The 62,300-nt window shown below is 31.5% G+C and overlaps 3 protein-coding genes across 9 annotated transcripts in view; 2 read left to right on the forward strand and 1 right to left on the reverse strand.

Moving 5' to 3' along the window:
- Positions 1-18,111, forward strand: part of LOC111632083 (DCN1-like protein 3) — a 41,155-nt gene extending 23,044 nt beyond the window's left edge. For 3 of the 6 annotated variants that reach the window (XM_023376440.1, XM_023376438.1, XM_023376441.1), the window contains 3 exons: positions 5,499-5,625; positions 16,346-16,398; positions 16,495-18,111. In XM_023376440.1, the coding sequence (XP_023232208.1) occupies positions 16,541-17,482 (942 nt within the window). In that variant the 5' untranslated portion in view covers positions 5,499-5,625; positions 16,346-16,398; positions 16,495-16,540 and the 3' untranslated portion in view covers positions 17,483-18,111. Of the gene's footprint in view, positions 1-5,498; positions 5,629-16,345; positions 16,399-16,494 lie in introns of all 6 variants that reach the window. The other 3 variants (XM_023376439.1, XM_023376443.1, XM_023376442.1) reach the window with 3 other exon arrangements.
- A 6,043-nt stretch (positions 18,112-24,154) lies between these two features.
- Positions 24,155-40,299, forward strand: LOC111632085. 2 transcript variants are annotated; one of them, XM_023376445.1, is made up of 12 exons: positions 24,155-24,808; positions 25,597-25,670; positions 25,753-25,912; positions 26,038-26,094; positions 26,161-26,261; positions 29,833-29,875; positions 34,053-34,191; positions 34,294-34,387; positions 34,893-35,013; positions 35,134-35,279; positions 39,962-40,138; positions 40,222-40,299. In XM_023376445.1, exons 1-11 carry the CDS (start codon positions 24,743-24,745, stop codon positions 40,026-40,028), a joined length of 1,068 nt encoding a protein of 355 aa, XP_023232213.1. In that variant the 5' UTR covers positions 24,155-24,742; the 3' UTR covers positions 40,029-40,138; positions 40,222-40,299. The 2 variants fall into 2 exon arrangements, with proteins under 2 accessions (XP_023232213.1, XP_023232215.1); XM_023376447.1 differs by lacking the exon at positions 24,155-24,808 and adding an exon at positions 24,964-24,992.
- A 980-nt stretch (positions 40,300-41,279) lies between these two features.
- Positions 41,280-46,653, reverse strand: LOC111632084. Its single transcript, XM_023376444.1, has 6 exons — positions 45,863-46,653; positions 45,406-45,796; positions 45,267-45,342; positions 44,926-45,042; positions 43,346-43,777; positions 41,280-42,477 (listed from the first exon to the last, which is right to left on the reverse strand). The coding sequence occupies exons 1-6, from the start codon at positions 46,239-46,241 to the stop codon at positions 42,454-42,456; spliced, it is 1,419 nt and encodes a 472-aa protein (XP_023232212.1). The 5' UTR covers positions 46,242-46,653; the 3' UTR covers positions 41,280-42,453.
- Positions 46,654-62,300: the final 15,647 nt, after the last annotated feature.

The following is a 62,300-nucleotide window of genomic DNA, read 5'->3' on the forward strand; positions in this document are numbered from 1 at the left end:
ATCGGTAAAATAGCGAATTTCTTCCTACAACTTCGGTTGTTGTTCGGGGTACAGTTAAGGTTTTAACGAAGTTCGAGCGAATACATAATTAGCAAAAAAAAGTGAAAATAAAGTGATTAAAGAAAAATTATTACAAATATCGTAAATAACAGTTCACAAATACATATATAGAGATATATTTTGAAAGGGGGAAATGGTCTTCACAATTTGAAATCGATCGAACACACTGTACTCGAATGCTCGTGTAAACGCGCGCCATCTATCGTAGGATAAATGCCAAAAACATCCGCAAGAGTGTATTAAAAAAACTTTCCAAAGTTTCGTGGCAATCGTACTATGCCACAAACCTTCGCTGGAGTATATTAAACAACTTCCCAAAGTTTCACGGCAATCGGATAAACGGTGTGGTAATGCATGAAGGACACACACACACACACACACACACACACATTCATTTTTATATATATAGATAAATGCAAAAATTGTTGTTTATTGTTTACTCTTTCATTCAAACAGTATGCATAAACAAGTTTAAATGAATCATTTCTAGTTTTACAAGACAATACTATTAATATTTTTATTACTTTTAAACCAGTTTTGACAAGGTTTGCTACTCTTTCATCCACTTATTGTTTAGTATTTCCAAAAGATAGTATTTAGAACGATCACATATTTTACATTTCTGTCATCCTGATTTAACTCAAACATTTCTGGAGCACAATAAAAGCTGAACACGTTTGAATTAGTAAGATCCCTAATTGAGCTGCTCATTTGCCAAATCAACTAACTCCACAAACAAAAAGTAGAGAAATTGATAAAACAATATATATTCCTTTTAAAATTTAAATAAACGTTGTAGAATATATTATTACAGGCATAGTTTTATGTAACAACATATAAAATAACAATAATTATTCCAAGGATGTCCTTGTTTATAGTATTTGCATAACTAACGGAGTTAATCAATTTGGCGTGGAAATGACTCAATAAACATTATACGTTCTCATAAATTTATTGCTATATGATGATAAAAATTATTTCATATATAAAATTTATTTAAATTAATTAATATGTAATGTTGATAGGAAACTATTCTACATGTATCCAGTTATTGTTGATTATTTTTAATTATTTTTCTAATAAATAGAATTGAATTCTATGAATATTTTAATTTTAATAGATTATCTGGTAAAGACAATGCAAAAAACATCAGAATTTTTTAATGTTAATCTTAAAATGACAGGAAAACAATCAAGAGAGAAACTTTTTATTATATAAATAAAATTTAATACATCTGCATTCAGAATTATTTGATAAAACCATTAAATTACATAAAATTAAGAAATTTTTTCAGGCATGTTTAATTATAACATTTATTACTTTTTAAAAACAACTTCGCGTAATTTGGCTTGTTTTGTGTATAAAATAAAATGAATAAACTAAGCATTAATATTCTTATGATTAAACAATAAAATTTAATAACTTTATTAGAAGTATTTGATACAACTTTGCTTTCCAGTAGAACAAGGTTTTGCCTGATAACTTTTTTTTTAGTAGAAACTGAAAAAATAGTCAATATATTATCTACAAACTATGATTAAGAACTGCAGAAGACAACTGGATAATTAAAAAAAAAAAAAACAATATTTAATCCAGTAATTAATTAATTATAATTAAGTAACTAACTTATGTTTTGGCCACTTTATCAACCATGTATAGGTAAAATGCAGCTGAAAACATTTTTTATTTAAATAATAATTCATTTCTGGTTTGTAGATTGTTCATTCTATATAAGTTAGGCTTTGCTTATTTTTTTTATCAATATTTTTCTAATATTTAAAAATTTTTATTTGATTTCTTTTGAATCTGAAAGATTTTATTTTATAGCATTATCAGTAAAATTTTATTATTGTTACAGATTTTAATTTATTCTGATTCCTCTCTCAAAAATGTTTTCTTTATCTAAGAATTATTATATGATTTGATCTTATTTACTATGCGATTTTCTATAATTTACTATCTGTTACCTTGAATTTCGGAAGAGAAATTATTCTTTTACTCTGTTGTTTTAAACTGATGACTAGACTTTTTTTTTTTACATTAAGGTTAATCAATTTGGTTCTGTATCAAAATTTTAAAATATCCATTATAGTAAAGTGACACATATTTAAATCAGTTTATAGTATTAAAATTAGTTTTTATCTCAAAATTAAAGGAGTAGGAGAATAACCAAATTAATGACAGATTCTTCAAAATCCATATGCCACGTGTGTTCAAATAGACCATAACTTCTTTAAATATAGCCACAAAAATTGGCACTTGTTCTAAAACACAAGGAGCAGGAAGTGTTTAAAGAAATGCTTATCAATCTTAATAATAGTCTTTTATTTTAGATTTCAGATTATTAGTATTTATTATATAATGTTTAATTTTATCTGAAGTTATAAAAGTGTGTATTATTCTGTGAACAATTATATTCTGACATTTTTAATATTTTTTTTACATAACTTATATGTTTCTAATCTGTTCATTTCCATTTTAATATTGTTAGAATCATGTTTTGTAGTTTTTAAGAATCATACATATGCAGATATGTAATTTTGAATAGTTAGTGCAGGAAGTTACGTATTTATTTTTTCAAACTGATGATTCTTTTTATCACTTTCTCTCTCTGTGTGTATGTGAAAATCTATGTTAATATATCTTCAGGTTGTTGTTGTTTTCAAATTACTTTAATCAATAAATTTTCAAAAAAACATATGATCAAAACATTAACAATATTCTCAATTTGAGAAGTTTTTAGAGGATATTTTATATTAACTTAAGTTATAATTATCAAAAACCATTTTTTAATTTTTAAATAATATAGTTTTAAATGTATAAATTGAGCTGTATTGCTGAGAAACAAGATTGAAGTCTTGTAAAGTGTAAATGTTTATTCACTTTAGTAGTGTTTTATGATTCCAATTTAATTATCAATTGGAAAAATTGCCAGTAGTATATCAGCATCAGTGACATGCAATCTTTTGTGAAAATTTAAGAGAATATGTGAAACTGGAAAATCAGCTTTAAGTAATAAAATTATATATATAAAGAAACATTGTTGAAGAAAAGATATAGTATTATATTCAGGATTATTAATTAAACTATGGAAACTGGTGTAATTAGTTGATGTATCATTAAGAAGTTAGAAGGTTGAACAAATGCATAGATTTTCCACCATCAACTCAAAAAAAAAAAACATGAATGAAAATGTAATTTAGTTAGTAATTGTATTTGTAAATATTTCAGATGCATGCATTTAAGTGCATTCTAGTGATGTGTTTTGTATGTATGTATATAATACCGGTTTATGTACAGTCAAACCTGTCTATAATGGAATTCCATAGGACCAAGTAATTCTTCTGTAGTAGACAGGTTTCTGCTATATACAGTTTATCTACTTCAGACATCCCTTGATTAACACAATCAATTAATCTCTCGATACTACCGCGTATGTCAAAATCATGTTAATTAAATAAAGTAGTACCTTGGTATTGACTGAACAATCATCACTTGCTAGAACAAATTTTCAGTTAATAACAAATATTTTTATTTTAACTTTAATTTTGTCACCCGTAAAATTAATTAATTAATTTATTTATATTTTATTTATTATATTGAATTTAGCAATGCCTCGTGGACAGTATTTGCCAGTCCTCATTACAACAATCTCAATTATTTAATGTTTCTGTGATAAAAATGAGTAATTAATTTAAAAATAAAATGAAACCTTAGAGCTACCTACCACCTTCAGACAAAATTATACTCAATCCAGTTTTTTTAATGCATGTGGAACACAATTATCATCACATTTTACAACCATTTCAAGTGAATGAAGTGTTTCAACAATACATGTCTGTGACAGACTATGATTTGTTATAAGTTCACGAGTTGGTATTTACCTATTTTTAACAATTTTTTCCTGAAATTTTTCTTTGTCGACACTTTTTGGGTACCCTGTACATTTTGTATCTTTTAGTTCAAAATTTCCCAAATGAAACTTTTTAAANGGACTAATCCATTTTGGCCCAATTAAGTGGCTGCCCCAATTAAACGAACTAATAATAAATTTTAAAATAAAATATTAATACTTAGATAAATAAGTAGGTAAAAAATAATAATTAGGTACTTATTTTAATGCTTTATTAAACCAAAATACAGGAAATGTTTGTACTATAAATTTGCCTGACTCACGACAATAGACTGATTTGCATCATACTAGTGTTGCCAAATATTAGTAGTGATGTGCACAAGGGTTGACTGTTTGATCTGTTTTTGATCGAATGATTTTTCCTTTTTCCCTTTTTAGTTAGAACATGTCTGGGTTCATCCAAAAGTTACCTTATCGCCTTTCTTTGAGCAGTTTCCTTCACTTGGAGATGGGCCACTTTGGTGGGAGTGTGAGTAGAATCTGCCAGCTTCAAATGATGGTCCTAACAATTGGATGGCTGCTGTTTGAATCTAGAAGTAATAATGCACACAACATCTTCCAAGGGAACTCTAGCTGTCTTCCAACTTGGTCGAGAGACCTTGAAAAATTGTCCAGGGGTCTTTGTCCCTTCGCTTTTAAGGGGATGTCCGGTCCAATCCAGAGCAGGGTCAGTAGCTCGCTTTGAGGTCTGCCTCAGATGAGATCCTGGTGATACGTCCCACTATGCCAACCCTCTCTGGAAAAACCAAACCACCCAAGCAAACGACAAAATTGCTTTGTTTCCATCAACCATTAGACCTACACGACATTAGTGTACACAGTGTATGTAGTGTTGACATTTTTCGGAAGATCCCTAAAATATATAAAAAATTTCTATATTCCTTTTCTGCTACTATCCAAATTAAGCAAAAAGTTGCCCCAATTAAGCATTTAAATTATGTATTAATTTATTAGTTTTGTTTCTGTTCTTTGAGATTTGGTCCAATAAAGTGGCTACCCCAATTAACTGGTGGCCCAATTAAACAGAATTGACTATATATATATCACTAATTACAAGTAAGTAAAGATCTCACTGTGTAGATATCATCACTTATCATATGTGTAGATACAGTATAGATACAGTATATTTATAATATTTTGTAATGTCTAGAATATATGTAATGTAATAGTGCGTCCAGTATATGGTTGAATTTTTTAAATATGTTCAACACGATTATTTTAAATATGTCTGGAAATTTTGAAATACAGTAATTTATAATAAAACAACCTAAAAAATGTAAAATGATGAGGGCATGATGCAGAAATGCATATTTATTAATAGGCTGTGAATTTTGATGTAAACTTTAGTTAAATATTATATTTCAATGCTAAATAAAAATTAAAATCTGAAAACCTGTCTCCATGTATGATAAATCCTAAAAGACATTATAGATTTAAAAATTAATAGTGATGAAGTAATAACACTATATTGAATTTTTAAATAAATGTGAGATGATGTGAAAAATAATAATTTGTTTTTTTACAGTTATATGGAAGCGAAAAGAATTTTAAAAGTCTTAAATGAGTCATGACGCATTACATTCGGGAGATATGATTTTGAAATTAAAACCTGACACATACAAAAATTATTATGGTGTCATCATGATTTCATTGTAAGTTGTTTATAATATTTTTTTATATAAGATTACATTTAAAAATATCTAGTTTATCGTCATATATCTGAAATAACTGTATATATGTCTGAATAATTTTATAGAGTAAAATGATAAGATACAAAGTGCACAATTGATTATTATAAAATATTTTGAAATAAAGTAAATTTATAGTAAATGATAAGATTTTGAATGTGATATTACACAATAGAAAAGCAATTTCCAACTATTCCAAGATTTCACATTTTTATCAAATCCTAAAATATTATGAAATTACTGTACATCATAGCAGGATGTTACAAAAATTTAATAATTCTTGCATATTTTGTGTCTTATTAATGAACTTTAATACATTTTAATCAAATTCAGTATTAATTAACAAACAACAGATCCATGAAATTTTATTCATTAACGATCAAACAATTCAGTTTGTTTTATTTTGTTCTATAATCTCTTAAATTTTCTATTTTAATTTGTAAGAATTTGTTCTAACCTAAGGAAACTTTATATATTAAAGATGAAAGTACAGAAAAGTGCCAATTATCTGAAATAATCTGGAAAAAAAAAATTTGTTATCCAAAATCGTCCAGCCCAATTATTTTGGATTACCAATTTATATATATATATATATATATTTATGATAAGTGAGATATATACTTGGGGGCCCAAAAGTAATGGGAAAAAATTCAGAAAAAATTGTGTATTTATTTTAACAACTTCATATTTTAATTTCCTTCAAAATACTCTCCATTAGCCTCAATACACTTGTTCAAACATTTTTTCCATTGTTCAAAACTCCTAGAAAATTCCTGTTTTGAAATGTCTCTTAGTGCCTTCATTGTTTTTGTTTTCTCCTCTTCTACTGTCTGAAATTGCTTCCCTTTGAGTTCCCTCTTCATCCTGGGAAACAAAAAGAAAATTGCAAGATGCGAGATCAAGCGAATGGGGGGAGAAGGGTCATGCCATTTCTTGTCAAAAAGTGTTGCATGGAGTATGAGTGGGCATGTTGTTGTGATGGAAAAACCAATCTGCTGTTTGTTACAATTCTTTTCTTTTCCTTCTCACAGCATCACGAAGTCTTTTGAAGACTTCCAGATAACAATATTGATTGACTATCTGGTCTGGATGAATTCGTAATGAACAATTCCTTTCACATCAAAAAAAACAGATTAACATTTGACTGCACTTCTGTTGCTGTTTTGGGATGAGAAGATCCTGATGTTTTCCACTGGCTAGATTGATGTTTGGTTTCCAGATCATAATCATAACACCATGATTCATCACAGTTATCACCTTAGAAAACAAGTCTGGATCATCTTCCAAATGTTCTTTCAAAGCTGACGAGCTATCAAGCAATTGCCTTTCTGATCGGTAGTCAACAAGTGCGGAACAAACTTCGTGGAAACCCTTTTCATGCCATGTTCTTGTGACAAAATTTGCTGAATCAAACTCCATGAACTCCAATCTCAGACAAATTGACAAGTTCATCAATGGTTCGATAACAATCTTTGTTAATGAGATCGCAAATTTTCTCAACATTTTATCAGTTTGAACAGTGGATGGACGACCAGAATTGGGTTGATCTTCAAGAGAGATTTCTCCTTTTTGAAAGTGCGAAAAACCAATCATAAACCCTTGTCTTACTCATGACATCTTGTTTGTAAGCACATTGAATCTTTTCAACTGTTTCTGATCCACTTTTCCCTAACAGGAAACAAAATTTCACAGCAGCGTATTGCTCTTTAAAATCTGACATCACATTTTCGATGAAAATGAAAAACAGCTCTCACAAAAAAAATCACTTTAGATCAGTGTTTTCCAACATTTTTTGTGCTATGTCACACCTAAGCCTTTCTAAAATTCTTATGCCCCTCCTAACATATACAGTGGATATACGGTTAACTTAAACTCTGAACGAGTCTATTTTTAAATTGCCCCCTGTGGTATGTGGACCCCATGTTGGGAAACACTGCTATAGATCAACAAGTCTTGACAACACTGACACTGCTTCACATACTGATTCCAGAAGATTTTGTCTACTGACATCTAGTGGCAGATATCTGTACTACAAATCTCCTGCCTTCCACAAAATTATTCCCATTATTTTTGGGTCTTCCATATATATATATATATATATAGTTGATTAGGACACATTGGGACTAATCCAGGGGTGGCCATAGTTTTTGCCCGGGCCGAATTGAAAAAAAAACTTTTTTCACAGGCCGAACCAGAGGCTGCCCTAGGAAGATTTTGAGGTGGTGCGAGATCTCATTGTGGTGTCACCCCGTAGAGACTAAATTTTACATAGAGATTACAGATACATTTTTCACATTATCATGCATTGTCAACATTCTAGCTGTACTTAAGAGATTTGTAATGGAGCGTTAACTCTAAATGCACAGTGAGTTGTTGACCTTTTTTTTTTTTTCTTAGGTGTCAGAATATTTCATCAAGCTATTTGGACTTGAGTAGCTAATATTGAAAGATTGATTGCAGGCCACATAAATTTATTAGACATTTTGTATATTGGCCATGCCTGACTAATCCATTTTGGCCCAATTAAGTGGCTGCCCCAATTAAACGAACTAATAATAAATTTTAAAATAAAATATTAATACTTAGATAAATAAGTAGGTAAAAAATAATAATTAGGTACTTATTTTAATGCTTTATTAAACCAAAATACAGGAAATGTTTGTACTATAAATTTGCCTGACTCACGACAATAGACTGATTTGCATCATACTAGTGTTGCCAAATATTAGTAGTGATGTGCACAAGGGTTGACTGTTTGATCTGTTTTTGATCGAATGATTTTTCCTTTTTCCCTTTTTAGTTAGAACATGTCTGGGTTCATCCAAAAGTTACCTTATCGCCTTTCTTTGAGCAGTTTCCTTCACTTGGAGATGGGCCACTTTGGTGGGAGTGTGAGTAGAATCTGCCAGCTTCAAATGATGGTCCTAACAATTGGATGGCTGCTGTTTGAATCTAGAAGTAATAATGCACACAACATCTTCCAAGGGAACTCTAGCTGTCTTCCAACTTGGTCGAGAGACCTTGAAAAATTGTCCAGGGGTCTTTGTCCCTTCGCTTTTAAGGGGATGTCCGGTCCAATCCAGAGCAGGGTCAGTAGCTCGCTTTGAGGTCTGCCTCAGATGAGATCCTGGTGATACGTCCCACTATGCCAACCCTCTCTGGAAAAACCAAACCACCCAAGCAAACGACAAAATTGCTTTGTTTCCATCAACCATTAGACCTACACGACATTAGTGTACACAGTGTATGTAGTGTTGACATTTTTCGGAAGATCCCTAAAATATATAAAAAATTTCTATATTCCTTTTCTGCTACTATCCAAATTAAGCAAAAAGTTGCCCCAATTAAGCATTTAAATTATGTATTAATTTATTAGTTTTGTTTCTGTTCTTTGAGATTTGGTCCAATAAAGTGGCTACCCCAATTAACTGGTGGCCCAATTAAACAGAATTGACTATATATATATCACTAATTACAAGTAAGTAAAAATCTCACTGTGTAGATATCATCACTTATCATATGTGTAGATACAGTATAGATACAGTATATTTATAATAAGTGTGAACAATCATATGCAGTATATATGTGATTGATCACACTTGATAGAAAAAGAAAAAAAGATTCATATTTTTAGATTTTTTTTTTACTTTATTTAAGATATTTAATTTAATTTTTGTACAACAGTGAAAAAAGTTAAACATCGAATTTAATACATGTGAATGCTAAGAAATTAAGAAAAAATCGTGTAATTTATTAAAAACAAGCACTAATCTTTCATTGTAATCTAAATATACTGATGAAATTTTGAATTAAAAGTAAAAAAAAAAAATACATAATTGAGGTGGAGTGTTAATGAAGCTTCTTCTATGTGAATTATAGAATTGAGTTCATTCTCAAAATTTAATCAGTTGATTTTGATTAAACTTTGTAATTTTACATAATATGATACAAGGAAATTAAAAATATAATAAAAATAAGGGTCTAAGATTTTGATTTCACGATACAGTGGTTTTGAGAGAGATTCTTTTTTATGCTAATGGTGATGTCACTGCAATGGTAGTGGCAGGTGATCACCACTAGCAATATATTAAACAGAACGTGCTCAGCAAATAATTAGATAATCGTAACACACCTTTTATGTTGCTGAGATAGTTTTATTGAAAACTAACATTTTCGGCCCATTCTATAGGCCATCCTCGGGTTTAATGAAAGAATTGGAACGTCAGCATTCAGTAAAATAGAATGCATATACAGTGGAATCTCACTTAACGAGCAAAACAAATTGTAAAAAAATGACTCGCTTAATGAACGTTTTGCGTAACAAGTGACAAGAAGAGGGGAAGTCCCAGATTGTGCGCATGCTCCATCAGTTTGTGTTTAGCACTCATTCTGCGAGTATCTTAGTGTCACTTGTGACTATGCATTTTTCCAAACTTGTGCATACACATATTACATATAAACATCAACAACCATAGAATAAACACACCAGATGATATGCCAAATTCTTGGGCTATGTGAAAGTTATAATTAAATATTAGAAATTAAATAATTTGACTAGAGGTAGGCAGTTAAGCTGTCATCTCGTATTAAATTTAATGACCAATTTCAAATTCAATTTTGATTTTTTTTTCCTGCAAATGTAATTCACATTCCAGGTTTGTTCATTCCACGCTAAAAGAAAAGATGATGATTCACGCTCCTTAACAATGTATATTGTATAATTTACTTTGAATAAATGTTATACATAAAATATTTGAGTATTTTTTTTTTGACATGGAACGCATTATCACATTTTACATTACTTTATATGGTAAAAATTGTTTCACTTAACAAGTGTTTTGCATTATGAGTAAGATTCTGGAACAAATTATGCTCGTTAAGCGAGGCTCCACTGTATTGATGGAATGTTGATGTTCCAATTTTCTCATTAAACGTGAGTATGGCCTATAGAATGGGTCAAAAATGTTAGTTTTCAATAAACTATCTTAGCAATGTAAAAGGTGTGTTATGATTAACTAACAATATAGGTGGCCCCAACACAATATTAGTGACTTTCTAACACTTTAACCCAATTTTAGTTTGTGTTTGGATACAAAGTGATCTGTTCTTAGTGGTAAAGTTAAAGTACCGTACTCGCATAAAATTAGTTTTTACAACTTTTTATTTGAAAAAATTCACTTATTTTGCTTTGTTTTACATAATATTTTCTTTTTAACACTGCAAAATCTCTCACTTGATCATCATGAGAGTTGAAAAATTGCTTCAGGTTGCATTTCTAACCATGTCAACACTATTTCTAATTCATCAGATGCTTTGTTGTGCATTTGTGTTGTACATTTTTAATGTATCACTGTGCACATTAGAAGCCTCTGACTCATTGATTAAGCTATTCTGTTTGTACTGTAATAAATAAAAAATAAAACATAAAACGAATGTTGATAACAAGATAGCTCAATAGTTGGCCTATGAGAGATTGCCAAAATCAGTATTAAGTAAAAACTTTATAATTTCTGAAATTTGTAATCTGTGAAGTCAAATTCAAAAATAAACTGCTGACTTGAGGAAACCAAAAGATTTATATGGAAGGTAACTTTTTTGGACCTATTTTGGTCCATCATCTTTTCTTGCAGAACTTAGAACAATTGAAAATACAAAATATACTGTAGTTGATAGTTGAGTCAAGAATAAGTTACATCTAAAATTTTTATATAGAACAAAATTTGGTTAATTGAGTTTTTGGATAATTGGTTTTTCAGGTATAAAGTTAGACAAAAGTTGAATATATGAGCACTATATTTTTGGTTCTCATTAGGATTTATCACACTTGAAGGAGTTGTTGGAATCACATAGAGATCAATGAACATTTGATATTTATTGCAACAACTGTTTGTGTTTCGGGCAGTTTGAGCTATCCTTCAGCTGTTCTTATTACAAAATGTAAATTATAAACATGTAATCTACTATAATTGTAAGACAATCTATTTGGAGTGAATAATGTCTTAGTGTTAATAATAGACTATCCAAAAAATATTCAATTTTTGATTTTACAGGCATATAATTTATAATTGTATAAACTAAAATAGCACGTTTGATTTTCAAATAATCCATCAAATAGAAAATATAGTTTAGTCATACCTACATTTACAGCCACTGATACAATTATGACTAAAAATTAACAATATGGTTACTCAGTTCTTTATCTGTTTTGCATATTCTTATTGGTATGCAATTTATAACTTGTTTGGTCATATCCTTGGCATTTCTACCATTGACACAAAAAACAAGAAATTAAGCAGTGAAAAATAATAAGTTAAATATTACATTCATAATTTATTGACAGTTCAAAACAAATTTCCATCTGCTTTTATTGTTGTTTTTGTCAAACTGTGCAGCTATTTTAAAATTTCACTTATGTTCAGATTCAATAGAAATGTGTTCAATACACTACCTACAGGTAATGCTTCAAGCTTTATGAAATTCATACATTCATAATATGTAACATGGATTGTAGAAGGCAATAGAAGAATAATTTACATGGATATCTTCGAAGACTTATTACAGTTTTATGCTGTGTTTTGTATACTTAGTTTTTTAATCAATAATTGTTATTGATAGTATCAGATATAACAGAAATATGAATATTGTTTCATATTAAATTTGCTTGCAGTTAAAAGATAAATATAAGTAATGCATATTTTTATTAAAATTGTATACTTTTCTAGAGAAAGATTCTTTATGTTAATAACAATAATTTTATTAAGGTAAAAGCTATAAATTTTAATTGTACAAATTTTGATACCATTTTGTAAACTGTTATAAACAAAATTGCTTTCTCCTGTAAACTAAATTTTCTTTAGACTTAAAGGAATATTTTTGACAATTTTAGACTGTTTAGATTTTATTTACAAATGTTTGAAAATGGAATATCTATTACAAACATACAATAAGTTAACAAAACTACATTTAAATATAAAACTTAATTAAATGCTTAAATATAAACACGATGACAACATGATAGCAAAATGTTTTAATTTATTTTTGAAAGTGTGAAAGAAATAATTAATAATGTTATGTTGTTAAGAAGGTGTTAAATTGCTTACATTTTGAAACCACATGTGTCATTAGATTGACAAAGGTTATGTTGCAGATTTCATAAACCAGATGGGACACTTCCGATCCTTACAATGATAACTTTTAAAGATGTAATAACAAATAATCAGTTATGTTACTTTTCTTGCAACTTACAAGTTGGATGGTGCACCATCAGCAAGGTTTTTTGTCACTGAAAGACTACAACTTCTGAAATAGTACTTATAACAATTTATTATTTTCATTAATAGTAGTATTTCTACTGTTTTTAATGCTGTTTCAGAATTTGTAATATTTACATACTTCTTAGGAATGAAATCATATTAAAAAATTTACAAAAAAAATAAATATAATCAAACCCAAACTAGAACAAATATATAATGAACATACATAACCTTTAAATTCCAGCAATATATTTTGTAAATAACCAAAATGCTAACGTTTTCAGTCATTTTAACCAGCCTTCTTCAGGCAAGTTTTAAGAATAAGAAAATCAAACTTTGATTTAGAACAGTGTCTTCTGTAACTCATGACATCCTTTCCAACACTTCAGGAACAAACAGTCCTTATGTGGTACTTCTTTGCATTGAAATTTTGTAATGTAATATTTATCATCCTGGCAGTTTTAATGTTTTTAATGATTTTGAGTTTTGTCTGTATCAAAATACTCCCAATGCATATGTTCTTTCTATGTTACCTTTATTATTAAAATAATTACTTTGTTCAGATAATTATTTTATAACTATGTATGTAAACATATACAGTAGAGCGTCGTTTATTCGAAAGCTGGTTATCCGAAACGTCTGTTATCCGAAAGCATTCTAGTCGGCAAATTTAAATTTTCGCTAGTGCTGTGGCGCTGCAATCTTCGGCTATTTCTCGGGCTACTCAAATATTTTACGTTTTTGATACTAAATTAACATCTGAAGTATAATTTTTTATTGTTTTTATATTTTTCAATAAATTTATTTTGTTTGTACAAAATAAAAAAATAATTTTTAACGATACAATAGTCTTCGTTAGGCTTAACATCGACGAAAATTCAACGCGAAGCGACACGCAACGGAGAGAAATTTCAACATGGGATAAATTAATATATTTTTTCGTACATGATTCGTTATCCGAAAAATAGGTTATCCGAACCACTCCAGTCCCCAATTGATTCGGATAAACGACGCTCTACTGTAAATATGCAAATAAATATAAAGTATTTTGTACTAAATGTGCTTTGCAACATTTTCCAGTTCTTTAAAATACTCTCCTGCAATCCTTGGGAGGATTTTGACACTGTATATTAAAGTTTAAGTTGCTGGAAAAGTACATTATTTTAGTATGTTTTTATTATTTGATTTATATTCTATTTTTATTTGTAACTTAATCAATAATCCTGTTAATTTTTAAAATCATAATGTGATATTGTTGTAAAATAACATAATTAAAATAACGTAATATTGTTCCAAACAGAATCTCTGTTCCAAAATCTGATGAAGGCTTATTAATCAAGCCAAAAATGTTAGTTATATTAAAGTTTAAGTTGCTTGAAAAGTACGTAAGGTAATTCGTGTGTTTCCAAACAATCTTCTCTTTTCTTTCTCCGTTCTCTTTACTTTCTTTCTCCTTCAGGTACCACTTCTACACATTAGGGAGAGAGTCAGAGTCCTTAATGTTAACTGCTTTTTTTTCCTAAAATTTGTAAATATACAATGTCGCCACTTGCCAGATCCTTTCATTTCTTGAATATATATTAGTGTTGCAACGAATAGTATATTCGGTCAAACTATTCGGCTTGATTAACGCACGTACGAAAATTGGCGCGCAAACCGCATTATGGCAAGCCCCTGCTCTCTATTGGCCCACTGTCACTACGCTTCGCTTCGCCAATCGCGTTAATTCTTGACAGTTCAGACAAGAGCGTCATGGCAGCATGTGATAAGTGATGATATCAGATGTGGATAACAATGAAATGACCTACACGTGTAAATAACGGAAGAACAGAGAAGGACCGCAAAGTGAAAATGTGAAAATAAATATGAAATTGAGTTGATAACATAATCGAACGAGTCGATTATGTTATCAACTCAATAAGCTGCCTCAAACAAGTCGAGGCAGCTTATTGGCGCGAAATTCGCGGCCGTCAATGCCAAGCAATTGTCGTAGACTTCGGAAAGCTAAATGCTTGTAATGAAAGTCACTTAGCGTGCACGGGCGAAAGCCTGGGGTCGTTCGGGCTACCGAGCTGTTTGGAATCTGTGAAATCATAACTGTGACTTATACCGACGTCCTATCTGTCTCTTTTCTCCGTTATCACCAGGCTATGAGTCACGTAATTGTAAAATGGGAAATCTACCACGGAAAAGTGACGAATCGAAAGTATCGCGAGGGTATATTATGATGTATGCATAGGCATACATGGACTAGAGCGATAGAGGAAAGAGAAAGGGAAGAGCAAAGACGAGCACTTAAAAAGAAGGATAGACTGGGTCAGACCCTCAGATGTGCGACGATTCTCGAACGAATAGGCGTGTACGTGTGCTGAACTTTGTAATTATAAATTGTGAATACAAGTGACTAATATTATGTTCTTTTTTATTTTGTGCATGTTATAAGTTATAAATAAATATAAACAAACAGCACTAACCCAATAACATTAAATCTAAATACCAAAATGATTAATTTACTGTGTTTTTGTTATTTCTTACTCCTGTTCTTAGGTATTAGGTATTCGGCCGAATAGCGAATAGTAACCGAATATTCGTTTACACTACTAATATATATGCATCATTCCATGCTCTCTTTACCAAGGATGACATTGTACTTTTCCTCCTGATGTTCTCTTTATGTTCCTTAAGCCAAACTTTATCTTAAACCATGAACAGTTAATATAATTGCTCTCTTAATTAGTGTATCAAAAGTTGTTTTACCTGCACGACTCATACTGATTTCCAGATGATGGATGCAGTTGAGAGTTACGCTTGTTGCTCTAAGAAATCTAGGTCAGATACTTAGGAATTTTTCACAGTTGATGTCATCCAAATGTGCTGGATCCCACCTTCAGCACCTGGTCATCCCATTGTGAACCATACCAAATTCATGATTGATAGGCAGATCTGAGTGCCCAAAGAGCAGGTAGAGTTAAAAAAAAAACCTTAAAATGTCTTGCATTATTCCCCATTGTAACAGTCTCCAGTAAGAATGCTTAGACAGTCTATTTAAAGGATAAAAAGAAACACAAGAATGCATACAAGTTTTATAATCTTGTACTATACAATAATAATAATGGGAAATTGATGATTGTGCTTCAGTTTCACATCAAGTCGACTTACACTTTGTTCAATAGGATAGAATGCAGGAGTCAAGAAGCATTTTTATTTATTTATAAATTAGAATATTTATAATATTATAATTTACATTTTAATATTTACTTCAGAGTTCTGTATAAAAATAATTTGAATGTAATTTTTATGAGTTCTTAATCAGAAAATGATATAATTATTTTCTATTGGATATTACAATTAATATTTTTAGCTCACAATTTTATTTATATATTTGTAACAATTTTTTTAATATATTATAATAACTCTATGTAAATTTTTAGGTAAAATAATGGCTAAATATCATGTAACTTCTGATAAATAAAGGATTTATCAGGTAAAAGTATCAATTGTTAAGCTTATTAAATATTAAATGCATGAATATTACATATTTATTAATTATGAGTTACATTATTAAAATGGTCTTTTACAGAGATGATATGACATCTACTAATTAAGTGGTCTTGCTTTAATAGCAAATGGGGAAGTGCCTTTCTTGTTGTGAGACTGACCCGCATACAGATGCACAGGATCATCACCTGAAATACATAAATTCCAGCAGAATGGTCGAATCTTGTGGAGACAGTGTTCCGGTTGGAAGTTCGGTCACGTCTCGATCTTCACGAACGTCAAATTCCGATAGTACAGTTCACATCAGTAATAATGGTGATACCTATCTGAATAGTTGTAACAAAACATCCATTGGTTTAACGGAAAAGTTAATGTTCTATCCTCGCATTCCTCCCATAAGAAGTGGCAGCAGTGATAGTAAACGATCTAGTCACTCGACACGAGAAATTTCAGAATCTAGAATTTATAGCTTGTTTGAGAAATATCGTGATCCTAACGAGGATGCAATTTTATCCGATGGCATAGAATTATTCTGTCAAGATTTAAATGTAAAACCAGAAGAATTTAAAGTGTTGCTACTGGCATGGAAGTTTGGTGCAGAACAGATGTGTCGGTTTTCTCGCCAGGAATTCGTAGAAGGATGCAAGGCAATGAGAGTAGATTCCATTCCATCTATACAATCCAAGTTACCCGAATTAATGGTTGAAATTCAAGAACCGGAAAATTTTAAAGAATTATATCGCTTCGCTTTTAAATTCGGCTTAGAGGTAGGTCAGAGAATTTTGCCGTCGGAAATGGCCATACAACTTTGGAAACTCGTATTCTCCCAAAAAGAACCTCCCATACTTCGACGGTGGCTCACATTTTTAGAAAAACATCCCAACATTCGTGGGATCCCTCGCGACACATGGAATATGTTTCTAAATTTCAGCGAAGCCATTGGTGACGATCTGAGTAGTTACGACGACACGGAAGCTTGGCCGTGTCTGTTCGACGACTTCGTGGAATATGAAAATGATCAGACTAACCAAAACATACATTTCAGTAAGAACATAGAAGAGGGTAAATGATTCTTCTTGGTGTGATTATCATTTGATTTTATATTTTTTTCTACTCGTACTTAAAAGAGGGCTTTCTCCACGCAGGTTTGTGATATTTATGTGCTTCTCGGCCGTTGCTCTGTTTGGAGTCACGAACTCGATGCCGCTTTTTTAATCTCCAAACACCGCTTTTGTAATAAGGATTTTATTTATAAAATAAATCTGGTAGAAAAATGTACCGTAAAGAAAACATCCATATCATTGTTTTCTATATTTAGTTAAAATGTGGAATTTTGTTTGTAATTTATAAACATTGAAACGTGACACGATATCATTTTCAATAACTTTGTTGAGTCTTAACAAAGTAAATAAATATCTTCTTATTCTTTATATAAAAAAAAATATATTAAATATATTTATTTTGTGATTGTTATTATGATATAACTCATTGTACTATATTAAAGGAAGTTAAAAAAAGAAATTTACTAAAATCTTAAAAAAAATTATAAAGCATGTTAACAGATAAAACAATAGTACAAATCAGTGGATAGTATTGAAGCGTATGACAGCTGCTCTGTTCTAGAGCAATGTAACTTATTCCAATTGAAAGTGAATTGGATATAAGGGAAAATTTTTAATAAAAGGTTTTTAAACATTGATTATGTAATGTCTTTAGATATTAAAATAGTAATTTTTAAAGGAATTTTTTCAGGTAAACAGAACTAAATTTTGGAATGCACTGTGCTGGTTTTGATTGTTTTTATTCTCGGTTAGTCTAGTTTCATGTGTTTTATATACACTTACACATTGTTATGGTAATACAGTACTTATGTAAATTGTATTTCATTATCATTCAAATGACATCAATGAGAATACACAATAGAAAAAATATAGCATTTTTAACTTATAATTGGATATGATGCTACAAAGATAACACTGTGTAAATTTCAGATATACAGTCCAGTCTGGTCCAAGTTGTTTGTTAAATGATGATAATATTCATGATCAGATGCTTTAACAATCGTATCTTATTGCTATTTTTATATAAAGAAAAAAAGTAAATATAGTAGAACAAAATCTTACAATATAAAGAAAATTAAAACTATTAAATCAGTTCTTAATACTGTGTATTATTTTTCATAAATTGATAATTGCACATATATTTTTAATTGTTACTAATTATGTAATTTAATATAACAAAATTCATTGAATTATGGATTCGGCCAGGCCCACAATGGGGCGGCCGGGTGGTGATAGCCAACATATCTGGTCGGATCACCACCCGAAAAATTCCTGGGGATTTTTCGACCTCCCGATCCCGAAAAATTCCTGGGGATTAAGGAAGGACAGACATACAAACGACAGTAGGAATTTATAGATCTACAATTTTTTCAAATTGCAGCCCAACGAATTGACACAAAACCGAAATATTTTTAAACATCAAAACATTAAACTTAAAAATTAAATGCAAGAAATATATTTATTGAATCATTAAAAACTAATTATTTGATATATTCTTCGGAAAATAAGTCGTTCTCCTGATAACACGCAGGTGGTCTTGTCTTTCAACTTTAGAAAATGTTTGACGTGACAAGCCAAGTCTCTGACGTGCCCTCCGTAGGTGCGTCCGATCCCGGGCATTATATAGGCGCGTTTGATACCCACCGGAGATCCGAGGAACATCTTTCTCTGTTTGATGTTCCCGACAACCGCCGAATTTCCACATTTATTTGTGGTCTTGTTTTTGCTTGTCGGCTTGGCCATTTCAAGCCAGAAAATGACCTTACAGAGATGACCTGTTTTTCTAATAATGCGATGGAAAAATTCGTTTGTTAAAGAATACGTCTATTGTTATTTTTTTAATAATAGTGTATTCATTTGTATATGTTATTTAAAAAATGTAAAAAAAATTATTAAATATTATTAAATTAAATTAATGTCGAATTGATTCGACATTTATGTACTTTTTCCTCTCTCTCTCTCTCTCTCCGTTCTGTGGGCATTAATAGGGCCTTTTAATCATATTTATCATGTGCTCGTCCAGGTCCACAGTAGAGGCGTCGTGGTGCGGCCGGATGGCCGAGCGGTCAAGGTGGCAGCCTACCGCTTTGGGGGACCCGGGTTCGAATCCGAACGGGTCGAAAAATCCCCAGGAATTATTCGGAGGGTGGTCCGTTCGGATATGTCGGGCCCCGTCCCTCATCACCCGGCAGCCCCATTGTGGGCGTGGCCGGACCCATAATGGGCTTGCAAAATGAGGCCCTCTTAGTGCCCACAGGGTGGAAAGAGTTAAAAAAAAAAAAAAAGAGGCGTCCTGGTGGCGACACCCATGAAAAATTGCTGAGGTTGCACTTCCGCAGCGTTTCTTTCAGGTGCAGTCCGGGAAGAAAATTCAGAAATTGAAAAATACTCCTTCACGTAACTTCGTATAACACACAAAGGATCATCTGCTAGTATATACAGCATATACTAGCAGATGAGTCTGTCGTTCCTCGGGCAAAAAGTAACGATAGCAAAAATTAAGATTATTAGATAGTGTTGCCATCTTTTCAAAATGCTGACCCGGATGGCAGGTGAGGTTTGTTAGAACAGAAGTTCCTGACGCATGCGCAATGTCATTTTGCAATGCGAAGAATAACGTGTAGTGCATGCCGGTTCTAAATCAGTTACAGTTAGGGACTTTTTTTTAACTCCGCCCTGTGGGCACTAAGAGGGCCTCTTTTTGCAAGCCCATTATGGGTTCGGCCAGGCCCACAATGGGGCTGCCGCGTGGCGAGGGACGGGGCCCGACATATCCAAACGGACCACTCCCCGAAAAATTCCTGGGGATTTTTCGACCCGTTCGGATTCGAACCCGGCCCCCAAGGCGGTAGGCTGCCACCTTAACAACTCGGCCATCCGGTCGTACAGTTAAGGACTAAGGAGACTTGGGTAGGAGTAATGTAAGTAACTAAATTAAGAAAAAAATAACTACAGATGACTTAGCTTTATTGGATACTAGCAGGTGGGCCCGGCGTTGCTCGGGCAAAAGTAACGATAACTAAGATAAAGATTATTACGTTACAGTCAACCTTACCCGTTTTCACAGAATGCAAGAATTGGGTCCCCTTGTTTCCAGACTAATTAGAGAATTTTTAGATGGGTCTAAAAATATGTTCGATTTCCCGCAAAAACGAAAAAACTGCATCTGCGTATCGCACGTCGCTTTCTCTTAACAATTCCATTGTTACGTAAGATTTCCATTGTTGACACTTCCATTGTTACTTAAAACTTTTATTGTTACTTAAAACTTCCATTGTTACTTAACACTTCCATTGTTACTTAGCACTTCCATTGTTACCTAACACCGCCATTGTTACTTAACACTTCCATTGTTGATGGAAGTGTTAAGCCTTAATCCTGTCTTTCCCCCCCCGGGAGGAATTTCGAAAAATCCCTTCTTAGTGTGCGTTTTCGTGACGTACCCTATCTGTGTACCAAATTTCAGCTTCCAACTCCTAACCGTTTGGGCTCTGCACTTATTATTATTATCATTATTATTATTATCAACCCGTCTCGATTATATTATAGATTGGAGATTTGTGCGAATACGAATCGTACAGGCAAAAAAAAAAGTCGACAGGTTGCGCATGATATTCCCGGACAAAATTAGTAGTTCACCCGGACAGTGAGTCGATTCCCGGACTGTCCGGGTGTAAACTGGACGGGTGGTAACACTATTATTAGATTATAGCCGATCTTACCCGTTTTCACCGGGTGCAAGAATTAGGTCCCCCCTCTTCCGAGACTAATTAGAGAATTTTTAAATGAGTCTAAAAATATGTTTGGTTTCCCGCAAAAGTGCAAAAAAACCTGCATCTAAAATAGTACTGTACAAGTCGAGTTCTTCAGGATAATCCTTAACCCTTTCTCTCTCCCCCGCTGGGGAAAATTTCCAAAAATCCATTTTTGTTTGTATACTCGTGACGTACCCTAACTGTGTAACAAATTAAACTTTCAACTCAACCGTTTGGGCTCTGCGCTTATTACAGAGGTTGCGGCCGACGTTTTCAACGCGAAAACGTGTACATCGGACGTTCAGAGCCGCTTTCTTAAAGGCCTAGAAGTTTGGTAGTGGTGCTTGGAATGTCGTGCACGATTCCACTGACTATCCAAACACCATTGTCAAACTTCTAGGCTTACAGGAAGGCAGCGCTGAACGTCCGACGTACACGTTTTCGCGTTGAAAACGTCGGGCGCAACCTTGCTATTATTATGTTGGGTTTAGTGAGTTATACTCTGTTGACACCGGTGGCTGTGTACTATGCCGGACCAGAGTCCAGGCATAGTAACCAAAACAAAACAAAAATTAAAAAAGTGTGTCAGTGTGTGTTTCGGTATTCAGGAATTTCCTAACAATATAGCATGTATTGAATATAGTGGCCTTCTGTAGTGTGATGTATTAATGATTTAAATTGTTTTAAAGTATAATTGAATGCTTCCTACGATATTAGATATCCTGGAAAATTTTCGATTTCTCATGTTTTTTCCAATCTCTTATTTGGAAGGCAAATTTTGTACACATAAAGCGGTTTTAATACAGCTGGATAATCCAACCAATGACGTTGATCATTTCATTTGAAACGGTCTACGTCATTGGTTGACTTATGCAACAGTATTAAAGCCACGCATCCTTTAACATTGCTTTTATATATTGAAATCTTCCATTATACAATCAATTGTTTTTTTTTTTTTTTTGTAAAAGTAGCAATCAACAAACATTGAAAGTAATTATTCCTATATGCAGTAAATTATTAATATAAAAAAACTAATCAAATTTTATTATGATAGTTTTACATAATACTGTAGTATAAAAATGTGCAAAATTATTATTAGAAGATTCATTAACTAAATATTTTATAAGGAAGTTTAGTAAATTATTCGTAAGATATATCATTGAGTAGTCTAATTTAAAATGTTTTCTACCAATTTAATAAATTAATTAGTGAAATACAGTCGACCCCCTATAAGATATAGATACGTTCCAATTTATTACAAATCCAATTTCTTACAAGTCGTTCCAATCACAGCCCGACACGTGTCAAGTTTACGGACTACGGCTGATTGAAAGCAAGGACTGTATACTACATGTTAGTTTAAAGTCCTTGGATTGAAAGGTTTTCTTCCATAAAATTAATCGATTCTACACTAATCCGAATCAACATTTCCAAAATACATATATCTTTTCGTAGTTTTATAGGAATCGTAATTATAGGGACCGTAATTATAGGGGGGGTCGAATTATTTTGTTGACTTATACAGTTTGTTTCTATAGAGCAGTGTTTTTCAACCTTCTTGAATACGCGACCCCCTTACAAGTTAAAAAATTCTGGCGACCCCCCTAGGGCCATATTAAAACTATATCAGTGATTTTAAAATCTATGTATTTAATTTTCTTTCTGTTGAGACAAATTATTGTTGATTAAAGTGAAACTTTCAGAAGAATCGACAATAACTTAACACACATAAAGTATGAAACTTCCTTTAATTATAACATTCGGTACAGGAAGATGTTGACCTTTTTTTTTTTGTTTAGGATCAGAATTTTCAGCTTCTACGTTTCTACTTTTTATTTCTTTTTGCAGATCAGCTCAACACATTTTCCGCTATCATTTTCTGGGGTGGGCCGTAATTCTCGCTGAAATTGTAGTTTTTTTTTTAATGTAGTGTAGGACCTACAAACACTTGTCTTTTTCTTTTACCCGCGACCCACAGGTTGAAAAACACTGCTATAGAGGATCCGGGTTCGAATCTCTAGAAATTTTTTGTGCGCTCTAGTCCTGATAGTTTGGGCACATCCCTTATTATCCGACCATTCTTTGTGGGCCTGACAAATCGCTGATGAATCTGTTAAAATGGCCCTTAGTGCCAACAGGATCCAAGAATAATTTAAAAAATAAAGTAAAATATAATGTATCCAATTCGATCTCCATAGAAACGATGATATATTGAAAGGTTATAAACATAAACACATGGAATTAACAATTGAATTCACAGTTCTTAGATAGGTAGCGTACTGTATTCCTTTTAGCCGCCCATCCACCACATGTACAGTAATCAATTTTTACGAAGTACTATTCTATGCATTGAATATTTCTTATGATATTTTATATTACAATAATACCTGGGAGTTTCGTGCGGTTTTCGGATAGAATATTGAAGTAAACTGGAATTATAAACTCTGGAAAGTATGGTAAAAGACGGACCCTGATTTATTACGGACAGATCACCCATTAAAAAGTTTTCAGGGTTGCACGTTAAGTATTCGATTCCGGATATTCGGAAAGGCCCGACACTGGCCACTCTCCGTCTGTTCTTTGGGGACACACAAAAGTTTTACTTTATCGCTACAAGGTCATTGGAGTAACCTATAACCATGTGGAGAATAGAAGAATATTTTAATTCAACACAAAAAACTGCAGATATTTTGGAAAGGGTGCACTCAATCAGCGAAGCAGTGGAAAAAACTAGTGTAGAAGCAAATTTAATTGGCAGAAACAATTCTTTAAACATTTAGAATATCTTTTCAAACATTTATACACTCGTATAATTTTTATAAAATGTTTCAATAAATGCATTATTTATCCATTTATTTAAAACACTGGTAGTTGGTCGCGGATTCGTCCCTTACCAATAGGCAGGTCACGCGGATTTTTTTCGGGTTTTCATTACGTGTCTAACACATTGTAAGAAGATTAAGACGAACATTCTAGTGAATATATGCTTAACAATGAACCCTTGAGGGGTTACATGCAAATTTTCAACAAAGATTATTGTAAATAAATGGACTGAAATGATGGAATTAGTAGCGTGACGCGTGGACGATTTGCCAAGGGAGAAACCTCTCCGGAAGATTTTCTACGCGAAAATGGCCCTACTTAGGTGTTAGGAACTTTTCCCAATCTTTCTTGAAACATCCTGTGCAATGTACATATTTTAAAATCATTTTGGATTCTAAGAATTCTTTCTGAAAAGATCCGAGTCTTCCGCTCTGGGGGACCGGATTCGAGTTTGGGCTAGCCGACTAGATTTATCGGATTCAGTCTGGCCACTCTTGTGAACCCGATCGAATCCACGATGAACATGAAAAGGACCCTGTTACTGCACACGGAGTGGAGTTTATAAATCATTTAGTTCTATTCCACAAGCTTATCGTTTCGATCATATATAAACAAATAGATCTCCCGTGATACTATAACCTCCTTGTCACTGACACATATCAATTATTAATAATCATTTCGCTTGAAAGTGATGAATTTAAATATATTTCATTTTCTCTTTTTATTTTCTCTGTTTATAACTGAAGAATCTTGCAAGGTATTTGTATATGTTTTTGGATCGAATTTCGTTTTTAAGAACCTGTATGTTATTTTCGTAATATATTACTTACTGTATATAACATAAACTTGTATGCTTACTACATGCTAAGTAAAAATAATAATGATTTTGGTTCTTTTAAGACGTTCCCCACCCTTGTTTGAAACAAATGACGAGAGATAAGGTACGAAGTGCTCAAACTGGATGTTGTCTGGTCACATTAGTTTGCCTTTTATCTACCATTAATCACCACTGCGCTAAATATAATCTATACGCATTTAATGCAGGCAAATGTAGTCATTAATAATAGTGATCTTAATCAATTAATTAAACATGGAGACGAAATGATAGTATAGAATTTCCCTTTCAGTTATTAGAAAATAAGAAATTTTGATCAAAATGTGTATCATTATCTTTAAGATTATGAGTAGATATACAGTTTGTGCGTCACAAAATGCTGGATTTGTGTTTGTGTCTTGTATAGAATCTAAGTTATGGTAAAGTGCATAAATATTTTACATTTCAACCTACCAATGGTTGCGTGGATAAAAGCAGTAAACACTGGTAGTTAGTGTGGTTTGCATCTCACCAATTAGGCTGCCCATGTGGAATTTTCTGAGTTTTCTTTGTGTATCTTAATGTTAGTAAAGGCCAGTTTCCCGTAGAAAGTTATCCTCTTGGCAGATCACCCAAGTGTAGCATTGCCTTATTCCATTAATCTAACGTACAAATTGAACCTACAAGTATGTTGAAATATTTTTTCAACATATTTTTCTATTATTATTTAGATATTTGTTGATCTTACAACAAATAGATTATCAAGAGTTCAAGATGGGACTGTTGGTCTTTGGAGCTTTCATGGGCAAGTTTTTAACTGAAAATAATATTTTATTATATTTAATAATACATGAAGATATATTTTTGTTTGTTAAATTATATTTTAGGAAAGCTAAAGAGAGTCATGCCATTAAAACAACATTTACTTATAATGCAGACTTGATAGATGAACAATCATTTTATAATGGTAGCATTAAACACATAAATTTGGCAACTATAACCGAACCTTATTTAGGTTTAACATCTGATACTGATGATGATTATCTGGTGAGTTAATATAGATAAGACTGTATTTATTTATTTATTTATGACTACGGGTATTTAATTGTATGTCATTCCATATTATCAGAAAATTGAAAAGAAAAATATTGTCTCTCTATACTCTTTTGCAGGATTATTTACTTCTTCAAGCTCATACAGCAAATATTGATGGTTTTATTTTGGAATGGGTATGTTATTCATTATATATAATTAAGATAAATTTTATTATTAATATAACAAAATATTTCTAATAGGGTTATGAAGGACATCCAAGCAATCTGGCATTACATAGATTACTTAATGTATTGAAAAAGCCAAAATTTTCTAATACAAAATTTTGCATTGGGATTAACTGGTAAGAAATATTAAATCGAAAAGATATAACAATCAAACACTATCTGTAATCTTTTCTTTATGAATCAATAGGTTGCAACAGCACGTGTATGAGGCAGATTCAATAAATAAAGTTAAAGAAAAATAATATAGCATACAAAGTTGAGATTAGTAATATTGAAAGAGTATTAAGTAACTCAACTCTGTACCAGTAGTCATTCATTTCTGCAAGGTGACATTTTGTATTCACTAACTCACTACATGGTTTACAAAATGGCATTGCCCAAATCAAACTGCACCAGAATTGAACAGCAACTTGCTATTTGATTCTGGTGCAGAATCAGAATAGCAAATTGAACAACAAGAAACTGTTGTTCAATTTCTGAGCCAAAGGCATTGCAATTACAAGTTAATGAGATCCACTGCAGGTTGTAAGTGCAATATGGAAAGTCATGCATTTCACTACGAAAAACTTACAAGTGGATTCAAAAATTCAAGAAAGTCTGAAAAAACAGACAGTGAACCATATAGACTTGAACCCAAGCTTTTTGAAGTGACATGCATGATATTCTATTGTTCATATATCCTGTAGTGGATACTGTCAAAAGTCAACAGTTTACTATTTGATTGTTGTTTGATATGGGCAATTCTATTCTATAAACTGTATGGTAGATGCAAATGCCAGCTGGCAGATACAACTGTTGGTACAGGGCTGCATTACTTTATACTTTATCAATATTATTAGGCTCAACCTTGTATGCTATATTATTTTTTAACAGCAATACTAACATTATTTATTGAGTCTGCCACATATAATTAATGCAGCCAATTAACTTCATATTGATAGAATTCTTTAACATGCACAAATAGATAACATTATGACGGTATTGTTGTCTATATTAAAAAATTAAAAGCATGTATGGCAGGCATTAACATTTCTACAGGACTATCTGAATTTCTATAACAAACTGATAGGGGTAATAGTAGGGGTCAATACAAGCAAATTTGATCCTATGAATCAAGGGTGCCACAGACTTCTTTAAGAGATATAGGAGGAGGAAACATTTGGTGCTGTTGTCTCTATTGGCTACTCTGTAAAGCACATGTATATATTTTTTTTTTTTTGCTGTTCAGAAGTAGATTTTATGGATGACTGGATGCCAGTATACTGCTCTGGCTGACCTGAGATTGAATATGGATGGGCCATGATAGAACCCAAAAAATTTTTTGGGACAGTTTCTCTGAATATGTCAGGCCTTATCCTTTACCATCCAGCAGCCCCAATGTGGGCCTGGATGAACTCATAATAGGATTGCTAAAAGAATTGTCTTTTTACTGCCCACCAGTCAGTTAAAAAAAACAGATTTTATGGAATCATCCTGAGCAAAGTGGTAGGGTCCAACACATGTACATTATCGGTTAAGTTGTCAGATGCAAGATGGCTTTGCATTACACTAATGCAGAATATGTTGCTATGCTAATTTATGGTGGAGCTGACAGCAGTGGGAAGGCTGTGGGAAGTGACTGTATCAGAAGTGTTATTCATGTTGTCTAGTTCCATTGAATATATGTTTCATGCAACCATTTACATACATGTCAATGGTTGTGTGAAACAGGCAGTTTCATTGTAGACAGATCTAAGAATGGTTCATCAAAGAGAACCTGAATGCTGAACTTTGAAGAACAGGTTTTGGTACATACTATGGCAAATCCATCAACAAGTACACAAGCACTTGTCAATGCTCTGTCAATGAACCATATGAATGTTTGACAGGTGTTGCATAGATACCAGTTGCATTTATATTATTTCTGCAGGTAAAGTATTTTGTTCAGGAAACTATGCTCCATGTGTTGCTTTTGCTCAATTGTTCCTCCAACAATGAAGAACCCAGATTTCCAAAGCTGAGGTTCTCAGATGAGATGTCATTTACCATAGAGAGGGCCTTGTTCAACTCAGGAAATGGCCAAGTTTAGGATTACAAAACCCCTATGACATTTTAATGAGGTTTGCCATCAACATATAGGTGGGAATTGTAGGGCAGCAGCTAATGGGACATACATACTACCACTCTGTCTCAATGGCACATTGTACTTGATGTTTCTGCAGGAAGCACTACCAAAACTTCTGGACAATATACCCATTGACATAACATGTAGTTCCAGCATGATCAAGCACCAGCACACTTCAGTTCTGTTGTTCATAACCATCTGAACCATACATTTGGAGACAGATGGATTGGCAGAGGAGGGATCTATGTCTTCACATTTTTCTAATCAAACACCTGTTGACTTCTTTTTGTAGGGTCACAGAAAAAGTCTTGTCTATAAGATGCCAATTGACTCTGCTGAAGAACTAATAGCATAAATTGTGGCTGAAGCAGAAACCCAGGATACTGCAGAATCATCCCATATATGTACAGTACTAACATGGTTCAAAGAGGTACTACATGCAATGTAACTGATGGTCATCAATTTAAACACTTCCTGTAAGTGTTGGTTTTCCAAAAACAGAAAGGAAAAAGACTATACTCCTCCATTTTTATTTCATGTACACTACTGGCAGGTGTACTGGTGTTGCGCAATTGTACTTGCTTTTGCATTTTTGTTTTTATTTTTCACATTTATTAACACTACAATGACACAAAACATAAGAATATACATAAAAGTACACAGCCATACAAACAAACAATTAAATTATTTCTTTTCACAACATAAAAAACAGTGTTAAAATGCAATCTATGCAATATAATAAAAAAAAGTTTATATATTTAATTAAAAATATAGGGTAATCCAAAAATAACAGAAAATTTGAAAAAATAATTTGCTAAGTGGTTACAGTAATGTGATGCAGTGTTCACAGAAATGCACAGAATGAAGTGGAATTTTGTTTATAAAGAGAAAATTTTAATACCAGATTAGTTACATTTCCAATTACCAGATGGCTTCTAAATTGATTGCTCAATGTGTATAATACCAAGATTTTCAATGTATTACCCATCATTTGTAGCACCTCTGCACGTTGCTTCTCCTGTCAGACAACTCTTCATATAAATGACCTGCAATGTCTCCATACCTTACATCTTGTGACTTTTGATTATGGGGCTACTTGAAGTCAAAGGTGTATAGAGTTTGGTCTGCATGATTGGCTGAATTGAAGGACTCTATTAGCCATCATGCTTCAGCAATATCAACTGAAATACATTAATGTCGTGCATAGTGTCATATTTAGTCTGATGGCAGTGCTCGTGAATGATAAGTGCCAAATCGAAAATTTGTAATAATTTCTTGGGTGTTACACAAACTAAGCAGTCAATTCAAGAGCGTTTTGATGATAGGAAATGTAAGTAATTTGGTATTAAAATTTTCTCATTATAAACAAAAATCCCACTTCATTCTGTGCATTTCTGTGAAAATTTCATTGTGCTATTGTAAATATTTAGTGAATTATTGATTTTTTTCAAATTTTATGTTACTTTTGGATCACACTATACTTTAAAATAGAATATTTTTTTATTTTAAATTATTTTTTAAAAATTGAATCTTATATTTCTTTATTAAACTTTATTCTTTTTATGAAATTAAATATTTTGCAGGTGTGACCACTGGCTAAAACAAAAATTAAAGAATTCTTCTGAGGTATTGTTTAAAATTCTGTAAAAAATTATCAATTTAAATTATTTGTTGTTTATTATGGCATGCATGCATAGATTGTTTTTACTTTTTGCAAGTTTTCAAATTCAGTTTAGTTAAACTAAATTTGAAAAATAAATGAGTGTGCGTATTTAATCTAGTAGAGATATTTTTTTATTAAAATAACCTATTCAAAGATACTTCAGAAATATCTTGAAAGTCCTATTCTTATGTAATACTTTCAAATATTCTTTTGAGTCTTGGTTTTATATTATTGTAAGTGATACGTAAGTGTAAATAAAAAAAATTTTTTAAATCTACTGAGACTTTATAAAGAATATTTTTTGATCTTGTATGGAGAAAAGAAATGGAAAAATTTCTAAAATCCCTAATGCCCCACTCAGATCTAGTTGCTACATCAGCCATCAAAGCAAAAATGATAATCAACAAATATATAGGTACTTTACTATCAAACTCGTATTAGATTTTTAAGATTGATGTTGTTTCCCTTTATCTGTTGGTGCCATATTTTGAGGCAATAATGTTGGAAAATGCACTACTACTTAACAAAAGTTTAGCTAGGTAGGATATGTGAAGCTCTATTCTTAATAACAGAAAACAATTATTTTTGTTTTAATAACCAAATTTATCTTCAAAAACAGGGAGAGCCAATGGGCTCTCCACTATCAGCAATACTTGCAGAGTTAATCATGAGAAATATTGATGAATTTAGAGTTTTTTGTGTACCTTTAGTACTCCAGTATCCACTATTATATATTAGATATGTAGATGATATATTACTACTGTGTGATGGAACTGATTTCAAACTTTTGCAGTTTGTAAGCAATTACATGAGCAATTACATTACAGTAATTACGATCCCAGATATACACTTTAATCAATTTTACTGTAGAAAAAGAAAAAGACAACAGCATCAGTTTCCTAGATTTCCTAATATGAAAATGCCTGAAGGAGTTTTTTAGTGTGTTTCAGTTTAATCTATATCCTCACATTATATTGGCCATTTCATTCCAACTGCATGGCTACATAAATAATGCCATAGCTGTACTTATTTGTAGAGTATACTTATTACCATCATGGCAACATTTGGTACAAAAAGAGCTACAATTTATTAATATGATAATGTGTAGGGCAGGATACACCTTATGTTAAATTCAAGTGCATACACACAACCCTCTTCCCACCATCAAAATTAGAAATAATAAAAAGGATTGCATTTATATAAGCTCTTCCATCCCATAACTTGGATCTGTGTCCTTAAGCATTACTAGAAGACTTCAAAGATCAGGATTTAACCTTCTATGTATTGACAGGGACAAATTAACTACGTTAGAAAAATCAGGCATATATGTAATTCCCTCACAACACCAAAACAATGATGAAATAATGATATATTTTGGGCTACAAGTAGAAAATTGCAAAGCTAAATATTAGAACATCAAGATGACATTTGTAAAATAAATTTTCCACAGAACTATCTAGAAGGGTTCTCAATCATTACTTCCACCCATGTAGAATTAATCTTCCATCCTCATACAATGTGAGGACTAAAACTTTTTATTCATCTGGAAAATGTTATTTTTTGAGAAATTGCAGCTATGTAATAGGCCCACTCTAGAGCTTCCAAAAATATGGGTTTGACTATTTAATAATTAAAAAAAAAAACATTTTTTCTATCAAGTGAACTCACTTTGTATATTTAATTACAGATTAGATTAATTAATATACTTCAAACCTACCATTTTCTCAAATACTAGCTTAGGATTCTAGAGGAAGAAATAATAGAACTATGGAATCCCTTATTCATACACAGCACATATATGAAGAAATATGAATGCACATAAAATCCAAGATGGAAAGAATGATGAAGCAGTTAGAAATGTATAAGCATGATGTAGACTACTTACAGGTAAATTGACATGAAGAGGCAACTCCTAATACATTAAGTAGAAAATTGTTTTGTACAGTCCTAGTACTGAAAAGGGATCAAAATTTTACATTAATCCAAAAGGCATGTCCAAAATTAGTTAATAAAAATTTTTTGCCATCATAAACTTTTGGATGTCAGAAATACAGGTTGAAATTTTCAAATCTACTAGCTTAGGATTATAGAGGAAGGAATAATAGATTAATATAGTTTATTGTAGAAGACTTATTTCAAAACTTGACACCATTATAACAAGAATAAAGAAAGATACTAATCAGGGCTGTGGAGTCCTGTAAAAATCTACCAACTCTGACTCCAACCAGGGGTGGACTTGTTACTGAAAGAGACCCGGAAATTCTGATGTCATCATGTGACCTCAGAATAAAAGATTCAATAAATAGAGTTCTAATAAAGATAGAGCGTAGATACTTTTTATTCCAAAGCTAAAAGACTTCTCTAAGTAATATATAAATATGTATTCAATAATTTTTACTTCTCCAGCTGTTATATATAACAGAGGAAAAGTCTAGCGCTCAGTCAAAAAATGACCCCTCCCAAATTTTTACATTTTTGGACCAGGATACCTTGAAATTTAGAGATATCCAAAAGATTCGAGGTTTTTTTTTTCTATATGTGTGAATGTTAGACTATGTGTGGGGGGCATGATTTTGTTCACCCTGTTTGAAGCCTAATAATTTCTGTGGTCAGAGTGGTCAGAATCGGAGTCAGATAGTTTAACACAGGACTTAGTTATTAAGCGTCAAAGTGGTTGAACTGAATCATGTCCCTATATACATTCTAACATCTTAGGCAAGAACATCTTAATGGGTTTTACTGTACTATTATAAAATGGCAAAAAAGCTTACTTTGAGTGTAGATACGAGTTTTATTTTATTTTTTTAAATTTTGAATGCTAATAACGAGTAAAATATTCATTAAGAGATATGACATGTGACCACTTTTATGTCTTCACCCTGTCGACCTTTAATTAGGAACCAAAATTTAATAGTATTAATGCCCCTTTATACACAAGCTACAGTGCCACATTTCATTTCTTAAACTTTACCCATTCTGAGATATTGTTTAATATCTCAGAACAGAAAATAAAGAAATTAAACAAATTAGATGCCAACACACACATGCGCGAATTTTTCCCCTTTATTGACTTTTTTGAGGGATTCGGGAGGTCTCCAAACGTGTAGATTTGCAAAAAGACTTGGAGGGTCAAATTTGACACAATTCCAATACTTTTCCATTTTATATACATAACAAGTTGGTAAGTAAAAAGGAGTCGGAGTCAGCGGATTTTTTGACGACTCCAACTCCGACTCCGGCTAAAATACCAAAACTCCACGACTCCGACTCCAACTCCACAGCCCTGATACTAATGTAAATGTTGTAATTACAGTATAAACATTTTTGTTCTAATCAGAACAGCTTCAGCTAACATTAAAATAAAAATATAAAATCCATTATGGAAGTATATGAGATTGAACATATATTTAGTTTGCATATGTGTATTGCATGTATTTTATTACAACACTCCTTTGAAGCATCAGACTACGTTACTAATGCTTTAAAGTTGTGTAATGATTCATGGCATTTTTGATATCATCTAACATACTATAAAGAATTAATTTTCGAATCATGAATATTTTTGAATAACATAAGAAGATGAGAATAACATCTGATAAATTTTTAGGTATTAAATAGTTACATGTATTTCCATTATTTATAATTATTATAGGTCTGCAATTTTTTAAAATTGCAGACCTATAAATTCCCACTGTCATCTGTCTGTCCTTCCTTAATCTCAAGAATAGGGATAGATAGATGAAAGTCAAGATCAGATATGGAAAGATTAGAGGCAGGAGGTCATGATCAATTACATACAAACTTCCAGTATAGACTAGAAGTTATGTTATTTTAATTCAAAAATTTTTCCCAGAACAGAGTTAGAAACATAACCAGCATGTCTCTACTGTTATCAGGAAACATATGATAACAGGCCCAAGGCTATAATAAAATGGAGAGAGCATATATTTTAAATTAAAAATAATATAATTAAAAATTGCAACTCAGCATTGCGACAATGTCACAATAACTTAGAAAATAAAAATTTAACTTAATATCTGTTATTTATAATTGAAAAAATATTTGAAATTTAAGCAAAAAAGTTTGTAGGATGAATTTCTCCATATTTCATCAATATTTTAGGAATTACATATTTTTCAGATGATAGAGATCTTCCACAAAAATGCACAATATTTGTTGGATAGTTTCTTTATTCCCTTCTTCAATATTAGTCATAAATATCATCATCATCCTATAATTATGCTGTTTGGTGGAGGAATAACATCTGATGAATTTTTAGGTATTAAATAGTAACATGTATTTTCGTTATTTGTAATTATTTTTAAACTAAGGATTAAAAATGTCATTAAGCAAGAATTACTAATATATACTGTATTTACAGAAGTTTTAAAAAGAAAATTCTTTGTACCTGCTAACATGGACCAACCAATATGGATTGGAAATTATTTAAATACTGCTTCAACTGTGAAATTAAGGTTAGTATTAGAGGTTTATATGAACTATGTTAAATTGGAATCTGAATTCATTTGATTAAAAAAAACTGGATTATTAAATATGCAATCATTAATATGAAGTATATACAGTAGGAAATCCATTATTGTAGTCATTTCCTACTGTAAATAAGATAAATAAATAAATTTAATTAAATTTTTCAAACTTTATGCAGAATTTTTCAATCTTGGATTTTGCATTGATGAAGACATTTTTAATTAATGTTTTTCTAATTTTTGTGAATTTTTTAAAATACTTACTGTACATACTTATTTTCATTCACTTTTGAAAATTAAAGTAATATATTCATTTTTAATTCTCAAATATTGATGATAAACCATTAAGAAGAGAGAGTTTTTCAACACTACATTTTGCTGTAGCTTGTTAAAACTGATATAAATTTTGTTTAAGAGTATCAATATATTAACAAGTAGAGTTTCAACAACACCAGAACATTTTATAATTTTTTTTTGTATAATATTGATGAAGAAATCAATGGTTAAAGCTGTTAAATGGAACATTTGCTTGGGTATCACATTCTCATCTTACACCACCTTGGCTAAATGATTGGGATACTTACTCTTTACCTGGAGATACTGTCATTTATCAGGTAATTTTATTCAATTTAATAAAAAAACATGCAAATTCTTTTTTGTTTATGAATGTTTAATTTTTAAAAGTGATTATTCATTATTTAAAGTAGTTTTTTATTTTATTGTAATATTTACAGAAGGAAGTAAGAGATTTATCAATTAAACTTGTAGCAAATAAAACATGGAATTATTGGATGGCTTCAGCAAATCCTGGCGAAGATAATAGAGGATGTGCGGGATGGGGACAAATGCTTAAATATGTACCACGAATATGGAATAATGTGTATGTAAAGTATATAAAGTAAACAGTGTGCTGTCTGTAACATTTTTCATTAGAAGGAGACTATGATTTCTATTCTTTGGGAATTTGGTATGACTATTATCAAGGATGACTATTAATGAAATAAATCCAATAACATTTTCATTTTATTATTATTTGAAGAACAATGCAATACTCAATGCACACACTTTATTTTAACATATGGTAAAAGTGACAATACTGAATAGAATGTGCAATTATTCAATTTATAATAAGCCTATCTTCCTCCAAAAGATAGCATTCTTACTATTAGAGGCACTTACTATAACTTTTTCATATCATAGCTGTGTTGTTTATTAGAATAAATATCAGTCCAATCGGCTTAAGGGCCAACCTTAAGCCGATTGGACTGATTGCTTCCATTTGGGCTTGTGCCTAAGAGGCCCCTGCACTAGAGTGTAATCTCCTCTGGCTTATCAAGTACACACAACAACAGGAAGTAAAAAAGGGACTTTGGATATAATTTCCCCAAAAGCGGTGGTGAAGCTGCCCAATGGGGTGGTGATTGTACCCAACATTTGATTATAGGAAAAAAAGAATTAAAACATAAATGAAAGAAAATAAAACCACCCAATCACATGTTTCCTTGGCTATTTATAGTCTTTTAGATCTACTTAGGCTTGACTTTAATAGAGGTAAGTAAAAAGGAGTCGGAGTCAGCGGATTTTTTGACGACTCCAACTCCGACTCCGGCTAAAATACCAAAACTCCACGACTCCGACTCCAACTCCACAGCCCTGATACTAATGTAAATGTTGTAATTACAGTATAAACATTTTTGTTCTAATCAGAACAGCTTCAGCTAACATTCAAATAAAAATATAAAATCCATTATGGAAGTATATGAGATTGAACATATATTTAGTTTGCATATGTGTATTGCATGTATTTTATTACAACACTCCTTTGAAGCATCAGACTACGTTACTAATGCTTTAAAGTTGTGTAATGATTCATGGCATTTTTGATATCATCTAACATACTATAAAGAATTAATTTTCGAATCATGAATATTTTTGAATAACATAAGAAGATGAGAATAACATCTGATAAATTTTTAGGTATTAAATAGTTACATGTATTTCCATTATTTATAATTATTATAGGTCTGCAATTTTTTAAAATTGCAGACCTATAAATTCCCACTGTCATCTGTCTGTCCTTCCTTAATCTCAAGAATAGGGATAGATAGATGAAAGTCAAGATCAGATATGGAAAGATTAGAGGCAGGAGGTCATGATCAATTACATACAAACTTCCAGTATAGACTAGAAGTTATGTTATTTTAATTCAAAAATTTTTCCCAGAACAGAGTTAGAAACATAACCAGCATGTCTCTACTGTTATCAGGAAACATATGATAACAGGCCCAAGGCTATAATAAAATGGAGAGAGCATATATTTTAAATTAAAAATAATATAATTAAAAATTGCAACTCAGCATTGCGACAATGTCACAATAACTTAGAAAATAAAAATTTAACTTAATATCTGTTATTTATAATTGAAAAAATATTTGAAATTTAAGCAAAAAAGTTTGTAGGATGAATTTCTCCATATTTCATCAATATTTTAGGAATTACATATTTTTCAGATGATAGAGATCTTCCACAAAAATGCACAATATTTGTTGGATAGTTTCTTTATTCCCTTCTTCAATATTAGTCATAAATATCATCATCATCCTATAATTATGCTGTTTGGTGGAGGAATAACATCTGATGAATTTTTAGGTATTAAATAGTAACATGTATTTTCGTTATTTGTAATTATTTTTAAACTAAGGATTAAAAATGTCATTAAGCAAGAATTATTAATATATACTGTATTTACAGAAGTTTTAAAAAGAAAATTCTTTGTACCTGCTAACATGGACCAACCAATATGGATTGGAAATTATTTAAATACTGCTTCAACTGTGAAATTAAGGTTAGTATTAGAGGTTTATATGAACTATGTTAAATTGGAATCTGAATTCATTTGATTAAAAAAAACTGGATTATTAAATATGCAATCATTAATATGAAGTATATACAGTAGGAAATCCATTATTGTAGTCATTTCCTACTGTAAATAAGATAAATAAATAAATTTAATTAAATTTTTCAAACTTTATGCAGAATTTTTCAATCTTGGATTTTGCATTGATGAAGACATTTTTAATTAATGTTTTTCTAATTTTTGTGAATTTTTTAAAATACTTACTGTACATACTTATTTTCATTCACTTTTGAAAATTAAAGTAATATATTCATTTTTAATTCTCAAATATTGATGATAAACCATTAAGAAGAGAGAGTTTTTCAACACTACATTTTGCTGTAGCTTGTTAAAACTGATATAAATTTTGTTTAAGAGTATCAATATATTAACAAGTAGAGTTTCAACAACACCAGAACATTTTATAATTTTTTTTTGTATAATATTGATGAAGAAATCAATGGTTAAAGCTGTTAAATGGAACATTTGCTTGGGTATCACATTCTCATCTTACACCACCTTGGCTAAATGATTGGGATACTTACTCTTTACCTGGAGATACTGTCATTTATCAGGTAATTTTATTCAATTTAATTAAAAAACATGCAAATTCTTTTTTGTTTATGAATGTTTAATTTTTAAAAGTGATTATTCATTATTTAAAGTAGTTTTTTATTTTATTGTAATATTTACAGAAGGAAGTAAGAGATTTATCAATTAAACTTGTAGCAAATAAAACATGGAATTATTGGATGGCTTCAGCAAATCCTGGCGAAGATAATAGAGGATGTGCGGGATGGGGACAAATGCTTAAATATGTACCACGAATATGGAATAATGTGTATGTAAAGTATATAAAGTAAACAGTGTGCTGTCTGTAACATTTTTCATTAGAAGGAGACTATGATTTCTATTCTTTGGGAATTTGGTATGACTATTATCAAGGATGACTATTAATGAAATAAATCCAATAACATTTTCATTTTATTATTATTTGAAGAACAATGCAATACTCAATGCACACACTTTATTTTAACATATGGTAAAAGTGACAATACTGAATAGAATGTGCAATTATTCAATTTATAATAAGCCTATCTTCCTCCAAAAGATAGCATTCTTACTATTAGAGGCACTTACTATAACTTTTTCATATCATAGCTGTGTTGTTTATTAGAATAAATATCAGTCCAATCGGCTTAAGGGCCAACCTTAAGCCGATTGGACTGATTGCTTCCATTTGGGCTTGTGCCTAAGAGGCCCCTGCACTAGAGTGTAATCTCCTCTGGCTTATCAAGTACACACAACAACAGGAAGTAAAAAAGGGACTTTGGATATAATTTCCCCAAAAGCGGTGGTGAAGCTGCCCAATGGGGTGGTGATTGTACCCAACATTTGATTATAGGAAAAAAAGAATTAAAACATAAACGAAAGAAAATAAAACCACCCAATCACATGTTTCCTTGCCTATTTATAGTCTTTTAGATCTACTTAGGCTTGACTTTAATAGATTGGCTGCACGTGACCTTCTTGATAGAAGGCCACATGCAGCCAATTTGGTAAACTTGCTGACACATTGTGATGTCTTAGATTTGGCAAAATTCCCTGACTCAATAGGCTGATATTCAGAATCAAGTATTTAAATTTTACAAAAGGGACAGGGCCTCAGTTTCATTGAGTTTACTCCACATTGTTAAAAAACATTTTCTTTGACACGTTGACTGACCAAATTTTCTAGAGGTTGTCAGACATATGTTTGTTTCCATTGCATGGTCCAAGTTTCCCTTCCATCAAGTGTAAACACAGTTGACTGAATATTATAGATCTCAGTGATTTTTCTGCAAGCTGATTAATTTTGTGTTGTGGACCCATAAATGAGGTAAGTTTTAGTGACCAAGATATAAATCATATATCTGAAATATGAAGTCACTGATTTTTAGAAGATTACTGTAAAGAGCAGTACAAAAATAAATTAATATTTTTAATAAATTATTTCATAGTCACTAAAGCAAATGATGACGTAATTATGTACTGTACTTTTCACAAGTGATATACGAATTTTGTTATTTGTAAGCTTACATCTATGCAATTTTATATTAAAATGTAGCTTATATCTGTTTGGTCTATTAACTTGCATGCATTTTTTAAGTGCACATTTTGATTGATTTCCATACCCGAGGCCCGCAAAAATTGTTCCCAATTGGGCCGTGCACCTCCTAAGGCTGGCCCTGATGGTATAAATACACACATACACACACACTTGGGTATGGAAGCTATTAGCAGTTCTGGTACATGGCAATCTAGATTTTTTTTTATTTCCTTCCTTCATGCTCTTGAAATTACTCAAATGAGTTTTCTAGACTTTATAGTTAATGTTATAATACAGACTTCAGTCTGATTCACGAGGCTATAGCCCTTGCTTCCTCTTTCTTGTTGGCTCAGTATATATTTTATCAATATTATATTCTAATTTTTTGGTTAAATAATCATTATATTACAGAAATACATATGATGTCCAATGGCAGTGTAATCTTAATTCTTCTGCTAATGGAATACTGATTCCCACAATGAATGATTATAGTGGTATTTCATGTTTGCAAATCTTACAGAATTTTATTATTTTTGAAAAAAAAAAACTTTAATATATCATTTTATTTAAATTCTAGAAGCCACTGTAATACTTCCAATTGCCAAATATGGTTTTTCTGCATTGACATCAACATTAAAGTATAGTAGCTTATGGAAAAATGAAAAATTTGACTATCGTGGATTAAAACTTCCAGCAAAATGGTTTAAGATAAAAAAAGAAATTAATTTCTTAAAACATAGTCATTCAGTTAATGGTAAGAAAAACTGAAATTTTTATTGGATTTATTAAGTTTTGAAACTTTTAAACATAAATATTTTTATTTGCTTCATATTATAGTTTCAAATATTGTCAAAATTCTTAAGAAATCATTTAAATTGATTATCCAAAAAGAATACAAATTCAGTGATATTTTACTTCAGCAGTTGAAGTAAGTACATTAGTCAGTATATTAAATGTAAAATATATAAAGAATATTATGATGTGTAGAAGAAACACTAAATTAAATAAATGTTGAATGTTGCCCCGGAAATTAAATTAAATTTCCGGGCAACATTCACCAAAGCTATTAACAGACAATTGTTAGATCCCAATGGGATGAAGAAGGGGGAAAATAAGAAGACACTTTTATCTTTTAATGTAGTGTTTCTTCTGTGTGTGTCATAATTAATTGTTGTCCAGATATTTATATTTTTATACAAACATTGCTAAACCCGATATATAATAAAGCTACACACCAACTGAATGCCGAAAATCTATCGGGCTAGTATAAGGCTAATTATTAAATTTAATAATTAGCCTTATACTAGCCCGATAGATTTTCGGCATTCAGTTGGTGTGTAGCTTTATTTATATTTTTAGTTATAAATGATTATGTTCTTTTTTTAAAGGCTTAAAATTGATAGAATAAAGGAATCAATTCCAGTTATATTCAAGACATTATATGTTCCCAGTAAAGAAATATATTCTGTGAAGTCAACTATTAAATTAAATAATAGTTATATGATTGATTATCATCATCCTCTCTTTTTACAAATGAATGACAAATGTGCATCACTTCTCCAAAATAATCTGTTTAAGGTAAGTATGTAAATTATTTCAGAATAAGAGAAATGTAATTATTCATTACTTGAAATATTTCAGGGTATGTTGACTTTTGATTATTATTCCTTTGCGTCCCAATATTCTGTTTTACGTGTGGAATCGTCAACAAATAGGAGAAAGAAGGGTTCATTACATGTATCTATTAATAGTAAAAAGCCAGACAAACTAGAATATGGAGATTTTAAAATTGTTTGTAAATTAATGCAGCAAAATGGTGGGTAAATTTTATAAATTACATTATTTTATTATAAAGTTAAACTGTGAAAATTTTACTTGTTTTAGGTAAGTGGTCACATGCGGCAGTCGAATTATTTTGGGAAAATCAGTCATGGAATCATAATGGTCCTCATTCATCAGATATCATCTTCTTGTCCGAAACAAAAGACAGTTTATTTCTCATTAAAAATATTTCTTTTTCATTTTTTATTTATACATAGAAAATTAAGTTTATAAATATAGTTTTATAACAATTTTAATGTAAAGTTAATTGTTTAATAACGATGAACTAGCCACTGTAATTACTTGGCCGAATTGATCAATGCAGTGGGGAAGTTAAAGAACATTGTTTTTGACCCCGTTAATGGGCTATCTTCGGAGGAGAGAGGTTTGAGAGAGTGATTAATGTTTAAGAAATAGAGAACAAATGACTGTTTCCCAGAACAATAAATTTCCTTTCCCATATCCTGTGGCTATTAAAGAATATAAGTTGTTATTAAACTGTTCATTTTTAAATTATTTTTAATCTTGAATTATGCAGTAAATTTTCCATGTTTATTTATTTATTTAGAAATTACATCGAATTAGATTATATTTTAAAAAATTGTAGTAATTTCGTGTAAAATTCTTTATTTATATTACACCCAGGATTTATCAGATGTTCATCAATTTTGTATTTAAAAATCTAATGATTCAATAAAAATAAATTGTTTAAATATGGCAGGGGTAGTTTACAAGTTGAGCTGTACTTGTATAATTTTGTATGGGACACAGAGCCGGATTTAAGCATTTCGAGGCCCTAAGCTCAGGTCCTTCACGTTTTTAAAAATTTTAAATAAAAATTTATGTTACAAAATTTGACTTCAGTTTTCTTTTTTGTAGAAATTTTTGAGTTCTTTGAAACTCGAGGCCCTAAGCAAAAAGGTAAACATAGTTTACTTGTACTGTACAGAACAGCTCAATACGTGGACGATCTGCTGAGGATATGCCTCCCGGGAAGACTTTGAATGGGAAATTGGCCCCAATTGGTTATTAACGCAAATAGAACCTAGAAAAATCCACATAACCAGAACATTCTATCATTGTTCGGTGGTTTCATCCACTCGGCCACTAGTGGGCTGTATATTAGTATAAAATATAATTTATTTAATTTAGTGTAAGTTTATTCAATCTTCTAAGAAGTAATTAACAATAGAAATTTTGATTGATCGTATTAGAAAGAAAATTCGGTCGAATACAAATCTTCATCTTTCATTTATTGTTCAAATTTAAGACCTAGGAAATATAAATTAAAACAATGCATCAACGACTTCGCACATAATTTTTACAAAATATATAATAAAAAATTAAATAAAACGAATAAAATTTGTTTAGATTTGCTCATAGACCTAACCTTTAGAAAATATTTTAAATTGATTAATAAGGACGATTGTAATGTTTTTTTTTTTTTTTAAATTTAATACAGTAGAGCCTCGAAAACTCGGCCTAATGTGGACCGAAGGGTGGCCGAGTTTGTGAAAATGCCGGGTTATCGGGAATGGGGTTAAAAAGAATAAGACTGTGGAGTCCTCAGAAAATACTGTACTGTACTTGTATGTATTGTCTGCTTGAGAATACAACAGAGAATAAACTGCCCAAATACCCTTAAACAAAGGAAAAGTACGTCCTTTATGAAGGCATAGAGCCTTTACTACATGAAAATGAAAATTAATGAATACACTGTGTACAGTAATTTACCTGATAAGACAGACCTCAGAAAAATACTTTATGAGAGCTTTTATACTTTTATAAAGCTGTCTATAATGAAAATTAATTAACTAAGGATTTTTTTGCCCTGCCAGGGTGTGGCCGAGTTATCCGGAGTGCCGAGTTTTCGAGACTCTACTGTATTAGTTCTGTAAGCACTAAGAGTGCCTTTTTAGCCGGGTCATTATGAGGTCTACAATGGGGTAGCCGAAAGGTGAGGGACGAGGACCGACGTATCCGGACGGATAATCCACCGAAAAATTCCCGGTGCTCTTCGATCCGTCGGCATTCGATTTCGGGTCCCCAGAACAGTAGGTCGACCCTTAATCTCTGGGCCTTGTTTTCAATATTTATAAGAAATATTACAAATAAAATGAAGTACTAATTACAGATGTACCCTGTTCGTCAAATCTTGAATTTCCATTTCTAATATCGGACAAAGTTCGGCCAGTAAACAAATAATTTCTTTTATAATATCATTTACTTTTTGAAGATCGATTTTCATTACGATGACGTTTTCATTTGGCAATGTACTTTCTTTAATTGTCTGGATAGATTTATCTATCGTCGCACACGTTTTATTTTCCTTTGCATACTCAAATTGTTTTTCGTGTGCAATTTTTGGAGCTTTAACCTTGGTGTTTCTTGTTCTCAGTTCTTCGGGAAACTTAAAAAGTTTTTTAGAAATATTTTCTACCGATTCGGTCTTAAATCGTTGACACTGATCTTTGACAAAGTTCTTAAAAGATTTCAAATAGTTGGGAGAACTTTGGCACTCTAGATTTCCATTTGGTGCTTGATTTTCTAACATGTGATAAGGTAGGTCCATCTATGTTTAATATAATTAAAATGAATTTTAAAAAATCCGAAAAATCACATAATTTATAACATTTACAAATAAATCACGCATTTTTTTTTATTTAATTAATATAATGCTGCTCAAAACTTTAGGAAAAGACATTATTTCTATTTTCACTAGAACTAAGCATCAGATGTACAGCTTTCTAGGATTTGGTCCTACACTCAAAAAAGGCATCCGGGGAGATACGAATTAATAGTAATCTTAATTAACAAATCTCATAATGTAAATGAAATAATAAGAGAACCTATGCATTACGGAAAGAAGAATTCAGGTGAAAGATCTTCGAAATTAACACAGAAGTAAAGCAAGAATAATTAGATCTGTCTCATAAACTGGATGTTATGCAAGTTCTATCCGATTTCTAACTTCCTGTTAGTAGTATCTTCGGTGAAAAGAGTAATGTGCTTAGTTTGGACTTAACGAAAACAATATCAAAATTGGCAATCATTTAATTGTCATTTCCTTGCTGCAAAATATTGCAGCAAGGAAATGACAATTTGTTAAAGAAAACACGGTTACAGATTGGAAATTCATTGTCTTCGGTGGTAAAAAAAAAAAAAAAATTAATTTGGATGGCTTTTTAAGTACTGTATTATAGATACGATTTAAAGAAAGAACTTAACACTGTGTAGATGGTACGAGGTGTAATTACGGTTTGAATAGGATTTGTGTTCGGTGGTACAAGAGGAATGACATTTCTGAAGAGAAACTAAAATGTCAATTTACTTACTATCAATGTTTTTATTACCCTCAGTCCCTTTGCTTGTGGGGAAAGAGTGGATCTTCATTTCCATTCATACTAATATGACCAAAGGATGGAATAGAAAGCGAATAGTCCACACTAAAATTTCATCGACAGCTTTTGGGATAACCAATATAGCATTTTACCGATTTGAAAATGTTTCGCGGTTAACGGAGCAAAATTAGCATCGATACTCTTCAAAAGTCAATCGCCATCTGATGCTTAGTTCTATTAGGGATAAGCATTACTTCCTATTTTCATAGAAAGTAATGCTTGTCCCTGAAGTTTTTGGCTTCACTGAGTAAAATCAAAGTTAAATTTTTCATAATTTTTGTTTGCTTGCAAATCTATTGCAATCATTCGATCTACTAACCCCAGACGGCTGGCTGTTCCTTAAGTCAATATTTTGTATTTTATAACAGGAGTTTAACCGCGTGTAAGTTGCTTTCGACGAATTCCAGGTTGAGAAATAACTTCGAACGACAGAAAGCTTGAAAAGTTAAAAAAAAAAAAAAATTATTTTTATACAGGAGTAATATCTAATGGAAAGAACTATTATGAATAATATTTTCGCTTATAATTATCGACTTTTTAAGTCACCAAGTTAAGTTTTTAACTATAAATAACTTTGTATTGTTAATTATAAATAAATTTGTGCGTGGCACCATCTGTTATTAAGTGCAAGCAGTAAAAAATAATATAAGCTTTTGTTACTTGTTTATCTATTTGATTCATTTTTCTACTCAGTGATTTATTTCTTCTTGCGTCTTTTGCTGCTTTTTCTTCTAATCTATAAAGCACTGACATAAATTTACTGTTATTCTTACTTTTATTTGTAAGTTAACATATTTACCTTCTGATTCTGTCATTTAAATTTTGAATGAGATGAAAAATTTCGTCTTGAATCTTGCAACTATCATTAATAAATCTGTTGGTCGACGGTAGAGATGATTCATCGGATTCTTCTTTGATAATGGGATTGGTTGTACTCGCTTCTTTATTTCTAATTTTTTCCGAATTAAATGGAACATCAAAAGTGACGTGTTTTTCGGGGGTTAATTTGTAAAAATTCTCTACAATATCTGAACTATTCTGAAAACTTCCTTCGTTTTCTGAGTACGAGAAATCGAATTTGTTCTTTTCATTGTCTTTAACGTCATTATCGAGACGAAACTTTGTCGAGTATAAATTTTCATTTATGTCTTGGGAAATTGCTAATTCCGATTTTAATATCGGCTTTTCTTCTGCAAGATGAAGAACAATTCCAGATGGATTTGTATTGAAAAATAATGAAAAATAAACCAACTTACTTTGTAAATTAAATGCTTGTTTCGATTCCCTTGGTGGACGGTAACGGGTGGAATGTAAATAGTCTTTAAAATTCCCATCAGTTTCCGGAAAATTGCGTGTAGTTTCCTCTGCTGTCGGGCAAATATTCTTGTACGAGGATAGAGATTGAGTAGATTTTTTCATATCACAGTGACAGCCAGAGCGTCGTCGTCCGTGACAACAGTTTTCTTTAATGATGCATGGCACTTGGCATAATTGAGTTTCGGAAGTAATAAGAGATTGTGAGAAAGGACGAATCCGAATGCTTTTCACAGAACGTGTAAAAGGATTTTCCGGTGTTTTTTCGTCATATTCATCAAAACCCAAATTGACTCTTCCGAATAATCCTGTATTATTCATTTTTCTCTTCGCTTGTTTTTAATCTGTCACTTTGATTCTTTAAAAAAAACGGAAATTTGGATAGAATGCACTTCTGTCCGATTATGATTTTGGTAATTATTGTTTTATTTTCATCTTATTAGTTGCCATTCTAACAATAGTTCATATATTTAACAACAATATAATTAATTATCATTATTATTTTGGTAGTTTGGGTTACTATTTACTGTAAAATGTAATAAAAAAATTAATTTCTCAATTCAAATCTTTCCTTGTAAAGTAAAACAATAATTATAATTCCTAGCTTCCTTTATATATGACTTGACAATTTCAAAGCAGAAAAATCTGAAGTTTGAAGTTAAGTATAGGATTATTTATTAGTGTTACAGAAAAGAGATTTTAATGAGTAACCGATCGGCAGTTTTTAAGTAAACTGCTAATGGTTTAACTTAACAAGAGTAATAGAAATTAATTAGTTGCAGATTGTTCCTCTTTCACGGCAACGGGAGTGGGGATTCTCTGTACAGTTATAGGAATCGCTCATTCCTTAAAGGCCAATTCTCGACATTTTTTGGAAGCTTCCACTATCAAGACTCCTTCTGGACCGAGCGATGAACTAATGCTTTCTGGATCCACTTCTTTAGGAAGTACGTATCTTCGGATGAATTCTCTGGAAATGAATGCGTGCCGGAAGTCTTGAAGATTCTAGTATCACACATGCTAGAACAGGTTGTCTCGGAAACAATCGAAGCGCCGCTCTTTATGGAAGTTCTGGATTATGGGGAACTGGAGCGCAAAGATGAATTACACGTGCGTTTATGTAAAATTTACTCGACGGCTCATTGACATTCTGGGTGGATCCTGCGATGGTAATACGTCCGGATAAAAAGGAGACTTCGATAACGTTTCCCTGGCCCCACGCACTAACGACGGCGAGAAATGGGGAACTTGGGCCACGGCACAAAGCGGTCGACTTCGACATTTTTTTCTGGGCCCCGGACAATAGCTGTCGCGTTGGTCCCATCGCTGGGCCGCTCGTCTTCCTACGTGGGATAACTGCGGACTCTGAAATTACGGAGGAATTGGTCGACGAAGGGGACTGCGACCCGGAGCGATTCGTTGGCGGAGGTCAGTGCGTGTTTGGACGAGCCGACGGATGTAACCACGGACGGTCAAGCAAATCTAACGGGGAAAAACGTTGGACTTTTGAAGAGAATGCGGCATAAAGTGACGGAAACGGACTCCGAACGAAAACTGTAAATCTTGCGTTGTATTATACGTCGGGAAGTGTCGTGCACACTTGTCCAAGCCCGAAACAGACTCGATTTTCCTTGCGGAGTGAAAAAAGTGAACCGAAAGGCATTCCGAGGATTTATTACTTTTGTATTAAATTAATTGTGGCCCTTTGGAAAAAATAATTACCCAATCCTATTCTAATCCGTCTCCTAAAACTGTCGTCCTAGTCCAAATCTTCGACAATGCCATCGTAAAATTATTTTTCTTACGATTTATACGATACGATTTATAGTTAACCACTTTTCTACTTGTAAATTATTTTAACTATTTTCAATTTTGCTCCATTTTATTGACGGGCACATCAAAACAACGTTAAGACGATTTAAAATTTATATTAGCCATTCTACTTATTAGTTCATCTGCATTTTTAATAGTGAAATTAGAATTAGGTAAGTCACGTAATCTATCTCTTACGAATAATTCTAAATTGTATACAATTGAGTTCTTAAAGTCTACTAATAAACGACATTTATCACCTTCTTTGTGCGTTTTTAATCATATTGCTTCCCTGGAGGGACTTAACAGTGCGTCCGGGTGTCAATAGATGGCAGTGGATACAATAGTAGCATTACCTAATCGTTGTCGTACTTTAATAATATCTTAGAAAATCTGATTGACATTAATTAATTAACTTAATATCAACATTATGCGGAAGTAATGACTGTAATTCTGGTTGCATTTCAATATTTTTCACAAATGTATCAAAATGTTAAAAGCAATGGCGTGCCGTCATTAGAAGGGGTGAATGCGCCGTTTCCCTTGTATTTTCTAAAAAATGAATACATATTGTGCGATTATTTTCATATAACTAAAATTAATATTTTATTATAACTGCATTGTGTATCTCATTACAAATTTCTATACTACGTGTGAAAAAAAACGATAAGATCGCTATTGTATATTCGAATATCAGTGGAGGAGGAATGGAAGCGATGTATTGTCAGCTTCCAAATAGCCAGATTATACTCAATCGCGCATGCTCTTTACAGAGCGCCAACCTCATCCGGTTAAGCTGGTGGAAGCAACACACGTATAACGTTTCCAATTCTATCCGGGACCAGTTCTGGGGTCATATTCTGGTCACTGTCTCCAGAGCCGGCCCTACCACAGGGCGAACAGAGCAGCCGCTCCAGGCGCTAAGTTTTAGGTGGCGCCTCAGTGTTAGAGTAGAGGGTATAAATTAGGGGCCACCAAGGGGGCGCCATAATAGGATCTCGCTCCATCCTAAAACTTGCCTCGGGCCGGCACTGACCGTCTCTGATCTCTCATCTCTCACAAGCTGGTCGCTGATTGGCTAATCATTTGGATTAGCCAATCAGCGACCGGCTAGTAAGAGACGAGAGACCAAAGACGGTGACCAGAATACGACCCCTGGGCTGTTAGCCGCCTGCCCGCTAGATATTTGGCCGCCCTCACCCGATTATATGAATAACGAGTAGATTTATAACTTAACCCAACCGATAAGAATTTACTGGTATGTTTTTATGATCGTTCTGTATAGTTGACAGGAGTTTAAAAAATCCATTAAAATATTTGATATTTTTATTCCGCTTTCCAATTTTATATTACTCACGGATTTCAATGTTAAACCGGTGATATTACGATTTCGTATATCCCATCTTTAAGGGGATGTAGAAAAAAACATGTACGATTCTTGTACAATGTTAAAAAATTAACTGTTACTTTGGCAGTGTCATTTACAACTAAATTTAATGAACGAGAGAGATGCACGAGGTACAGTACAGAAAAAGCTCTAGAATTTATTTTCCTTAAATTTATGATTTATGTATCCGTTGTCATAAGAATTATTTCTTTCCACTTTTTTCCCGAGACTATAAATATTCATGTACAGTACAAAGTAACCGGTTTCGACTTATTTCTACTTAAGAAGTAGTTAAATAATTAAGTTTAATATATTTAGATTTTTACAGCTATGGTGAGAAACGTACAAAATACGTTTAAAATGTACAAAAACCCTGTCGCGTCCTTTGAGGTATACGAGTGATACGACAAAAGAGGCATTTGACATTGATCGGTATCAGCACCCTCGGGATTTGACAGTTCGCGTGCCGTGCAACCTACTCTGATTCCATCCATTAGCCACTCGTAGAGAGCTATTTGACTAGATCAGTGGTTCCCAATTAGTTTTTCCTGCGTACCACTTCAAGAAAGAGCTCAAACTCGCGTACCCCTTATAGCAGAAATTCATATTAATCCATACTAATATTATAAACTCGAAGGTATTGCTGTCTGTCTGTCACCTTTTCACGTCTAAATTGCTGAACAGGTTTTAATAAAATTTGGCACAGAGATAGCTTACGTGTTGGAGATGGACATAGGCTACATCTTACTGCGAGAAAATACCTTACTTCCACGAGAAAATTCGATATAATGCGGGCGAAGCTGTGGGTAGACAGCAAGTGATAAATAGAATAAGTTTTTTTTTACATTTATTACCTTTAAAATACAATTCTAATACAGTAATAATGAAAATAACATAAGGTTATTTAATTTTAACGTGACAAATGTGCACGATTTTCTTTGCACAACTTTGTAAAATCTGGTTGCTTTTTGGTCAGCTACAGTCTCGAGTCATCTTCGAGTTGAAGTCGGTGACGACGTTTAGTTTTCACGTTTGTCATGCCCGAAAATCCGCTCTCGCAGAGGTATGTTGTGCAAAATGGTAGTAAATATTTTATTGCTGCTTCACTGACATGATAATAATGATAATTATACAATTTTTATTTCTTGCGTAAGAATTTAGGTATTGTCACAAATGCATTTTTTTAACAATGAAATTTCGAGAATGTTTTTAGTTATAAATAAACGAATTTGTGCATTCCACATCGTGTTGTAAATTGCCAAATTTTTGATGGTCCAACCATTATTTTTTTTTTGATTGTTTCATCTCATGCATTTAAATTTTAAATCGGCCGATTTTAGATCCGCGCGTACCCCTTCATGCAATTTCGCGAACCCCCGGGGGTACGCGTACCACTAATTGGGAACCACTGGACTAGGTGGATTGTTTTAAGATTTAAAAAGAAAATAATACAGTCGACCCCCATAACACTGTTGATAATTCTGTGTTATATGAATTTCATGTTGTACGAGTCACTTAGATTTTACAAATACCTGAGCTGTTCACAGCACGGCACGCGTATTTGTAAAATCCAAGTGACTCGTACAACGTGGAATGCATATAAAACGGAATTATCAACAGTGTTATAGGGGAAACGACTGTATTTTGTTATTTTTATGTACGTTTCTTTACAAAGCTATATTTAATTATAATTTTCTTTAAAAGTATATTCATGCAATTGAATATTTTGTACCAGGTACAGTACGTATAATTGTATCCATCACACATTTTACCAAGTATGTTTTTATTATTTTATTTTTAATTGTAGCCCTTAGATCCGTAAAGTAATATAAGATGGGAGAGCAGAATAAAAATATCAAATATTTTAATGAATTTTTTAAAACTCCTGTCAACTATACAGAACTATCATAAAAATATACCAATAAATTCCTATCGGTTGGGTTAAGTTATAAATCTACACAATTACATTCTGAATCGCTAGCTACGATTCAGAATGTAATTGTGATATGAAAAATATATTTAGAAGTCTACGGTTTTTACTGGCTTATCGAACAAACGAATACGAATGGACCCTAGACCATCACGCGCAATTAACTGATTGCCCCTGGAAGCCGGCTTCTTACAGAAACACAGCTTCCCTATCATCAAATGTCACGGCACACCACTGGTTAAAAGATACAAATGCGACACTATGAACGGTGACAAATTTCTTTACATTGGATTTAGGACGGCCGAATCCATAAAAATGTCAACTACGGCTCGAGGGACCCGAGTTTGAATCCGAATAAAATCCTCAGAAATTTTTGTAGGTGTTTTAAGTCTGGGTATGCCAGTCTCTGGTTTCGATGGGTAAGAATACGAACTATAGGGAGAGGGCAGATAGTAGCCTTAATTCGTGGCTATATCTGTCCGAAAAGAGCTAGAATATACTACATAGAGTGACTGTAGCGACGCCATGTTGGAAGAAGATTAAATACACCTCCGCCATTTTAATTTTAATCAAGGGAATTCATTTCTAAACAATTTTACTTTCCCGACTTTTATGTATACACAACAAGGGATAGCATTGGAATCGTGTCAAATTTGATCCTCAGTTTTTTGCAAATCTCAATTTGGGTTCTCTCAAAACGTTTCGAGACCTGATCTCAAAAAAAGTCAAAAGAAGAAAACGATATTCTCTCTGTGTTGGCGTCTATAAGAAATAAAACTTGGCATGATAGCTTGTGTGTAAGGAGCATTGATACTCCTTATTAATTTAATAACACCAATGCTCCTTACTATTAAAGGGGTATCATGTCATATCTCGAGAAAGAGCGGACTTAATGAAGATACTATTCGTTATTAACATTTACAATTTTTTAAAAATAAAACTCACCACTACCTTAAAATTAAGCTTTTATTATTATCGAATGGCAAAAAGCCATTCGATAATAATAAAAAATATAAAAAGTTATAAGTAAAGGTTTCTTCTTACAATAGTGAGACTAGTGATATTTATCACGTCTTTCTTAATTATTCGCAATTAACAGACCGAGATTAAAACAGTTCACTTTATTTCGTCTATTTAATTAACGATGCATTTCGGATTGGTAATTTTCCAATCCCTCTTCGGGCTCGCGGCTTCGGTGTCTAAAGTTCTGTTCGTTGGTCTACAACATAACGAACAGAAGGTTAGTTCGTGTTAATATATACTTTTGTTCTTCAGAATGATGAATATAGTGCACAACTTGTACACATTCTAATGGTGCAGTTTCTAAATATATCTCTTTCACTTACTAACATATTTTCTTTGCCTATTTTACTCTATGTAATACGTCTCTGTAATACAACAAATGGTAGACGGACTCGTGTTGGTGTTATAGTCGTGTTGGTGTCCCATGCACAATTTTTTTTTATCTTTAAGACACTGAGGAGGGATTGGGATGTACTGCGCCAATCTGAAATGCACTTGTCAATTTTGAGAATAAAATTGTAGTTTCTAACTGAAAATTTGCTGTGAGTCCGTCTACCATTGTTGGATTACAGAGACGTATTACATAGAGATCTAATATACAGTAATCCAGTTATATAGTTGTCTATTTTTGATGGACAAATGCAACGCTTCTTCCATTCCCAACAATTATTAGCTCCTTATGACCTTTAACGATGTGGTTCGTAACACTGCAAAGGTCAAAATGTCGTTTTTCATTGTAAATATTTTCACAGATTGAAACTAAAATTTTCACAAACTATAAGTATAATAAAAACATAAGAACACTACTTATATTCTGCAAAAGAAAAAGACAGTCCGAAAAAAATCAACAATGTACCGAATATGGTACGGATCATACTGACCCGAATACACTATAAATAAATAATCATATGGCCGAGAGTAAAACCTTTCAAAATCTGACTAGTACTTAGATTATAAAATTATTGTTACACTAGCAGGTAGGCCCGGCGTTGCTCGCTCAAAAGTAACGGTAGCGAAGATTAAAGTTATTACGTTATAGTCAACCTTATCCGTTTTCACAGAATGCATCGTTTTCCCCTAATTACAGAATTTCTAGATGGGTCTAAAATTATATTCGATATCCCGCAAAACGAAAAAAACCGCATCTGCGTCTTGCACGTCGCTTTTTCTTATTCTGTTGTTACGTAACACTTCCATTCGTAACACTTCCATTGTTAACACTGCTATTGTTACTTAAGTACTACACTTAGCACTTTAAACTATGATCTTACCTTCTTTATAATAGCCTAAATAAAATCTAGAAAATACCTAAATTCGAGATGAAACAATCTAGATTTATATCGCTTATCTAATTGCCTAAATCTCAAATATAGGAGGCAAACGAAACAATCTAGATTTAGATGAGAAAAATAGATTATAAAATAACAATCCTGCCCAAAACGTGGTACTGACTTCGATGTTTTGACTTAAAATAAAATGGCGGTCCCGGATAATACTCGTCGTTGCCACCAAGAGCTCTGTATCTAAGGTCACAGCCACTCTATGTAGTGTATTCTATCTCGTTGATTTGTCCTATTAAAAATAGGACATGGATGTCGACTGAAAAATTACTGAGAACGATAAAATATGTAATTTCGGCTTTCTTCCATTTAGAAATACAAAACGGAACCACGAAACAAGCTATAAAAATGAAGTGCCGCCTACATGCACCACTGCATAACAAAGGTACAATTGGAAGCGACTGCATGCGACATTCGTACATCCAGACTAATATTTGTCTCACGCTCCATTTAGTTTATGGTGAAAAAACTGGTTGCATCATTTGTTTTCGAAACAATAAGCCGGATAAAGACTTCTGTCGCCAATCTTTATACACTTAATTACAAGCGCAAAGCGGAGTTGTTAAAGTAATAACTATTATACACCATATTAGGGTACTAGGAAAATTGTACAATAAAGATTATAAAGTAGTATTAAATTTATTTTAAGTAACTTTTATTATTATTTCCAATTAATTTACTGCCGTAATAGTTAAAATTATACTAAATATGACAATAAATTTGTTCAATATATAATAAAATATATATTTTTCTTTCTACTTTACAATAAGAAATCATCTGACTGTGTTCGGAAGAACAAATGCGGATTTATTTAAATTTTAAATCTATATTCACTTAAATTAAATATTAAAAAATATATATATCTTTGTCTTTCGTTTTATGAAGAGAATTTTAAATACAAAAAGTAGTTCAGTCATTTTGCATGTGTTTCTAACATAGTGTTTACTAAACGTTTAATCGATGTCATATGTTAAGCTTAGCAAATATTGTCATTAGATATTGTCAATCAAAACAAACACATTCTAATGATGTTTAGAATACGTTACTTTTATTATTCGTCAGTAAGTAGATCCGATTTTATTATGGGAAAAAGGAAGTTATGTTTACTTTTGTTTAACACGCAACAAATTTTTTAAAATAATTTTTTTAAGTTTTATTATTCTTGATAAAGAACACTTTTATAATACCACCCGGGACTGTCTGAATTCACGACGGGCCCGAAAAGAGGCCCTCGATTTTCACGTGGGCAATGAGGAAAAAATCCAACGCGGGTCCGGCTGAGCTGACAACCGGGTAATGAGGGACGAGGCGACCCTACATACACTGGACCGGACCGTTCACCCCTTAGAAAGTTCTTCGGCCCGGATCCAATTTCGGGTATTTCAGAGTGATAGGCCTAATATTTATAGAAATGGCCACGGTTTGAAAATTTATTAGTGAGTTTTACGTAATATAAATTGATTTTTAATACATTAATAACACAAAAAAATGCTCCTTATGATAGATATGCCTAAGTAACAAGAATGGGGAGAGCTTTTGATGTTTGAGTTGTTGGCAAGTTTCGGTCTAATGTTTTCAACTGTAATTATCTTAAACATTTTTTTTTTTTTTGTAGTTNGTATATATACACGACTACAGTCGATACATGAATATACATCCCCAGACTATTAAAGAGCTACGATGAAAATTAGAAGTGAAAGAATACAGCAAATTTAACTCATATAAATCATATATATATATAGATTTTTTCGGTTGAAAATATTGATAAATATCACGTGTAAATACTTGTAAAAGTTCCCATTTATATAACGTTTCCTAGCATATTTCAAGGACACGTCGGTTCATTGTTAATTATTTAAACACCCGAAAAGTCAATAAAAACCAAGTTCATAATGTTTTTAAGTGTCTATCGCTGGTATTATTAATAATTTGATAATTTATTAAAGTCTATTTGAAATGTATATTTCAATACAGTATAAATAAAAATTCTAGAAGTAGGTTTGTATCTAAATGCCAGCGCAAATAGAAAATACTAGATAAACTTGTCTAAATTTTTGAACTTTTCAATTCTTTCTCATAACGTCACATTACCTTATTTATATTATTAATTTATAGAGAGATACGGATATTTACTAGAATATATTAAATTATTTTGCATAAAATATTATAAATTTTATATTTTCTCCCAACAAAAAGTATTTAAAAAAAAAAACAACTCGAAAAAATCGATGTTTATGATGCGTAATAATATATACAGGCCTACCGCTTAATATATAAATCCAAACCGCATTGATTATTAAATAATATTTTAAAGACGTTTCGCAAAGAAATAAGTGGAAAATTAATCGCAATTCTTTATTTAATTAATTAATTACGGAGTAAAGAGCTAATTGTACTTTGTATCGAAGAATAATTTTGGTACTACTTTACGACGCGGAACGATAAATAGAATGACAGTAGAAATAATTCGGTAGAGCAGTCGACGTTTGAAACGGCGCTGGGAGCGAAAGCAGACGTTTGGAAAGTCAAAAATGAAAACGGGAATAAAATCTGTAATTATAATACGTAAAAATAAACATTTACGTTCGAGTATTTTTAAACGATATCCAGAAACAATGGTTAATTAATGACTATTTATAAAAACAAAAAAAATGGCTACAAAACGGAAACCTTCTCCCGCCAAGCAACAACGATTGACTGTAAGTTTCTTCCCTTTCTTTCTTAATATAAATTATCATTTTATATTTATTTCATAAATATTATTATATAAGTCTATGTAGCGCTTATATACTTATGTATAGTTTAAACAGTATACACGCGTATGACACATGTATATTATATACATATAATTCTGTATATTATAATAAATTAGGTTATTAAGTAACGTAGTCATACCTTTGTCCTAATTTTTCTTACATTAATAGAATAACGGGTCATTCAATTTCAAAATGTTTTAACCTTGTAGTGTTTAACCTATTTGCATTGTATACGAAAAAAAAAAGGATTAAATTAATACAGTATTTTATATTTCCCTTATTACTCGTCGGTATTGAGAGAAAGATTGGTTTTCGGGGGTTGCGAGAAATTCGATTCGTTTTTATTATTATTATTATTATTATAAATTACAAATCTGTTGGTATATTAAATACCGGGAATTTTATCTTATCTCGTTGTGTTTCTCGTATATTATAAAGTATAAATCGTGTAGTAGGGTTAAAATTCTTCTATTGATTTCATGTATCGTTTGCATTAATCGCAATGATAAATTATATCGCAAACTTATCTTAGATAAGTGTTCGGAGTTTCGCATAAAATTCGTTAAATATAGCTCATAATTGGCAATTATATTTTATAATTTTTCGCTCGTAAAATGTTTCCGGAGAACTGAACAATTTCCGTTTAATTTCTGAGAATTTAAAATAGTTTTTTTTTTTTTAATGAAAAAATTACGGGAATAAATGAATATTCTATAAGATTAATGTCAACACAATAATATAATCTCTTTATTAACAGGTTGTTTTAAGAATCCGTCCAATATTCTCTCACGAAATAAATAATGGAGCCGGACACATTGCTCATAAGGTGGACGAGAAGGTAATTAATTTTGATGTATGATGATTTCGTAGTGGAAATTTAATAGACACACCCTTTTGACCTTGTAATTTCTCCTAACATTCTATTCCTGAATTATATATATATATATAAACGGTCCAGTTTTTATACAAAATGAATCATATTAAACTTACTAAATTTCAGTTAAAATGCTAATCGTTTTTTACTTTACATTATTAAATTTGATGGCATAAAAGTTCAATTATATAATTTTATAATTTATGCTTTAAAAATACTAATTTTAAAATATAATTTAATGAAATTTATTAATGCAATTAGTAATGTTTTAAATTGTTAATTAAGATTATTAAACTTTAGCATTTATAAAATGTAAATACAAAGTTTTGTAGCATAATTATTATTTTTAATAATTATTATTATTATTATTCAATAGTTCAAAATGTTTTAATAAATGATTTTAAAAAAATATATTTTATTCATTATTGCAAAAAAAAAGTGAAAAACATAAATGTTACCTTTGTTTTCTAATGAATTTTTTATATTTCATGGTATTTAATTTTAATGTAACAAAGTACAAGCATTAAATATGAAATGTAGCCGATTAATGGATACACTCACGTGGATTATTATGTCAAGGATATTTTAATTCAATAAATTGATGGCAAAATACTAATGGCATCGCGAAATCTATCGAATGTAATTAAATAAATATCTTAAGTGAAATTTCAGGTAAATTACTGGTGTAAATGGTAATTAATTAATTAATTATTATTTTTATATTTATTAATTATATGATTTATCTGAATTGGATGATTGAACTAAAAGTGGTACATTTTAAAATATTATTCCGGAAGTGATTACTATAGATCTAGTCGTGTCGTGATTCTCTAACATGAAGCAATACTGTCTTTATGGTTATAGTTGGGAGCATTATAATCGACCGACCTATTTATCTCAATTAAAAATTATTTAATTTTTATCTATAATTAAGTTTTTATAGCGAATTGTTTTTTTTTCATATTCGAATGTATAAAAATAATATCCCAAGTATTTGAACGTTAAGTTTAGTCGTTTGTTTATTTGCTACTATGACGACATCGATCAGCACGGTAATCATAACTCTATATTATCGCGAGGGAGGAGAAGGAATTTCTTCTTTTTGAATACATAACTAATAAGCCTATTACTCTCATTTTAAGCTTTTAAACTAAATTATGTATAGATATTGAAATTTTAATAAATAATAAACAAGCATTATACAGGTTATAAATGAATTTCTAAAATAAAATGGTGTACTGTTTTCGTAATAATAAAATTTATAAATGTGTAGTTTCAAGAAGCTCGGAATCAAATAGGTTCATTCCTATTATGTATAGAAATATTTTTTTTTTAAATTAAACACTAGAAATGAATAATTTTAATAATAGTTTTCTCTTTAATTTATATGCATGATATCAAATAAAAAGTCGAACGTAAAATCAAGCTTGCATAATTAGCATTCAGGAAAGACAAAATTATATTCAAATCAGATATGCTATGCCGTTTCAAGAGGTATGTAAACAATGCCAGCTGTTAGTTTAAAATAGGAAATAGTCCATTACACATTTATCAGTGAAGTAAAAGTGAATAAGATATCAAAAGAAAAAGATAAAAAGCTATCGATGTTATTGCAACAACTAAAAATATAAAGGGAGTAATTAAAAATCTGTCAAAGAGCAAAAAAAATATTTTCAGCATCGCACCAGTCTGTACATATGGTACTGTATATGCTCGTTAAAATATCTATCCAGGAACAAAAGAGTAATTCGTTTAAAAACGCCACAATAAATAATAAAATAAAATCAACCAGCAAAAGGTATACGTGAAAATCGCACAGTAATTTAGCGGCAATAAATAATTTTTTTTTTAATCATCAGACCAAGATGATGAAATTCACGAAAGGTATTTTGACGAATCGTATTTCGACACACGCCAATGTCTCCAAGAGTCAATGCGGTAGGTGATATTGCACAGCGGCAATATCTTACACTCACGAAAAATTCTAGAATAAAATAAAGCTTTTTTTTTCTTTCTTTTTGTATCAACTTCTGCAATATCTCTTTATCCTTTACAGTCAGAGCTTGTTCTTTACGCTATATCGTTTTAAATCGATTCCTTTCGGTTTAGCGCTGGAACGAGCCTGTACTATACGCGTACACTCGTGCAATGTTGGAAAGATCTGTTTTGCCATTGGACAAATGTTTAAGCGCGGATACCCTGCATAAGTGGTTACATTACGAGAATAATTTTCATCTAATTGAATATTAGAAATATAGTAAAAGTCTAGATCCTTAAAATTTACCAAGGATATCACGAAATCTATCGGAGTTTTCTGTTTGTCACTCATGCTGCAGATCAGGCTCACCTGTAATAGGCATAACTGTGGATGATCACATAGCCTTAGCATTTATAAAATATACAAAATTTGCTTTTTTAAACTTTTTAAAATAATATACTGCATTGAATTTTTTTCATTTCAACTTTATATATATATATATATATTCACAAATCATTAGAATGTAAAATTATGTTTGTTTTTTTAACACTCAAGTATAATTTTTTTGTTCTAGAATTTTATAGTTTATAAGGGTTTTTTTAATATATCTAAGGTCCCTTTTTTATATGTGATTCGGATTTGCCCGGACGGGTAAATACCGGATGGTGTGAAAGCGGTTTAACACCCGTTTCCCCATAAAAATCATTCCTAGAGACATTCCTTTGGCAGTTCTTCCAATCTTATTTCATCAATCCTATTCTAATTATTGCGATATTGCATGTGCACTACTGTTTCAATGAGAATTTCTTACCATTTCGACTCTACTACTGCGAGTAGTAAAGTCTTCTGTTTTCAGATGTTTAGTCGATTTGCGATCTCGTCCTAATTTTTAACTAAAATTTCCAGATTTCTCAAAACGAAAAATTATTTTTCCAAGATTCTCAATAGTCAGAGGACTTCTTCGCAAATCTTTTAAACACAGAAATTCCTCGTGCCGAGCTGGCTTTTTTTTTTTTTGCTAGATAATGGAGTTATTGAGTTTAACAAGTAACACGCGATCGGGAAAAGTGAGTACTGTACCAGCACCGTTCATTCGTCGAATAATTGCGAAGAACATTTTGCGACTTCTTTTCATATCCAAAATGTGTGATATGCACGAGAAGGGGACAGCACCAAATTTACCCTAGCGGTTAAATTTGAAGTAAAATGTTTTCCCGAAAATCAAAACCGCATACTTTGGCAGTATTTACATCAAATTTAATTAAGATTTGTCTAATATTGTAGTTCTTCATGCAGAGAACTCTCAATCTGCTCTTCAGTTACGGTTACTTTGTATATATGTTATGGGCCAAGTGATTAATAACGCATTGTTTATAATGCCCGGCCATTAAGAATAATGACTAAAATGGCTGAGCAGCCTGATAAATATTGATTAATTTATTGAATTAGTCAAACATCATGAATACAGCCATATTTCCTTTGGGCAANATCTTAAGTGAAATTTCAGGTAAATTACTGGTGTAAATGGTAATTAATTAATTAATTATTATTTTTATATTTATTAATTATATGATTTATCTGAATTGGATGATTGAACTAAAAGTGGTACATTTTAAAATATTATTCCGGAAGTGATTACTATAGATCTAGTCGTGTCGTGATTCTCTAACATGAAGCAATACTGTCTTTATGGTTATAGTTGGGAGCATTATAATCGACCGACCTATTTATCTCAATTAAAAATTATTTAATTTTTATCTATAATTAAGTTTTTATAGCGAATTGTTTTTTTTTTCATATTCGAATGTATAAAAATAATATCCCAAGTAGTTTTCTTTATTTGAACGTTAAGTTTAGTCGTTTGTTTATTTGCTACTATGACGACATCGATCAGCACGGTAATCATAACTCTATATTATCGCGAGGGAGGAGAAGGAATTTCTTCTTTTTGAATACATAACTAATAAGCCTATTACTCTCATTTTAAGCTTTTAAACTAAATTATGTATAGGTATGGAAATCATAATAAATAATAAACAAGCATTATACAGGTTATAAATGAATTTCTAAAATAAAATGGTGTACTGTTTTCGTAATAATAAAATTTATAAATGTGTAGTTTCAAGAAGCTCGGAATCAAATAGGTTCATTCCTATTATGTATAGAAATATTTTTTTTTAAATTAAACACTAGAAATGAATAATTTTAATAATAGTTTTCTCTTTAATTTATATGCATGATATCAAATAAAAAGTCGAACGTAAAATCAAGCTTGCATAATTAGCATTCAGGAAAGACAAAATTATATTCAAATCAGATATGCTATGCCGTTTCAAGAGGTATGTAAACAATGCCAGCTGTTAGTTTAAAATAGGAAATAGTCCATTACACATTTATCAGTGAAGTAAAAGTGAATAAGATATCAAAAGAAAAAGATAAAAAGCTATCGATGTTATTGCAACAACTAAAAATATAAAGGGAGTAATTAAACATCTGTCAAAGAGCAAAAAAAATATTTTCAGCATCGCACCAGTCTGTACATATGGTACTGTATATGCTCGTTAAAATATCTATCCAGGAACAAAAGAGTAATTCGTTTAAAAACGCCACAATAAATAATAAAATAAAATCAACCAGCAAAAGGTATACGTGAAAATCGCACAGTAATTTAGCGGCAATAAATAATTTTTTTTTTAATCATCAGACCAAGATGATGAAATTCACGAAAGGTATTTTGACGAATCGTATTTCGACACACGCCAATGTCTCCAAGAGTCAATGCGGTAGGTGATATTGCACAGCGGCAATATCTTACACTCACGAAAAATTCTAGAATAAAATAAAGCTTTTTTTTTCTTTCTTTTTGTATCAACTTCTGCAATATCTCTTTATCCTTTACAGTCAGAGCTTGTTCTTTACGCTATATCGTTTTAAATCGATTCCTTTCGGTTTAGCGCTGGAACGAGCCTGTACTACACGCGTACACTCGTGCAACGTTGGAAAGATCTGTTTTGCCATTGGACAAATGTTTAAGCGCGGATACCCTGCATAAGTGGTTACATTACGAGAATAATTTTCATCTAATTGAATATTAGAAATATAGTAAAAGTCTAGATCCTTAAAATTTACCAAGGATATCACGAAATCTATCGGAGTTTTCTGTTTGTCACTCATGCTGCAGATCAGGCTCACCTGTAATAGGCATAACTGTGGATGATCACATAGCCTTAGCATTTATAAAATATACAAAATTTGCTTTTTTAAACTTTTTAAAATAATA

This window comes from Centruroides sculpturatus, unplaced genomic scaffold, assembly GCF_000671375.1.
Source record: "Centruroides sculpturatus isolate CEXI.00-Female unplaced genomic scaffold, Cexi_2.0 scaffold806, whole genome shotgun sequence".
Taxonomy (NCBI): domain Eukaryota; kingdom Metazoa; phylum Arthropoda; class Arachnida; order Scorpiones; family Buthidae; genus Centruroides; species Centruroides sculpturatus.

Coding starts and splice junctions, on each gene's coding strand:
- LOC111632085 (XM_023376445.1), top strand. CDS start 24,743: ATGAATTTAAATATATTTCATTTTCTCTTTTTATTTTCTCTGTTTATA. Junction 24,809..25,596: donor TAACTGAAGAATCTTGCAAG/GTATTTGTATAT, acceptor ATTATTATTTAG/ATATTTGTTGATCTTACAAC. Junction 25,671..25,752: donor GGTCTTTGGAGCTTTCATGG/GCAAGTTTTTAA, acceptor ATTATATTTTAG/GAAAGCTAAAGAGAGTCATG.
- LOC111632084 (XM_023376444.1), bottom strand. CDS start 46,241: ATGAATAATACAGGATTATTCGGAAGAGTCAATTTGGGTTTTGATGAA. Junction 45,797..45,862: donor ACAAGCATTTAATTTACAAA/GTAAGTTGGTTT, acceptor TTCATCTTGCAG/AAGAAAAGCCGATATTAAAA. Junction 42,478..43,345: donor TTCAAGATTTGACGAACAGG/GTACATCTGTAA, acceptor TATATTTCCTAG/GTCTTAAATTTGAACAATAA.